At 50.9% G+C, this 60,948-nt stretch overlaps 1 protein-coding gene across 2 annotated transcripts; it reads left to right on the forward strand.

Moving 5' to 3' along the window:
* Positions 1-13,597: 13,597 nt before the first annotated feature.
* LOC140386855 (cytochrome P450 27C1-like) lies at positions 13,598-60,710 on the forward strand. Of its 2 annotated transcripts, XM_072469635.1 has the most exons (9): positions 13,598-14,029; positions 17,654-17,844; positions 29,364-29,563; positions 37,393-37,602; positions 42,824-42,987; positions 50,279-50,445; positions 52,122-52,200; positions 55,646-55,849; positions 60,578-60,710. In XM_072469635.1, exons 1-9 carry the CDS (start codon positions 13,637-13,639, stop codon positions 60,692-60,694), a joined length of 1,725 nt encoding a protein of 574 aa, XP_072325736.1. In that variant the 5' UTR covers positions 13,598-13,636; the 3' UTR covers positions 60,695-60,710. The 2 variants fall into 2 exon arrangements, with proteins under 2 accessions (XP_072325736.1, XP_072325744.1); XM_072469643.1 differs by lacking the exon at positions 37,393-37,602.
* Positions 60,711-60,948: the final 238 nt, after the last annotated feature.

A 60,948-nucleotide genomic window follows, 5' to 3' on the forward strand; every position in this document is an offset into this window, starting at 1 on the left:
GGATTTTGTTTATTGTCACGGGTACCGAGGTACAGTGAAAAGTATTTTTCTGCGAGTAGCTCAACAGATCATTAAGTACATGAAAATAAAATTAAAATAAAATACATAAAAGGGCAACACCAGGTCCACAATGCAAACACATCGACACCGGCATCGGGTGAAGCATACAGGGTGTAGTATTAATCAGGTCAGTTCAGAAGAGAGTTGTTTAGGAGTCTGGTAACAGCGGGGAAGAAGCTGTTTTTGAGTCTGTTCGTGCGTGTTCTCAGACTTCTGTATCTCCTGCCCGATGGAAGAAGTTGGAAGAGTGAGTAAGCCGGGTGGGAGGGATCTTTGATTATGCTGCCCGCTTTCCCCAGGCAGTGGGAGGTGTAGATGGAGTCAGTGGATGGGAGGCAGGTTTGTGTGATGGACTGGGCGGTGTTCACGACTCTCTGAAGTTTCTTGCGGTCCTGGGCCGAGCAGTTGCCATACCAGGCTGTGATGCAGCCCGATAGGATGCTTTCTATGGTTCATCTGTAAAAGTTGGTAAGGGTTAATGTGGACATGCCGAATTTCCTTGGTTTCCTGAGGAAGTATAGACGCTGTTGTGCTTTCTTGGTGGTAGCGTCGACGTGGGTGGACCAGGACAGATTTTTGGAGATGTGCACCCCTAGGAATTTGAAACTGCTAACCATCTCCACCTCGGCCCCGTTGATGCTGACAGAGGTGTGTACAGTACTTTGCTTCCTGAAGTCAATGACCAGCTCTTTAGTTTTGCTGGCATTGAGGGGGAGATTGTTGTCGTTGCACCACTCCACTAGGTTCTCTGCTGACGCCAGTTCGTACGGCCGCCCGGCAGCTATTCGCCTCGCGGAGGAGGCCCCAACTGCTTCCCATAAATGGGGCCCAGGTGTGACTGCGTTTGCGGGGGTCTCCCAGGCGATCGGAGGCCCTTAGGTAGTCGGCCTCCAGGCAGGGTGGCACCCTGGCAGTCTTGGTGCCACCTATGGTGATATGCATGTACACATAAAAGTATATCGTTGTATATCAGTGCACATGGTTATCGGTGCATCCTCCAACCAGCAGATGGCGTCAGACATCCATCACGTGACTGGAGACACCCGCCAGTTGGTAGTAAGTCGTACAAGAAGATAGTTGCAATAAGAGTGGCTCCAGGAGAATTCACTAATTCACCTCGTCTGTAAAATTGTCAGTTATCTATCCACATGTTTGTTAATAAATTCTCTTTCTAGTTAAACAACGAGATGTTCTGTGTACATCATAACAATGGTTATATCACAGAACACAACACCACTCGGGCACCTTGGCACTGCCAGCATGGCACCCTAACAGTGTCAACCTGGCAGTGCCACCCAGGTGCCAGCCTTGCACTACCAGGTGCACATCGGAGCTCCTCAGTGCAGGGCGTGACGCGAAAGTGTGGCCTTGGGTGGCGTTCCCCACTGGGACCCGAAATAGCAACAGAGTGCCGTAAGACTTGAAGAGTTGAGGCTAATGGGAAGCAGGTATAGTTGGTTCGTTCTTTCAAAGGTTTAGCCCACCAGGGTCTATAAGGTTTGATGACTCTTTGCTGTGTTGTGCATGGAGCTGAGAGACGGCCTGGGGAACGCCAATAGTGTCAGTCTGGGGCGAGTGCAGATGGTTAAATGTGGTGGGAAGCCAAAGGCGTGTGCTGGTACAAATCCCCATGGAAGCAGCGGGCACGGAGCCACGGGAGGGGGAATTAAGGAATGTGACCAAAAGCATGGTCAAAGTGGGAGGTTTTCGGATGAGGCCTGAATGGAAAAGAGAGGGATGGAGAGATGGGAGGGAGTTTTACAGCTCACGTCCCAGGCAGCTGAAGACACGGCCACCAATGGCAGAGCGATTAGAATCAGGGATGGGCTGGAGGTGGAATTTGCAGGAACACAGGGGTCTCAGAGGGATGTGGGCTGTTACAGGGTGTTACAGAGATAGGGAGGGCAGGTCCGTTGAGGGATGGTCTACAAAGTGCACCTTGAAGCACAAACTCTGGCTCAAAACCTCTATTCATGGCAAGTGAGAGAGAGAGAGAAACATGGCAAGTGAGAGAGAGAGAGGGGCGGCACGGTAGCACAGTGGTTAGCACAGTTGCTTCGCAGCTCCAGGGTCACAGGTTCGATTCCCGCCTTGGGTCACTGTCTGTGCGGAGTCTGCGTGTTCTCCCCGTGTGTGCGTGGGTTTCCTCCGGGTGCTCCGGTTTCCTCCCACAGTCCAAAGATGTGCAGGTTAGGTGGATTGGCCGTGCTAAATTGCCCCTTAGCGTCCCCAAAAAAAGGTTGGTTGGGGTTACCGGGTTACGGGGATAGGGTGGAGGTGTGGGCTTAGGTGGGGTGCTCTTTCCGAGGGCCAGTGCAGACTCGATGGGCCGAATGGCCTCCATCTGCCGTGTAAATTCTATGAATCTATGATTCTACATACTGATAGTGACAGTGTGAGGCAAAGATAACACGGGACAGCAGGAAGCAGGGTCTGGATCTGAGCATAACCCCTGTCTGAATTAGCTCCTTTGTTGATAATCCGGGTCAGATATCCTTTTAAGGAACTGCCACATACTGTGGACAGATAGATGGAGACTTGTTCTTGATTAATCAGCAGGGAAGGTACTAGTGAACTCTTTTGACCTGCAGCATGTGAGCTGCAATGTTATGCTTTCCCTCACCTCCTGTTGACCCTGTGGCTGTCCAGCTCACCGTGACCCTCAATGTCAGGGCCCCCTTACAGGCAACATGTCTAACGGTGCTGATGTAGCAGGGAGGTCACCCAGGCTCTCTCCCCCCCCAGGGTGCTGCAAGGGAGGGAGTTCCAGCATCTTCGCCCAGCGACAGTGAAGGAACGGCAACATGTCAGGATGGTGTGTGGCTTGGAGAGGTGGTGTTACAATGCGCCTGTCCTCCTTCTTCTATTCGTGGTCCGAGAGCTTAGCGAATGGGCATGGGGGTGGCACGGTAGCACAGTGGTTAGCACTGTTGCTTCACAGCTCCAGAGTCCCAGGTTCGATTCCCGCTTGGGTCACTGTCTGTGTGGAGTCTGCACGTTCTCCCCGTGTCTGCGTGGGTTTACGTCCCGAAAGACATGGGGCGGGATTCTCCAACCCCCCGCCGGGGGGGCGGCGTGAATCCCGACCCGTTGCCCCGACGCTGGCTGCCGAATTCTCCGGCGCCGGGGTTTTGGCGGGGGCGGAAATCGCGCCGCGCCAGTTGGCGGCTGTTGGCAGCGGCCTCCCGCCCCCTGGCGATTCTCCGCCCCATGATGGTCCAAGCGGCCGCCCGTTTTCGGCCGGTCCCGCGGGCATAAATCAAACCAGGTCCGTACCGGCAGGACCTGGCTCTACTGGCGGCCTGCAGAGTCCTCGGGGGGGGGGGGCGCGGGGTATCTGGCCCCAGTGGGTGCCCCCATGGTGGCCCACCGATCCGCGGGTGGGCCTGTGCCGTGGGGGCACTCTTTTCCTCCACGCCGGCTGCTGTCAACATCCGCCATGGCTGGCGCGGAGAAGAACCCCCCTGCGCATGCACAGCCAATGGGAGAGTGATGAAAATCAGGGGTGGACAAAAGGGCAAAGCCAGAAGAACGCAGAGTCCGCGGAAGGTTGTGGGGCTGGAGGAGATGCAGCGGTTCAAGGAGCCGACTCATCGCCAAGGGCGATTGGGGATGGACAATAAATGCTGGCTTAGCGAGTGACACCCACATCGCGGGCACAAATTCAATTCTCTCCCTCTACCTCACCGTCTCTCGACCCCTGCTCCTTGGGGGTGTGGGGAAGGGCAGCGGGGGGGGGGGTTAAAGGGGGAGTACGGAACAGACAGAGAACAGAACGGGGAAAATAAAGTTGGCAACTGGATTGGCTTGGGCAGGCAGGGAGCAGGCCGAGGAAACAAGCAGCTAATTTGGAGGGTGCCTAAAACAAAAGGAGACCCCGGAGTGCAGGGGCTCACCCACGTGGCGGACACACAGTGGGCGGCCATGTCGGGTGCCCCCTGGACAAATGGAAACCCCGGAGTGCAGAGGCACGACCTCATGGTGAGAACGGCGACCGCGGCCATTTTGGACGGCCCCCTAACAAAGGGAAACCCCGGAGTGCAGGGGTGCGTCCCAGGTAAGTATGGTTGATCCTGCAGGGGCGCGGTGTCAGAAACCCCCCCCCCCCCACCAGGATAGTCACCTGGAATGTAAGGGACTCAACGGCCCAGTGAAAAGATCCAGACTCTTAAGAAGCCTGAAGGCTGGCATAATCTTCCTGAAGGAGACACACCTGAGGGAGAAGGACAGCCTGCTGGGAAGAAAGGGTTGGGTGGACAGACGTACCATTCATGCTACGGGACGAGGGCTGGGGGCGTAGCCATACTGATTGGTAAGAGGACGAGGTTTACGGAGACCAGGCTGGTTACGAACCCAGGGGGACGGTATGTCATTGTCAGCGGTGCCCAGGAAGGGGCACTGCTAGTCCAGGTAAATTTGTATGCTCCCAACTGGGACGACTTCATAATGAAGACCATGGCGGAAATCCCCGACATCGACACACGCCGACTGATTATGGGGGGACAACTTTAACTGCGTGCTGGACCCACTGGCCGACCGATCAAACCGCACAGGGAAAAAGGCAGGCATAGCTAGGGAACTGGGAATATTCATGGACCAGATGGGGGTGGTGGACCCATGGAGGTTTCTGCACCCCGGCGAGAGGCAATTCTCGTTCTTCTCACCGGCCCACAAGGTACACACCCGATCGACCTCTTTGCAGTGGGGAAATCGGCGCTTCCAGGAATTACAGGAGCGGAGTACTCCATGATAGTCATCTCTGACCATGCTCCACACAACATAGATGTGAGGTTGGAGATGGGCCATGCACAATGCCACACATGGAGGCTGGACACGGACCTCCTGGCCGACGAGGTCTTCTGCCAGAAAAAATCACAGACCATTAGGTGTCGTAAACCACTATTTTATTGTACTGTTGTACTGTTACATGCCTGGACTTGTCCCTGCCGGCTCCGAACCACTGTAGTATATATTATGTGTATTGTGGTAAACTGCCACTGTATTATATGTAATGTGGTAAACCACTGCCTGCTGGCTCCGCCTCCCCCCGGGCTCGGTATAAAGGTGGCTAGTCTCCGCCGCTGCCTCAGTTCGGCATCCGAGGCCAGGAGGCTTTCCGTTTAGTTTATTAAAGCCTCAGTTACGTTCACCACTCGACATGTGTTCATTGATGGCATATCAATTTAATAAACTAAACATCTAAGATGAATTCATCGCTCAAGCCTGATCGCCTGGAGCTGAAGCGCCTGGAGCCCTCTGGGACTGTACCACATCAGCCAGTGACTGCTCCTTCTCCCTCTGGGACTGTACCACATCAACCAGTGATTGCTCCATCTCCCTCTGGGACTGTACCGCATCAGCCAGTGACTGTTCGTTCTCCCTCTGGGACTGCGCCACATCAGCCAGTGACTGCTCCTTCTCCCTCTGGGACTGTACCACATCAGCCAGTGACTGCTCCATCTCCCATTGGGACTGTGCCACATCAGCCAGTGACTGCTCCTTCTCCCACTGGGACTGCGCCACATCAGCCAGTGACTGCTCCTTCTCCCTCTGGGACTGTACCGCATCAGCCAGTGACTGTTCGTTCTCCCTCTGGGACTGTACCACATCAGCCAGTGACTTCTCCATCTCCCTCTGGGACTGTACCGCATCAGCCAGTGACTGCTCCATCTCCCTCTGGGACTGCACCACATCAGCCAGTGACTGCTCCATCTCCCTCTGGGACTGCACCACATCAGCCAGTGACTGCTCCATCTCCCTCTGGGACTGCACCACATCAGCCAGTGACTGCTCCATCTCCCTCTGGACTGTACCACATCAGCCAGTGACTGCTCCTTCTCCCTCTGGGACTGCACCACATCAGCCAGTGACTGCTCCATCTCCCTCTGGGACTGCACCACATCAGCCAGTGACTGCTCCTTCTCCCCCTGGGACTGTACCACATCAGCCAGTGACTGCTCCATCTCCCTCTGGGACTGCACCACATCAGCCAGTGACTGCTCCATCTCCCTCTGGGACTGCACCTCATCAGCCAGTGACTGCTCCTTCCCCCTCTGGGACTGCACCACATCAGCCAGTGACTGCTCCATCTCCCTCTGGGACTGTACCGCATCAGCCAGTGACTGCTCCATCTCCCTCTGGGACTGTACCACATCAGCCAGTGACTGCTCCATCTCCCTCTGGACTGTACCACATCAGCCAGTGACTGCTCCATCTCCCTCTGGGACTGCACCACATCAGCCAGTGACTGCTCCATCTCCCTCTGGACTGTACCACATCAGCCAGTGACTGCTCCTTCTCCCCCTGGGACTGCACCACATCAGCCAGTGACTGCTCCTTCTCCCTCTGGGACTGCACCACATCAGCCAGTGACTGCTCCATCTCCCTCTGGGACTGCACCACATCAGCCAGTGACTGCTCCATCTCCCTCTGGGACTGCACCTCATCAGCCAGTGACTGCTCCATCTCCCTCTGGGACTGCACCTCATCAGCCAGTGACTGCTCCATCTCCCTCTGGGACTGCACCTCATCAGCCAGTGACTGCTCCTTCTCCCCCTGGGACTGCACCACATCAGCCAGTGACTGCTCCTTCTCCCCCTGGGACTGTACCACATCAGCCAGTGACTGCTCCTTCTCCCTCTGGGACTGCACCGCATCAGCCAGTGATTGCTCCTTCTCCCTCTGGGACTGTACCACATCAGCCAGTGACTGCTCCATCTCCCTCTGGACTGTACCACATCAGCCAGTGACTGTTCGTTCTCCCTCTGGGACTGTACCACATCAGCCAGTGACTGCTCCTTCTCCCTCTGGGACTGTACCACATCAGCCAGTGACTGCTCCTTCTCCCCCTGGGACTGCACGACATCAGCCAGTGACTGCTCCTTCTCCCTCTGGGACTGCACCACATCAGCCAGTGACTGCTCCTTCTCCCTCTGGGACTGTACCACATCAGCCAGTGACTGCTCCTTCTCCCTCTGGGACTGTACCTCATCAGCCAGTGACTGCTCCTTCTCCCTCTGGGACTGCACCACATCAGCCAGTGACTGCTCCTTCTCCCTCTGGGACTGTACCTCATCAGCCAGTGACTGCTCCTTCTCCCTCTGGGACTGTACCTCATCAGCCAGTGACTGCTCCTTCTCCCTCTGGGACTGTACCACATCAGCCAGTGACTGTTCGTTCTCCCTCTGGGACTGCGCCACATCAGCCAGTGACTGCTCCTTCTCCCACTGGGACTGCGCCACATCAGCCAGTGACTGCTCCATCTCCCTCTGGGACTGTACCACATCAGCCAGTGACTGCTCCTTCTCCCTCTGGGACTGTACCGCATCAGCCAGTGATTGCTCCTTCTCCCTCTGGGACTGTACCGCATCAGCCAGTGACTGCTCCTTCTCCCTCTGGGACTGCACCACATCAGCCAGTGACTGCTCCATCTCCCTCTGGGACTGTACCGCATCAGCCAGTGACTGCTCCATCTCCCTCTGGGACTGTACCGCATCAGCCAGTGATTGCTCCTTCTCCCTCTGGGACTGTACCACATCAGCCAGTGACTGCTCCTTCCCCCTCTGGGACTGTACCGCATCAGCCAGTGACTGCTCCATCTCCCTCTGGGACTGTACCACATCAGCCAGTGACTGCTCCTTCCCCCTCTGGGACTGTACCACATCAGCCAGTGACTGCTCCTTCTCCCCCTGGGACTGCGCCACATCAGCCAGTGACTGCTCCATCTCCCTCTGGGACTGCACCACATCAGCCAGTGACTGCTCCATCTCTGTGAGTCTGTGCCATGTAGGGCAGCGCCCAGGCGATACCACCAACGCCCTCAGCCATGGACAGTTGTGACTGGGCCACACTCTGGAACGCCGTTGCAATGTCCAGGTGGTTCTGGCACATGGCTGCCTGTGAGAGGGAAGCCCTGTCCTGGGCCTCGGACAGCACCTGCACAGTATTCCCCAAGCCTTGGACATCGTGACCCATGGCAAATACCTTCATCCCCAAGGCCTCCACACCTTGGAGTGGAGACAGAAAACGCACAGTGTTCGTCAACCGGACACGTGCAGCATAGGGGATGGTGGCCTTTGGGCCTGGGCACTGGCCATGGCGGGCGGCATGGATGCTGGCATGTGGAGGAGGGTGGGATGCGCGAAGACTGCGGGCGTATGGGGTTCCATCGCCCTCCCGGGGAGGGAGGGGGTAGGGGGTATCAAAGGTGTGTGAGATGGGGGTTGGTGCCAGGGGCATGGTGCTGGTTACTCACCCTGGCCACCCTGAGGAGATCGTGCAGCTTCTTGCTGCACTGCTGTCCTGGAGGTGGGGCCCACGGCGCTCCCAACCCCTGCCACCTGTGCCCAGGCCCGGTGTATGGCCGCAAGTGGCAGCCTCCTTCTTTCCCCCAGGGAATAGGATGGCCCGCCTCTCCACTGCGTCCGGCGGGGTCTCAAGCTCTGCGTCCGTGAAAGGTGCCGTTCTCCATGCTGTCATCTTGTTGGCTGGTTGAGTGCGTGGGGAGTGGAGTGCTGATATGCGACTGCACCGTGTCAGTTTCTCAAGTGCCGTTCCTGGCGCTGGCAAAGCGGACACCATTTTTCAATACAATCGATGGAGTTCCACATGACGCCGTTGCTAGCCCATTAACGGATCATGAATTTCTCCGGGACCAGCACCAATTTAGTTGTCATGGAATTCTACAGATTGCCAACTTCCACAAAACAGCTGTGAGCCTGGCTTCATTCATTTTCTTCACTCTAAGTGCTGTAACCACAATGTTTACAAACATCAACCATATCAAAGAAAGTTCAGTCCCTTCACGCTTGAATTGCTTTGAAGTGCTGAGCTGGGAATTGACAGCACTTAAATCTCATAGAGTCATCGATGTTTAGCATATGGAAACAGGCCCTTCAGCCCAGCTTGTCCATGCCGCCTAGTTTCTATCACTAAGCTAGTCCCACTTGCCCGCATTTAGCCCATATCCGTCTCTACCCACCCTGCCCATGTAACTGTCTAACTGCTTTCTAAAGGAAACAATTGTACCCGCCTCTACCACTGCCTCTGGCAGCACGTTCCAGATGTTCACCACCCTCTGTGTGAAGAGATTTCCCCTCTGGTCTCCTTTGGATCTCTCCCCTCTCACCTTAAACCTATGCCCTCTAGTTCTAGACTCCTCTACTTTTGGGAAAAGATGTCAACTATCTACCTTAACGATGCCCCAGGAAGGGAAATGTGGGTCTTCCAGGTGAACATTTTACTGCCTCTGTCTGGCCTAGCTTGCAGACAGGGGGTCTCTTTTCTGAGGATAGGGGGTCTGTGGAGGGCTCCCTTTAGATAGCGGGTCTCTGGGGGAGGGGGGGTTTCCTTTCATTTGGGGGTCCCTATGGGGTGTCCCTTTAGTTAGGGGATCTGTAGGGGGGGGTCCCTATGGGGTGTCCCTTTAGTTAGGAGGTCTCTTTAGTGAGGGGTCCCTAAGGGGTGTCTGTTTAGTTAGGGGATCTGGAGGGGGGTCCCTTTAGTTGGGAGTCTCTGGGGGACGTTCCTTTTGTTAGTGGGTCCCTGTGAGGTTCTATTTATTTCGGGGGTCTCTGGGGGCACCCTTTATTCAGGGGGCCTTTCGGGTGGGGTGGGGGGGCTGGTCTGGTGGGGTTGGGGTGGACATATCTTTTTTATAAATGTTTTTAAATAAATTTAGTGCACCCAATTCTTTTTTATTCCCAATTAAGAGGCAATTTAGCATGGCCAATCCATCTACCCTGCACATCGTTGGGGTTGTGGGGGTGAAACCCACGCAAACAGGGGGAGAATGTGCAAACTCCACACGGACAGTGACCCAGAGCCGGGATCGAACCTGGGTCCTCAGCGTCATGAGGCAGCAGAGCTAACCACCGCACCAACATGCCATCCAAGGTGGGCATATCTGACACTGTGGGGCAGGGAAGGGTGTCTCGGATGGACTTGGCCCACGGTAAGGTACACCATGTCAGGGCCACGTTTTTCCATGCCTGTTGTAATCTCCGTCCACCTGATTCCTGGCCCGAGGACTGGAGAATCGCATGGGCCCAGAGAGTCTGGTGCCCGGCCTGCGAGTGGGCACCCTGATCCCGCCTCCAGCAAAGGCTGAACCACCGAGATCGGTTCAGCGCCTGGTACAAATCTCGATTTCGATCGGACGCTCGATTCTCCACCCGAGTGCGATCCGCGTTACCGGTATCGCAGGGCAGAGAACCCAGGTCACTGTTTAGAAGAATCATTTGGAAAACCTGGACTGGATTTTGAAAGAAGATATTAAAGCATGTTTTTGAGAGAGGAGCTTGGAAACTCTCATCTGACAATCATCTGGTGGGATTCTGAGGAGAAAGCCACAGACACTAACATGAGCAGAGTGTGTGCACTTGACCATAGCCAATCTGAGTGCTTAAAAGGGACTTTGTGTTCATGGGACCATTGTACTTCAAGATTTCTAACTTTGTAATCTTAAAATCTGTGTGTAATTTTTAAGCAAAGGGGCGAATAAAGGAGTGCAGTATGTTTGATAAAAGAATGTCCTTGTTGCTGTGGATGGTACATTCTCCGTGTGTCTGCGTGGGTTTCCTCCGGGCGCTCCAGTTTCCTCCCACAAGTCCCGAAAGACGTGCTGTTAGTTGAATTGGACATTCTGAATTCCCCCTCCGTTTATTGAGTATAAGAATTGGCAAGTCATGTTGCAGCTGTATAGAACCTTAGTTAGGCCACACTTGGAGTATAGTGTTCAATTCTGGTCGCCACACTACCAGAAGGATGTGGAGGCTTTAGAGAGGGTGCAGAAGAGATTTACCAGAATGTTGCCTGGTATGGAGGGCATAAGCTATGAGGAGCGATTGAATAAACTCGGTTTGTTCTCACTGGAACGAAGGAGGTTGAGGGGCGACCTGATAGAGGTATACAAAATTATGAGGGGCATAGACAGAGTGGATAGTCAGAGGCTTTTCCCCAGGGTAGAGGGGTCAATTACTAGGGGGCATAGGTTTAAGGTGAGAGGGGCAAAGTTTAGAGTAGATGTACGAGGCAAGTTTTTTACGCAGAGGGTAGTGGGTGCCTGGAACTCACTACCGGAGGAGGTAGTGGAGGCAGGGACGATAGGGACATTTAAGGGGCATCTTGACAAATATATGAATAGGATGGGAATAGAAGGATACGGACCCAGGAAGTGTAGAAGATTGTAGTTTAGTCGGGCAGTATGGTCGGCACGGGCTTGGAGGGCCGAAGGGCCTGTTCCTGTGCTGTACATTTCTTTGTTCTTTGTTCTTTGTTCTTTGTACCCGAACAGGCGCCGGAGTGTGGCGACTAGGGGATTTTCACAGTAACTTCATTGCAGTGTTAATGTAAGTCTACTTGTGACAATAAAGATTATTTTTTAAAAACTCATTAGTGGTCCTGAGACTCTTGTTTCATAATAAAGTAAGTTACATTTTGAGCCACAGTTCCATTCTGTGATCTTCCCATCGAATTCTAACATCAACTCGGATCGTAACAGTATGTAAATAAGGGACTAGTTTAGCACAGTGGGCTAAATAGCTGGCTTGCAATGCAGAACAATGCCAGCAGCGTGGGTTCAATTCCCGTACCAGCCTCCCCGAACAAGCACCGGAATGTGACGACTCGGGGCTTGTGTGTGCGTGGGTTTCCTCCGGGTGCTCCGGTTTCCTCCCACAGTCCAAAGATGTGCAGGTTAGGTGGATTGGCCATGCTAAATTGCCCTTCGTGTCCAAAATTGCCCTTAGTGTTGGGTGGGGTTACTGGTGTATGGGGATCGGGTGGAGGTCTGGACCTTGGGTAGGGTGCTCTTTCCAAGAGCCAGTGCAGACTCAATGGGCCGAATGGCCTCCTTCTGCCTGTAAAGTCTATAAATAACAGGCTGACATGGGCAATTTTCCACTCTAAAGGAAAGCTCCTGAATCAAAAGATTGGAGGATCACAACGTCTTATTTATTCTTTTCAACCTTGCTCATACCGGAAAGCACGACTATCGGTTTGTCAGGTAACACAGGACAGAAGCCTTCGGTGCAGACTTTATGGGCCGAATGGCCTCCTTCTGCACTGTTGGGGTTCTATAATTCCATGAATAAGCCAACGGCCCGCCTGCAGGTACAAGAGCAAATGGAATGGAGTGTAACTACCCTATTGAATCCTTGTACAATTTTAAGCCCCCCCCCAACCTTCTTCGTTTATAGAATACAGGATGGGTTTACGGGTAAGGATATAAAGAATAGACATAGGAGGGGGCTATGCAGCCCCTCAAGCCTGCAATATAATTTGACAGGATTATGGTTGAACTTTTGCAACAACTCCAATCTCCCAACCTATACCAATTATTAACTCTCGGCGATAGAAGGGAAGATCAGTCAGGTCCCTTTCATGGGTCGACAATGGCATAGTGGTATTGTCGCTGGACTAGTAATCCAGACACCCAGAGTCATGCTCTGGAGACCTGGGTTCAAACCCCGACGTGGCAGATGGTGAAATTTGAACTCAGTACAAATCTGGAATTAAAAGTCCAATGACAACCATGAAACCATTGTCGCTTGCCGTAAAAATCCACCCGGTTCGCTAATGTCCTTTAGGGAAGGAAATCTGTTGGCCTTACCTGGTGTGGCCTACATGTGACTCCAGACACATAGCAATTGGTTGACTCTTAGATGAGCAATAAATGCTGAATGAATAAAATAAAAAAATCAATGTCCTTTGGTTCTCGATCCTTGAAATGAAATGAAAATGAAAATCGCTTATTGTCACAAGTCGGCTTCAATGAAATTACTGTGAAAAGCCCCTAGACGCCACATTCTGGCGCCTGTTCACGGAGGCCGGTACGGGAAGCAATGGGAACAGTTTCCCCTCTATCTACACTGCCCAGACCACTGCTGATTTTGAAAACCTTGATTGAATTTAATCTAATCTAACAAGTAGGCTGATATTAACACGGCAATGAAGTTACTGTGAAAATCCCCTAGTCGCCACACTCCGCCGCCTGTTCGGGTACACAGAGGGAGAATTCAGAATGTCCAATTCACCGAACAAGCACGACTTTTTTGGGACTTGTGGGAGGAAACCGGAACACCCGGAGGAAACCCACGCAGGCATGGGGAGAACGTGTAGACTCCGCACAGACAGTTACCCAAGCTGGGAATCGAACCTGGGACCCTGGAGCTGTGAAGCAACAGTGCTAACCACTGAGAATCCTCTGTCAACCTCCTCTTCCCCAAAGGAAAACACCCCCAGCCCCTCCAATCTCTCCATGTAACTGAAATGCCAGCGCGTCTTGGGTGACAGTAGCTGCCATTGCCCATTGCCATTGCCATAGCCCTCAACTGGCTGGCACCTGAAGCACAGCCAGTGGGGTAAGGGAGTGGGGTGGGACGACCTTCTGGGGTTTAAAAGGAATCAAGGGGCCTTTGGAAGGCGAGGTGAAGAGGCAAAGGGGAAAATAAGTAATTGATACATAAGTAATTTGGGGAGGGGGGGGGGGGGTGGGGGGAAGGGGGTGTGTGCTTTGAAGAGCTGGGAGGAGCCAGAGGGCACATTCTCCTGAAATGTGATCCCGGATTTGTGGAAAATGAGGATCACCCACTTTGAGTTGAATGCAGAGGACGGCGTTGAGACAGAAGACGGATCTGTTGCATTGCAGCTGAGTGAGCAGGGCAGAGATTTTTTGAAAAAGGTTCACCCAGGGGCGATGTCTCACTTCGGCATCTTGCTCAACTTGAGCAAAGGGAAGGGATGCGTCTCCCGTGTTCTCCAGGCGGCGCTAAGACCCTCTTCCCCCGGCCAGGCGGTGCCTCTGAGGGGGACAAAGGGAGGTGTTGGGATCCTCGTGGGCGAGTCCTCGCCGTCCGCAGCTAAACCCCAGCGGGTCAGAGACTTGTCTGAAATGCCCGGTCCCGGGACATGGAGCAACCTGGTGGAGTTTTTCCTGAAGAACGGGTTCAGCAGAATACACGACATTCAAGTGAGTTAAAGTGGGAGCAAAAGACAGATGTAAAAACAAAAGTGTAAAGGATATGTTTGCATGTGTGTGTGTGTGTGTGTTTGCAAATATAGCGATAAATACACTGCCTTTCATTCACCGGGGAACTTTTGTTGTTGGTTGAAGTTTAAATCTGACAGGAGAAAGTTAGATATTTCTTTTGAAATGTTCATGCCAGCCTAGAAACTTCACCAGAATGGCCAAGGTGAGTGTTGTGAGTGTTAGTCGGTGCGTTGCTGGGACCAGTTGTTGGGTTTTGGTCCCTTGTTTGAAGTTTTTTACTTTTGAGGACTAAGTTTTGAAGGAACTTTTGAAATTGAGATTGGCTGTACCTGCGAGGTTGTTAAGTCAACATCGCCCACAAGTTGGTGAATCCCAATAACTTGTGCCTTTCCTGGATGGATCATAGAGTATCATAGTATCATAGAATTTACAGTGCAGAAGGAGGCCATTCGGCTCTTGGAAAGAGCACCCTACCCAAGCCCACACCCCACCCTATCCCCATAACCCAGTAACCCCACCCAACACTAAGTGCAATTTTGGACACGAAGGGCAATTTAGCATGGCCAATCCACCTAACCTGCACATCTTTGGACTGTGGGAGGAAACCGGAGCACCCGGAGGAAACCCACGCAGACACGGGGAGAACGTGCAGACTCCACACAGACAGTGACCCAAGCCGGGAATCGAACCTGGGACCCTGGAGCTGTGAAGCAATTGTGCTATCCACAATGCTACCGTGCTGCCACGGTAGATGGAGTTGGTTCAGTGGCAGGCATTCTTCATCTGAGGGTGATGGGTTCCAAACCCACCACCGGGTGATCGTGGGGTTTACAGAGTCAGGTGTGGTCTATTTGTCAGGACTCCCACCTCCAGAGGCACAATAACAAAAGCAAGGTTGGTATTCCAGTGTATCACCGTTGGGAGTGCTGTTTCTTTTAGCGTGGTAGCACAGTGGTTAGCACTGTTGCTTCACAGCTCCAGGGTCCCAGGTTCGATTCCCCGCTTGGGTCACTGTCTGTGCGGAGTCTGCACGTTCTCCCCGTGTCTGCGTGGGTTTCCTCCGGGTGCTCCGGTTTCCTCCCACAGTCCAAAGACGGGCAGGTTAGGTGGATTGACCATGTTAAATTGCCCTGAGTGTCCAAAAAAGGTTAGGTGGAGTTACGGGGATAGGGTGGAGGTGTGGGCTTAGGTGGGGTGCTCTTTCCAACGGCCGGTGCAGACTCGATGGGCCGAATGGCCTCCTTCTGCACTGTAAATTCTATGATTCTATAAGAACTGCTTGTCTGAGTGAGTGTAAAAGGTCCTGTGGTATCAATTTGAAGAATAACAGGGGTGATATGGAGGGATTTGTTAATGTGGGTACTCAGGGGTACTCAGTAGAGTTTAGAAGAATGAGAGGTGATCTTATTGAGGTATATCGGATTCTCGGAGAGGGGCAGGGGCTTGACTGGGTAGTGGTTAAGAGGATGTTCCCTCTTGTGGGAGAGTCCAGGAGTCGCCTGTTAAAGACAGAGATGAGGAAGAATTTCTTCTCCCAGAGGGCAGTGAATCTGTGGAATTCTTTGTCGCTGAATTATGTTCAAACAACAAAGTAAAGTACAGCACAGGAACAGGCCGTTCAGCCCCCCCCCAAACCTGCACTGACCATGCTGCCCATCTAACCTAAAACCTTTCACACTTCCGGGGCCTGTATCCTTCAATTCCCATCCTATTCATGTATTTGTCAAGACGCCCCTTAAACGACGCTATCGTCCCTACTTCCACCACCTCCTCCAGCAGCGGGTTCCAGGCACCCACTAACCTCTACATCAAGGCTGTGATGGGTAGATTTTCAATCAGTAAGGGAATCAAGGGTTATGAGGATAAGGCACGAAAGTGGGGTTGAAGATTATCAGATCAGTCATGATCTCATTGAATGGCGGAGCAGATTCGATGGGCCGAATGGCCTACTTCTGTTCCTACGTTTTATGGTCTTATCCCCAGTGTCCTGGCCAACACTGACATCAATTAACATCACACAAACAGGTGACCTTGTCACTACTATACTGCTGTTTGTGGGAACTTGTTCTGCTCAGATTGTCCGCTCAGTATCCTACATTACGGGTACACTTCCAAAAATATTTGGGATATCGGGTCGTTGTAAAAAGTCATGTTTATTTTGTTAGTGTTGCTGCCTCTCCCCTCCTTATTATTTTCTCTCCTTGCACAGGCTGGGAGACATCAACCAGCATCTCAACAATTCTCTCTGGTACAGTAGCAACATTCCTTTTATCAGTAAGGGAAGATGTTGCTTCAGGCCATCCTCATTCACGCTCACATGCTGCTCCTCTCGCACATACAAGTGAATGAAGTAAGGTTAAGCTGCCATAGTGCCAGATGACCATAGGCTGCTTTCCCCTTTGAGGGGGAGAGCTGACCTCAGCCAAGAGGCAAGGTTGAGAAGGCGGGGCCTTCATGAATAACCTCAGCCACTACGGGAATTGAATCCACGCTGCTTTCCTCAGCTCTGCGTCACAAACCAGCCGTCCAGCTAACTGAGTTAAACCTGCCTCGAATAAAAAAGAGGAAGTATCAACTGAAGTATCCACTTCTGTGGTTTCTTAATGCTCTCAGACTTGTCAGAAATGAAAAGTCTCTTTGCTTTCATTTTGCGTACCTTCAAAGCCGAGATAGGTTCTTGAAACAAAAGCTCCAATCCTTTTGACCTCCTCCTGAAGACCTCCTCTTTGACCAAGCCTTTGATCACCTGTCCTAAAATGTCCTCACGCAGCTTGATGTCAGGTTCTCTTTGATCGAGTGGCCACAAAATGTCTTGGGATGTTTTACCAGGTTAAAGGTACTAAAGTAATGCAAGCTGTTGTTGGCTCTGGGAGCAGGGAATGAAAATAGAGAGAATAAAACTGCTTTTTATGCTGGTATTTCATAGCAGCCTACACTGCAAATTCCTGTGTGTTTTAAAGAGTCTTCCTTGGTGTTGGTCTTCAGCAAATTTTCATTAAAACTGACCCCAGGTGCAAATTACCTGGAAACCCTGGGATGCACAAAATTTTCCTGGTCAGCATAAAAGGCGGACTGCAACAACAACTTGCATTTATATTATGTAAAGATCCTAAGGTGTCGAAACAAGAGATAAAATTTGACACTGAAACGCATAAAGCGACATTGGTTTGGTCGAAGGGGTGAGTTTTTAAGGCACCTCTTAAAGGAGTTGAGAGGTTTCGGGAGACCATTTCAGAGCTGGGGTCCGAGCCGGCTGAAGGCATGGCTGGCAATGGAAGGGGGAACAATGAAAATTGAGTATGTGCAAGAGGCCAGAATTGGGGCGGGGGTGCGCAGAGGCCTTCTTCTTGGGCTGGAGGAAGTTACAGAGATTTGGAGGGGCAAGAACAGGGTGAGATTCGAACACGGGAATGAGAATTTTAAAAACTAAAGCTTTGCAGATGGATAACTAGTCAATAAATACGGGGAGGTGGGGCGATGGATAAATGGAACTTGGAGCAAGTTAGGATATAGGGAGCAGAATTTTCGATCGCTGAGGTTTACAGGTATCGGAGCTGTTAAAGTTTCTTTCAATGAATATATTTATATATTTTTTAATTGCAGCTCCAGCACACGCAGCAATATGGCAAGATCTTTAAGTCGCACTTCGGACCTCAATTCGTTGTCTCCATCGCTGATCGGGATATGGTGGCACAGGTATTGCGGGCAGAGGGCAGGGCCCCTCAAAGGGCCAATATGGAGTCATGGCAAGAGTACAGACAATTACGAGGAAGGGCGACCGGATTGATATCTGCGTAAGTCGAACCTGGAAGGTGCCAGTTGGTGGTTGTGTTCAGAGTTGTTAAGCAAACAGAGGCAGATAGTTGTGACTGCCATTTTTCTCTAATACTGTCAGTATTCCGACAAGCATTCATTGAAGTTTGAGGGTAGTCGTGGTTACGACAGGCTAGCCCAGCATCACTAGAAGCCCAAGCCGACCTTCACTCTCAATGTATGGATACTTCCCAAGATGAGTCACTTGTCAGGACTGTGGTGATGTGCATCAATGTAAATACATGTAGGCCAGCTAGACACGAGAGGGAGCACCAGTGACATCACACACACACACTCAAACAATAGATAAGTTAGATAGGACGCGACCAATGGACATTCACGATGCACACGGAGGTGACACGACCACAGGGGGGCATTACACCAACCCATATATAAAGGACACCACACACATGATCTGCCTTTTTCCAGTGGAGACAGTCAGTGAGTACAGACATAGGGTTGATTCAATATTACACCCACCACATGGATTGTAGCAACTGGTTAGTCAGTCTGGGTAGCTATAGTAGGATTAGCAGTAGTGTCGAACCCGAGTAATAGAAGTGTAAATAGTTTAATAAACGTGTTGAAGTTATCTCCACGTCTGAACCTTCCTTTGTCAAGTGCACCACAAGGAAGCCGCTTATGTTACACCCACAACATAACAAATCATGGTACCAGCAGTGAACTGTTCCAATCCATTGAGCCATATCTCAGCGTACAGTGACAACCAGCAACAATACCCAGGCAAAATGTTTGAGATCCGGGTTCCGCAGCAGCTCCAATGCCATGGCGATCTCCGTGAAAATGGCGGGCATTCCGGTAAAAGTTTGAAATCTTCCTGGTGGCAGCCGAACTAGAAGAAGAGGCCGATCCAGAAAAACAGAGCTTCTCCTCACCATCGCATGTGCCAGAGCAGAAGAAATCTTAAAAAAATTCAAGTTCTCCAAGGGGCAAAACAAGAGCGACTTCCAGGCAGTCCTGGACAAATTCGGCAAATACTGTGAGGAAAACACACTCCAACCAGCAAGAAAAGGTAAGAGAAGGGCCAGTACTCACCTCGAGGCTGAAATCCCGGAGCAGAGAACGATTTTGGTCGGTGGCCATCTTTCTAAAGGGACTGCACTTGCGCAGTTGCGCGAGAAGCGCACAGAACGGGAAGGTCCGTTTGCGTATGCGCGAGAAGCCGCGCATGCGCAATTGCGAAAAAGGCCCAGAGTAAAGGAACCGCGATCTGCACATGTGCAATCGCTTCCTACGCAGTACGCCACATGTGTCATGATGTCAGAGGCCCCGGACCACGCCCATTTAAAGGGGAAACGCCCCAAATCAAAGAAAAAATCTTTTAAAGCCGTAAAACAACCTTCCTTCACCTGGAATGACAGCACAATGCCTCAAATTGAACCAGGAAATCGTGGTCCACGCACCGCTCAAGGTTCCCGACTCTAGAACATAGAACATAGAACAATACAGCGCAGTACAGGCCCTTCGGCCCACGATGTTGCACCGAAACAAAAGCCATCTAACCTACACTATGCCATTATCATCCATATGTTTATCCAATAAACTTTTAAATGCCCTCAATGTTGGCGAGTTCACTACTGTAGCAGGTAGGGCATTCCATGGCCTCACTACTCTTTGCGTAAAGAACCTACCTCTGACCTCTGTCCTATATCTATTACCCCTCAGTTTAAAGTTATGTCCCCTCGTGCCAGCCATATCCATCCGCGGGAGAAGGCTCTCACTGTCCACCCTATCCAACCCCCTGATCATTTTGTATGCCTCTATTAAGTCTCCTCTTAACCTTCTTCTCTCCAACGAAAACAACCTCAAGTCCATCAGCCTTTCCTCATAAGATTTTCCCTCCATACCAGGCAACATCCTGGTAAATCTCCTCTGCACCCGCTCCAAAGCCTCCACGTCCTTCCTATAATGCGGTGACCAGAACTGTACGCAATACTCCAAATGCGGCCGTACCAGAGTTCTGTACAGCTGCAACATGACCTCCCGACTCCGGAACTCAATTCCTCTACCAATAAAGGCCAACACTCCATAGGCCTTCTTCACCACCCTATCAACCTGGGTGGCAACTTTCAGGGATCTATGTACATGGACACCTAGATCCCTCTGCTCATCCACACTTTCAAGAACTTTACCATTAGCCAAATATTCCGCATTCCTGTTATTCCTTCCAAAGTGAATCACCTCACACTTCTCTACATTAAACTCCATTTGCCACCTCTCAGCCCAGCTCTGCAGCTTATCTATATCCCTCTGTAACCTGCTACATCCTTCCACACTATCGACAACACCACCGACTTTAGTATCATCTGCAAATTTACTCACCCACCCTTCTGCGCCTTCCTCTAGGTCATTGATAAAAATGACAAACAGCAACGGCCCCAGAACAGATCCTTGTGGTACTCCACTTGTGACTGTACTCCATTCTGAACATTTCCCATCAACCACCACCCTCTGTCTTCTTTCAGCTAGCCAATTTCTGATCCACATCTCTAAATCACCCTCAATCCCCAGCCTCTGTATTTTTTGCAATAGCCTACCGTGGGGAACCTTATCAAACGCTTTGCTGAAATCCATATACACCACATCAACTGCTCTACCCTCGTCTACCTGTTCAGTCACCTTCTCAAAGAACTCAATAAGGTTTGTGAGGCATGACCTACCCTTCACAAAGCCATGCTGACTATCCCTGATCATATTATTCCTATCTAGATGATTATAAATCTTGTCTCTTATAATCCCCTCCAAGACTTTACCCACTACAGACGTGAGGCTCACCGGTCTATAGTTGCCGGGGTTGTCTCTGCTCCCCTTTTTGAACAAAGGGACCACATTTGCTGTCCTCCAGTCCTCTGGCACTATTCCTGTAGCCAATAATGACATAAAAATCAAAGCCAAAGGTCCAGCAATCTCTTCCCTGGCCTCCCAGAGAATCCTAGGATAAATCCCATCAGGTCCCGGGGACTTATCTATTTTCAGCCTGTCCAGAATTGCCAACACCTCTTCCCTACGTACCTCAATGCCATCTATTCTATTAGCCTGGGGCTCAGCATTCTCCTCCACAACATTATCTTTTTCCTGAGTGAATACTGACGAAAAATATTCATTTAGTATCTCGCCTATCTCTTCAGACTCCACACACAATTTCCCATCCCTGTCCTTGACTGGTCCTACTCTTTCCCTAGTCATTCGCTTATTCCTGACATACCTATAGAAAGCTTTTGGGTTTTCCTTGATCCTTCCTGCCAAATACTTCTCATGTCCCCTCCTTGCTCGTCTTAGCTCTCTCTTTAGATCCTTCCTCGCTACCTTGTAACTATCCATCGCCCCAACCAAAACTTCACACTTCATCTTCACATAGGCCTCCTTCTTCCTCTTAACAAGAGATTCCACTTCCTTGGTAAACCACGGTTCCCTCGCTCGACGCCTTCCTCCCTGTCTGACCGGTACATACTTATCAAGAACACGCAGTAGCTGATCCTTGAACAAGCCCCACTTATCCAGTGTGCCCAACACTTGCAGCCTACTTCTCCACCTTATCCCCCCCAAGTCACGTCTAATGGCATCATAATTGCCCTTCCCCCAGCTATAACTCTTGCCCTGCGGTGTATACTTATCCCTTTCCATCATTAACGTAAACGTCACCGAATTGTGGTCACTGTCCCCAAAGTGCTCTCCTACCTCCAAATCCAACACCTGGCCTGGTTCATTACCCAAAACCAAATCCAACGTGGCCTCGCCTATTGTTGGCCTGTCAACATATTGTTTCAGGAAACCCTCCTGCACACACTGTACAAAAAACGACCCATCTATTGTACTCGAACTATATCTTTTCCAGTCAATATTTGGAAAGTTAAAGTCTCCCATAATAACTACCCTGTTACTTTCGCTCATATCCAGAATCATCTTCGCCATCCTTTCCTCTACATCCCTAGAACTATTAGGAGGCCTATAAAAAACTCCCAACAGGGTGACCTCTCCTTTCCTGTTTCTAACTTCAGCCCATACTACCTCGGAAGAAGTGTCCCCATCTAGCATCCTCTCCGCCACCGTAATACTGCTCTTGACTAGCAGCGCCACACCTCCCCCTCTTTTGCCTCCTTCTCTGAGCTTACTAAAACACCTAAACCCAGGAACCTGCAACATCCATTCCTGTCCCTGCTCTATCCATGTCTCCGAAATGGCCACAACATCGAAGTCCCAGGTACCAACCCATGCTGCCAGTTCCCCTACCTTGTTTCGTATACTCCTGGCATTGAAGTAGACACACTTCAAACCACCTACCTGAACACTGGCCCCCTCCTGCGATGTCAAATCTGTGCTCCTGACCTCTATACTCTCATTCTCCCTTACCCTAAAACTACAATCCAGGTTCCCATGCCCCTGCTGCATTAGTTTAAACCCCCCCAAAGAGCACTAACAAATCTCCCCCCCCGGATATTTGTGCCCCTCAGGTTCAGATGTAGACCATCCTGTCTGTAGAGGTCCCACCTTCCCCAGAAAGAGCCCCAGTTATCCAGAAATCTGAATCCCTCCCGCCTGCACCATCCCTGTAGCCACGTGTTTAAATGCTCTCTCTCCCTATTCCTCATCTCACTATCACGTGGCACGGGCAACAACCCAGAGATAACAACTCTGTTTGTTCTAGTTCTGAGCTTCCATCCTAGCTCCCTGAAAGCCTGCCTGACATCCTTGTCCCCTTTCCTACCTATGTCGTTAGTGCCAATGTGGACCACAACTTGGGGCTGCTCCCCCTCCCCCCAAGGACCCGGAAAACACGATCCGAGACATCACGTACCCTTGCACCTGGGAGGCAACATACCAAACGTGAGTCTCTCACGTTCCCACAAAATCTCCTATCTGTGCCCCTGACTATAGAGTCCCCAATTACTAATGCTCTGCTCCTCTCCCCCCTTCCCTTCTGAGCAACAGGGACAGACTCCGTGCCAGAGGCCCGTACCCCATGGCTTACCCCTGGTAAGTCCCCCCCCCCCATAAGTATCCAAAGCGGTATACTTGTTTCTCAGGGGAACGACCGCAGGGGATCCCTGCACTGACTGATTTTTCCCAGTCCCTCTTACAGTTACCCACCTATCTCCAATCTTTGGTGTAACTAATTCCCTGAAGCTGCTATCTATGACCCCTTCTGCCTCCCGAATGATCCGAAGTTCTTCCAACTCCAGCTCCAGTTCCCTAACTCGGTCTTGGAGGAGCTGGAGATGGCAGCACTTCCTGCAGGTAAAATCAGCAGGGACACTAACTGCATCCCTCACCTCAAACATCCTGCAGGAGGAACATTGCACTCCCTTCCCTGCCATTCCTCTAACTTTCTACCAAGATCTTGCTAACAACTAAATTAAATTTTTATAAAAAATAATAATAATATAATAAAATATGGTACTTACCTCAGACCAATGGGTTTTATTATTAGGTTAGAGGAGGAGGGCGGGTGGGAGACACTACACGTGTAGTGTCTCGGGTTTCCTCTCCACCAGAATTTATTGGTGAGGCTCTTCCCAGACGTCCGCGGGTCGACTTCCTGTTCCCTCCTAAAACACTAATTTAAAAAAAAGAAAAATTCTCAGCTCCTGCTGAAATTGACTAACCAGCCAGCTCCACTCCCGCCGAAATCGACTGGCCTGTCCCTGCAAAGACAAGTGCTTTTAAAGGACAGACTTACCTCCCAGCAACCACTTCCGCAATGCTCCCGCTGAAACTGACTCACCAGCTGTTCTCACGCCGAAATCGACTGGCCTGCCCCTGCAAAGACAAGTGCTTTTAAAGGTTGACTTACCTCCCAGCAGCCACTTCCGCAATGCTCCCGCTGAAACTGACTCACCAGCTGTTCTCACGCCGAAATCGACTGGCCTGCCCCTGCAAAGACAAGTGCTTTTAAAGGACAGACTTACCTCCCAGCAACCACTTCCGCAATGCTCCCGCTGAAACTGACTCACCAGCTGTTCTCACGCCGAAATCGACTGGCCTGCCCCTGCAAAGACAAGTGCTTTTAAAGGACAGACTTACCTCCCAGCAACCACTTCCGCAATGCTCCCGCTGAAACTGACTCACCAGCTGTTCTCACGCCGAAATCGACTGGCCTGCCCCTGCAAAGACAAGTGCTTTTAAAGGACAGACTTACCTCCCAGCAACCACTTCCGCAATGCTCCCGCTGAAACTGACTCACCAGCTGTTCTCACGCCGAAATCGACTGGCCTGGCCCTGCAAAGACAAGTGCTTTTAAAGGACAGACTTACCTCCCAGCAACCACTTCCGCAATGCTCCCGCTGAAACTGACTCACCAGCTGTTCTCACGCCGAAATCGACTGGCCTGCCCCTGCAAAGACAAGTGCTTTTAAAGGACAGACTTACCTCCCAGCAACCACTTCCGCAATGCTCCCGCTGAAACTGACTCACCAGCTGTTCTCACGCCGAAATCGACTGGCCTGGCCCTGCAAAGACAAGTGCTTTTAAAGGACAGACTTACCTCCCAGCAACTACTTCCGCAATGCTCCCGCTGAAACTGACTCACCAGCTGTTCTCACGCCGAAGTCGACTGGCCTGCCCCTGCAAAGACAAGTGCTTTTAAAGGACAGACTTACCTCCCATCAACCACTTCCGCAATGCTCCCGCTGAAACTGACTCACCAGCTGTTCTCACGCCGAAATCGACTCTAAAAAAGAAGATACGCAAGACTCCAGAGTGCAGTCCTTGCACACACAAGACGTGACTCCAGTGTCACAAGCCTCCGCAGTGAGCTCGTGGACAGCCTCCACGATAGAAGCAACGCAAGACTCTGACGCGCAGTCCTTGCAGGAACAAGACCATGAGGGTCTAGCAACATCCTCTGACCAACTAGCGGCAGACGATGTAAGTCTGCCATGCTCAAGTAAACAGCAAGAAGACTATGACAGTCTAGCACGCTCCAGTGCACAGCAGGACGACCATGGCGGTCTATCATGCTACAGTGAAGAACAAAGCAACGATGACAGTCCAAGCCCAAATGAAGGACAACAGCAAGACAATGACAGTCCACCCACATTGTTTGCACTACGAGATGAAGACTCTGACAATTTACCCAACCCAAGTGAACAACAAGCAGCTACTGAGGCTCTACCCATGGTATGTGAGACGAGTGACAACAGAATCCCACTTCCCATGCAAGATGTGCAAAGTGACAGACATCAGCTAGTGTGTACAGAGGCACTCGACGATCACTGTGAGACCACTGGTGACTCCGGTGACACCACAATACTTCCACCCTCATTCGCTCGAGCCTCTCCACTAATCAATGCATTCCTGCATGTTCCGACTCCAGACGTGCAGCTTCAAGAAATCTCAGCTGACTCCAGTGAACCTGCTAAGACTCCAGATGGGGAGCAAACAAACGCTGACTCTGATTTACGTAAGCCGGACTTTACTCCAGACAGGAAGTGTAGCAACCTCAGTGATGGCATGCTCAGAATGACAGCAGATGCCACAGCGACAGGAGATGGATCACTTAACAATTACACTGGGTCAGTAATAACAAGCAGCGGCTACAGTCCAAGAGGAATACACCAATATTCACCACAGCTATATCCACACATTTTTTCCACACCAGCAGTGCAGCCAATGACAGCTCATGCTGAACAAACCCAGTATTCAGGCATGTAGCAGCAAGCAGTCTATGCAGCATATTCTCAAACAGGCCAGCACTACGGATTGCCCACTAATGGAATCAAGACCGAAGGAGGACTACCGCAAGCGCAATCTGCACTACAGACTGGATGCCTTAGTTACAGCCCAGGGTTTGCTGCACTCCAGCCTGGCCAGACGTCTTATTCCTATCAGATGCAAGGTTCTAGTTTCACACCATCACCATGTATTTATGCGAGCAGCAATTCAGTTTCCAATTCGACAAGATTCAACGGTTCTCAGCAGGATCACCCTTCCAGCACAGCACGTGGCCAGAACCAGTATGCACAGTCTTATCCAACTTCAACATATGGCACATCCATGACCTCGAATGATACTGTTGAAATGAAATGAAAATCGCTTATTGTCACAAGTAGGCTCCAATGAAGTTACTGTGAAAAGCCCCTAGTCGCCACATTCCAGCGCCTGTTCGGGAAGGCTGGTACGGGAATTGAACCGTGTTGCTGGCCTGCTTTGGTCGTCTTTAAAAGCCAGTGATTTAGCCCAGTGTGCTAAACCGATGGTACCTCTTCAACATCAACACCTTATCAGCTACAAGATGCCATCCGACAGCACCATCACAAACATCGAAAAAAGACAGGGACTCCAAATCAGACAGCAAAGTGATTTGACCACTTCTTGGTTCCTGTGGCGCAGGGACGTTGATGGCGTTCATAACCAAGAGAGACATTTGACCATGATCATTGATGGTTTTTGGACTCACACGAATGATTTGGACTTATTGTTTAATCACTGTTCCCATGACTTGTATATACCTTACCTTATCTAACTGTTCTTTGTTCAATTTTCTTAAAGTGTACAGAAAATATGAACGTATAAAAAGGGGGGGATGTGGTGATGTGCATCAATGTAAATACATGTAGGCTAGCTAGACACTAGAGGGAGCATCAGTGACATCACACACACACACTCAACCAATAGATAAGTTAGATAGGACGCGACCAATGGACATTCACGATGCACACGGAGGTGACACAACCACAGGGGGGTATTATACCAATCCATATATAAAGGACACCACACACATGATCTGCCTTTTTCCAGTGGAGACAGTCAGTGACTAGTGACTTAGGGTTGATTCAATATTACACCCACCACATGGATTGCAGCAACTGGTTAGTCAGTCTGGGTAGCTATAGTAGGATTAGCAGTAGTGTCGAACCCGAGTAATAGAAGTGTAAATAGTTTAATAAACGTGTTGAAGTTATCTCCACGTCTGAACCTTCCTTTGTCAAGGGCACCACAAGGAAGCCGCTTATGTTACACCTACAACATAACAAATCAAGGACTTGAGGGAATCATCTCCTTCCAACCGCACCCCCCCCAACCTCATGGCAAGCATCAAACAGTTTGGCCAATTGCGGTGTCTCATGATAGAAATAGGAGGTCCCATTCACCTGAGATTGTGGGTAAAGAGATAAAGAAGCAATCAGGTAAGACTAACCCTGGGAAACAAAAAAAAAAGAAACAAACACATAGAACAAGGTGGAGGCAGAGGTTATGATCTGAAGCTGTTGAACTTGATGTCAAGACCAGAAGGTTGTAGACTGTCACGTCTAAAGATGAGGTGCTGTTCCGTGAGATTGCATTGTTCCGTGCTGTTCCGTGAGATCGCATTGTTCTGCGATGTCCTCTGATTGTGACAGGCGCTAGATAAACGCAAGTCTTTTCCTTTCCTCATTTGACATCAAGTCGCCAGAGATTGATTTGAAGGTGAAACCCACGGCTGTTTAATACACTGCTGTATCATGCGGCAATGGGGTCAATCTTGTCAACCATGTCATTGTCCCAAATGAGGAGCAGGCTTCACTCTCGGACACTCCTGGGGCGGGATTCTGGGATCCTGAGGCTAAGTGTTGATGCCGTCGGAAACGCCGCAGCGTTTCCCGATGGCGTCAACACGGCCTCAGGATCAGCTATTCTGGCCCCTACAGTTCCTGGCGTGAACTGGGCGTCGTGGGGTCCGCACATGTGCAGTGGCTCCCTAGCACAGTGGCTAAGACAGCTGGCTTGTAATGCAGAACAAGTCCAGCAACGCGGGTTCAATTCCTGTACCAGCCTCCCCAAACAGGCGGCGGAATGTGGCGACTGGGGGCTTTTCACAGTAACTTCATTGAAGCCTACTTGTGACAATAAGCTATTCTTCTTCGGGACTCGGCGTTTTTACAACGGCCGCTCGGCCCATCCCGTGCCGAGAATCGGCGGGATGCCGCGTAGAGCGGCCCCCGATCGGCGGCGCGCCAACCACGCCAACGCCAATGGTGCCGATTCTCCGTTCTGCGGAGATTCGCGTCCCGGCGTCGTGGCAGCGTGGTGCGATTCGCGCCGGTCGTGGGGATTCTCCGGCCCAGCCCCGGACTGAGCGAATCCCGCCCCCCATCTCTGTGCCTCAGGATTGCTCCAGGCAGTGCATTCAACCACTGAGCCACCAAACGACTTGGCATCATCAGCTTGAAGGCGTAATGTGGGCAAGTGACTTTCTGCTCAGCATTGTATAGCATTAGTAAGAGTCCGGGTTATTTTAATGTCTAAATCTAAATATCTGCTCATTCATGCCCTAGGAACCCTACCCCCTTCAGTGCTGTTTTCCAACAATAGGGCGACGAGTTTAAATGTTAGGCGAGGTCAGAGGAATACGCTCGCCCACGGGGTGACTGAGTCAGTGAATAACTTACTGGGGCAAGTCATGGAGCAAGCCATGTCAGTCGATGCAAGAGACAGTTGACGTCCCTGTGGAGGGAGAAGGGATTGTGAGATGTGGTGCGGTGGAGATGTGATCTGCTGGAGTTTAAAAGAGTAAGAGACGGGGGTGGCACAGTGGTTAGCACTGATGCCTCACAGCACTGAGGACCCGGGTTCAATCCTGGCCCTGGGTCACTGTCCGTGTGGAGTTTGCACATTCTCCCCATGTCTGTGTGGGTCTCACCCCTTCAACCCAAAGATGTGCAGGGTAGGTGGATTGGCCACACCAAATTTCCCCACATTTAAAAACAAGAGTAAGAGGTGACTTGATTGAAACATATTCGTGGGCAGCACGGTAGCACAAGTGGATAGCACTGTGGCTTCACAGTGCCAGGGTCCCAGGTTCAATTCCCCACTGGGTCACTGTCTGTGCAGAGTTTGCACATCCTCCCCGTGGGTTTCCTCCGGGTGCTCCGGTTTCCTCCCGCAGTCCAAAGACGTGCAGGTTAGGTGGATTGGCCATGATAAATTGCCCTTCGTGACCAAAGAGGTTGGGAGGGGTTATTGGGTTACGGGGATAGGGTGGAAGTGAGGGCTTAAGTGGGGCAGTGCAGACCCGATGGGCCGAATGGCCTCCTTCTGCACTGTATGTTCTATGTTCATATAAGCTCCCGAGATGGGCATTGACAGGGTGGATGTGGAGAAGGTGTTTCCTCCTGTGGGAGAATCTAGAACGAGGGGGGTCATTGTTTCAAAATAAGTGGCTGCCCTTAGTGATGAAGTGCCATTTTTTCTCTGAGGATCATGAGATTTTGGAGCTCTCTTACTCAAAAGAAGTCGTTGAATATTCTTAGGGCAGGGGATAAATTCCTCATAAGCGAGGAGGTGAAAAGTTACAAGGGGAAGGTGGGGATGTGGGGTTGGCGTTTACAATCCGATCAGCCATGACCTTAGCAAATGGAATGCATTGAGGGGCAAAGTGGCCTCCTCCGAATTTATATATTCCTATGGAGTTGCCGTATCTGCGAAAGGCATGTTTGTCGGGCCTATTTTCTCTCCCGGAGTTGCTGCCTTTTGTAGCTGACGGGATTGCTCTTCATTTCAGAGAGGGCGAGGAGTGGCTCAAAATGAGGAATGTGTTGAAACAGCGGATCATGAAACCGAAGGATGTGGCCATGTTTTCAGCAGGTGTGACAGACGTCATCGCTGACCTGATTAAAAGGATGAAGTGCGTCAAGGTTCAGGAAGGAGCCTCGGAGACCATAACCGACGTGAACAACCTGTTCTTCAAGTTTGCAATGGAAAGTAAGGCCGTGTGTCCGGACCACCCCCTGCATCTGTTAATCCCAGGTCTTCCTGTCTGAAGTCTTGCTGATCCATTTATTGCCATGGATCTGAAACCATATAAACTGCGAAATCACAGGTTCGATCATTGAAACTAAAACGATTGATCCTGGAGAGGATGGGTTGAGCGGGGAGGGGGTTTCTATAATTGAACACAAGGACCGGGATTCTCCGACTGGGAGACTATGTTCTCCTGCCGGAACTGAACCTGATTTGTGCTCACGCTGAGAATTTCTCCCTCGGCCCACTGCGCCGGAGCCACATTTGTCAAGACCTGCACCAATTCTCACCCACGTAATTCCCGGCCCAGAGGACCAGGGAATCACACGGGCCGGAGAATATGGTGCCCGGCCCGTTACTAGGGTGCAAATGGGTTTTAATGACTCATTTGTCTCCTCCCGCTGGTGTGGGGCGCAAACACTCGTTAGCCCAGTTGGCCGGACAGCTGGTTTGTGATGCGGAGCGAAGCCAGCGGCGTGGGTTCAATTCCCCGTACCGGCTGAGCTTATCCATGAAGGCCCCGCCTTCTCAACCATGCCCCTCGACTGATGAGTTATGGCGACCCTCAGGTTAAATTATCAGCCGTCAACTCTCTCTCAAAAAAGGGTGAGCAGCCTATGGTCCTCGGGGGCAAGGGCAACTTTCATTTTTGAGAAGTTGGTGTATGGGGCACAGTTTTAGAATTTGCAGATGGCACGAAGCAGGGATGTTAATGTACCGTGAGTCATATGGTCATAGCCTGAAGACATAGGTAGGCCTGTTTAATGGGCAGAAAGCTGGCAGATGAGATTTATTCTAGAGCAGTGCGAACGGATGTAATCTAACAGGTACAATTCCAAAGAGGACTCTGGAACAGAGAGATCTGGGGGTGCACACTTTCGAGTACCAAATGAACAAAATTAACTCAAACAAAATTCAACAGAACCTGAGGAAGGAGCAGTGCTCAGAAAGCTAGTGATTCGAAACATACCTGTTGGACTTTAACCTGGTGTTGTAAGACTTGTTACATTACGGATGGAGATGATGTACTCCAGCCTCTGAAGCACTCTCTGGTTGTGGAATAGGATCTGGGGCCATGTGCACATACACACAAAATGGCAGGGCAGATTTAGAAAGTGGTTGGTGGGGTATGCATGTTCCTGGGCTTTATAAGTAGTTGTGTACAGGTTTTCTTTTTCAAAAAGCAAGACGTTATGGTGAATCTTTATATCTTTACTGCTGCCTCGCGGCGCCGAGGCCCCAGGTTCGATCCTGGCTCTGAGTCTGAATGTGGAGTTTGCACATTCTCCCCGTGTTTGGGTGGGTTTCACCCCCACAACCCAAAGATGTGCAGGGTAGGTGGATTGGCCACGCTAAATTGGCCCTTAATTGGAAAAAATGAACTGGGCACTCTAAATGTATTTTTAAAAATAATCCTTATAAAACACAAGTTCAGCCTCAACTGAAGTATTGTGTCCAATTCTGGGCACCACACTTTAGGAAGGATTGAAGGCTTTCGAGAGAGGACAGAAAAGACTTGCAAGAATAGTTCCACGCAACTTCAGTTATGTGGACAGGTTGGAGAAGCTGGGGCTGTTCTCTTTCGCGAGGAGAAGGTTGAGAGGAGAGAAGACAGAGGTGTTCAAAATCATCTGGGATCTGCACAGGGTAGGTGGGGAGAAACTGTTCCCATTGGTTGAGTACCAGAGGGCACAGATATAAAGTTAATGCCAAAAAAAAGCAATGGAGGCATGGATTTACACAGTGAGTGGTTACGATCCGGAATGCACTGGCCAAAAGGTGGTGAAGGCAGATTCAATCATGGCTTTCAAAAGGGAATTGAATAAACCATTAAAGGGGTAAAACTTTCAGGGTTACAAGGAGAGGTGGGACTAGCTGAGTTTCTCTTCCAGAGAGCCAGCATGCGTTCAATGGGCCGAATCATCTCTTTCTGTGCCCTAGCCATTCTATGACTCCACCTAGGGAAGAAAATCTGCCGTCCTTACCCAGTCTGGCCCAGACTATAGACCCCCAGCACTGTGGTTGACTCTTAACTGTCCTCTTTCTGCACAATCACACTGGGGAGAGGCCATTCATCTGCACCAAGTGGGGGAAGGGATTCACTGAGTTATCCGCCCTGCGGAAGCACCAGCGAATTCACACTGAGGAGAGACCATTCATCTGTGCCAAGTGTGGGAAAGAATTCACACGGTCATCCCACCTGCACAGTCACCAGCAAATTTACACTGGGGAGAGGCCATTCGTCTGCATCAAGTGTGGAAAGGGATTCACCACTTCATCCCACCTGCTGAGACATCAACGAGGCCACAAGTAACCACAGTGATTGGATTTTGCTGTTCCTCACATTCAGGACTGAACCATGTTCATTTGGGTCTCTTTCTGCTGATAACAAACTCCAGCCCATTTACAGAGGCTAACATTCTGGCTAAAAGTCAAATAAATTAGATTTATGTTAAATGTGCTGTGTTGAAACTTTTTAATATCTCTGACACAAGTTAGTTCCTTTTGAAGTACTCTCGCTCTCACATTCTCTTCCATCCTCACCAACAAGAATTGTGAGGAGCGCTGGGCAGCACGGTGGCCTAGTGCTTAGCACAGCTGCCCCGCGGCGCTGGGGTCCCGGGTTCGGTCCCGGCTCTGGGTCGCTGTCCGTGTGGAGTTTGCACATTCTCCCCGTGTCTGCGTGGGTTTCGCCCCCACGATCCGGGGATGTGCAGGTTGGGTGGATTGGCCACGCTAGATTTCCCCTTGAGTGGAAAAGATAGTTGGGTACTTTAAATTTAAAAAAATCCGAGTAAATCCGATCAGTTGCCTCTGCTGCTTCCCTCCCTTCCACGATCCCACCGGACCAAACTGTCTCTAAATTTCATCCTTTTGACTTCTGGTGGCGGCCATGGAGTCTGAGGTCGCGCATTTGGTAACTCCCGCTCGTGACGGACCTTTTGGACTTTTCTCCCGATTTTTTTCGGAATTGTATTAGAAACATCAGTGGAGAGTGAGACAGTGAGGAGAAATCCCCCACTGGTATATGGAGCCATGGACCAGAAGTGGTCGTATAAGAAGAATTAGTTGAGCAGCGAAGGTGACTGTAGAACCTGCAGCACGGGAAAGCATGGCGGAGGCGCAGGATCCCAGTTTGGTGGCACTGGTCACCACTAAGGGCCAGGAACTTTACTTTGAATCGCCAGACGAAGCGATGGACTTTATCAAAGACAAAAGGCTGGCAGGGGTTTGAGGACATGGGGTGGACAGCACGGTAGCATTGTGGATAGCACAATTGCTTCACAGCTCCAGGGTCCTAGGTTCGATTCCGCCTTGGGTCACTGTCTGTGCGGAGTCTGCACGTTTTCCCCGTGTGTGCGTGGGTTTCCTCCGGGTGCTCCGGTTTCCTCCCACAGTCCAAAGATGTGCTGGTTAGGTGGATTGGTCATGACAAATTGTCCTTAGTGTCCAAAATTGCCCTTAGTGTTGGGTGGGGTTACTGGGTTATGGGGATAGGGTGGAGGTGTTGACCTTGGGTAGGTGCTCTTTCCAAGAGCCGGTGCAGTCTCGATGGGCCGAATGGCCTCCTTCTGCACTGTAAATTCTATGATAATCTATAATCCCTACACCCCTTAGTTCCCTGAGTATTCGGAAACCTAGCGACGTCTGTCTTGACCGTATGCAACAACTGAGCAACCACTGCTCTCTAGGCTGGAGAATTTCAAAGTTCACGGGCTGGATTCTCTGCTGGCGGGATTCTCCGTTGCACCAGCAGTGCACCCACGCCCGGAGATCTCCGGGTCGATGTGGACTGCACTTGATGCAGTGTAGCGAGAGACAGACCTCCAACACTTGATAAGATGCAACACAATTTTATTCAACATCTAAACTATTATACATGTTCAACTGTGGGTTGACACTATGCTGACTTGACTGGAGACCTGCTATTAGACTAACCAGACTTACTAGCTACCACATGGTTTTTGCATTGGCCAGCTCACTAACTCTTGACTGTCTCAGAGGCTGGGTCCCGAGAGAAAACTGTGCCCTCTGGCTTTATAGTGGTCGTGCCCTGTCTGGTGATTGGCTGCTCTGTTCTGTGTGCTTACTGGTCATTCTGTGTGCCAATCACTGCCTGTCTGCACTCCATTGTATTCATAGATGTATATTATGACATTGGACAAAGGGAAGTAAATAGCAAGCAATGTTCCATCATTAATCTGAATGTTATTGAATGACTTTTATCTTCACCTGGATGTTGAGTGCCAACAGGAAGAGTCTTGGATGTGATACAGCTTCCACCCCATGTTCATCTCAAGATAGGCTCCTTAATCCATAATGTTTGACTATTGACGAGTGAAAAAATGTTGAAAGATTCACAACTTGTAAGCACACAGTTAGCTTTGGAAAGGAAAATACTTGGAAGTAATATTCTTCTAGAATCATAGAATGATATAGCGCAAAGGAGCCATTCAGTCCATCTTTTCTGCTCTGTCTCTCAGTGCTAGCCAATCAACATCCTTATGGTTAACCTTGGCCAGAAACTGAACTGGACCAGCCATATAAACACTGTGGCTACAAAAACAAGTCAGAGGCGAGGAATCCTGCAGTGAGTAACTCCCCTCCTGACTCCCCATAGCCTGTCCACCATCGACAAGGCAGGAGTGTGATGGAATACTCTCCACTTGCCTGGATGAGTGCAGCACTCAACAAGCTCAACGTCATCCAGGACAAAGCAGCCGCTTGATTGCTCCTCCTTCCACAAACATTCACTCATTCCACCACTAACGCATAGTGGCAGCAGTGTGCACCATCTACAGGATGCACTGCAGGTACTCGCCAAGGCTCCTTCGGCAGCACCTTCTAAACCCACGACCACTGCTTCCTCTAAGGGCAAGGGCAGCAGACACATGGGAGTGCCACCATGTAAGTTCTTCTCCAACCACACATCATCCTGGCTCCTTCAGTGTAGCTGTGTCAAAATCCTGGAACTCCCTCCCTAACAGCACTGGGGGTGGACCTACACCATATGGACTGCAGCGAATCAAGAAGACGGCTCACCCCCAGCTACCTACTCGAGGGCAATTAGAGATGGGCAATAAAATCTGGCCTAGCCAGCGACGCTGTTAGCGTATGAACAAATTTTAAGAAAAATATCTTTTGGATGAGGCACAAAAGTGAGATCCTGCCAGCTTACTCGGGTAAAACCATGTCACGATTGAAAGAATAACGCACTCTCCTCGATCGCCAACACAACAGTTAAAGGGACACCATCTCGGGCTTCATTTCATGTGCTGCCCAAGGAACCTTGCTGAGCACAGATTGGTCGACGTGTTTGGCTACGTAACAAGAGTCGCGACACTTTGAAACGTAAGGATCGTGAATGCACTGCTTGGAAACTATTGCAGAGCTGTGGGGAAAGTGTGGGGTAGGAGAGTGGGTCAAAGAGCTAGCACAGGCAGCCAGCTGGCCACCTCCTATGCAGTCAAGTTCTCTGCTGGTAAAGCTCTTTGTGAGACCACTGGGACAGTAGGAACGTCGATTTTATATAAAACATCTGTCGTGTCTCGCACAGATAATAATGAGCTGATTATAGCATCTGGAAGTCCGTTGTGTTGAAAACTGGCGGAGAAAATAACTGCAGTTCATATTTATCCACATGCCACGTGTGAACTCATAGAGAGTTACAGGAGAGAAGCCGGCCATTTGGCCCATTGTGTCTGTACTAGCTCTTTGCTATATCTATTTAGACCCACCTGCCTGCTGCTTCCCAGAGCGCTACAAATGTTTCCTTTTCCAAATCTTTAAGAATTCACTTTCAGGATGTGGGTGTTGCTAAGACAGCATTTGATTGACCCAATTACCCTTGAGAAGGTGGTGGTGAGCCGCCTTCTCGAACCGCTGCCGACCATGGGTTGTAGGTGCACCCACAGTGCTGTTAGGGAGGAGGTTCCAGGATTTTGACCCAGCGACAGTGAAGGAACGGCCTCCAAGTGAGGATGGTGAGTGACTTGGAGTTCTCTTTTGAAAGTTCACCTTGAATTTATCTCCATTGCTACTTCTGGCAGAGGTCCAGATCATGGCAGCTTGCTGTTTTATTTTCAATTCTACTGATCACTCATTGCTCCTTTGGCCAATTAACGTTTTAATCTGTGTTGCTGACCCTCCTGTGATCAGGGGCGGGATTCTCCCCTACCCGGACGGGCAGGGAATCCCGTTGGGGTGGAGTGGCGGGAACCACTCCGGCGTCGGGCCACCCCAAAGGTGCGGAAGCCTCCATTGTAGGAGACTTTCAGGGCCAAACCCTCACCTTGAGGGGCTAGGCCCGCGCTGGAGTGGTTTCCGCTCCGCCGGCTGGTGGGAAAGGCCTTTGGCGCCACGCCAGCCGGGCCGAAAGGTCTTCGCCGGGCGACGCGGTTCCGCGCATGCGCAGGGGAGGGGGTCACTTCCACCTCCGCCATAGTGAAGACCATGGCGAAGCGGAAGAAAAAGAGTGCCCCCACGGCACAGGCCCGCCCGCGGATCGGTGGGCTCTGATCGCGGGCCAGGCCACCCCTCGGGGCCAGATCGTCCCCGCCAGGTCCCCGGAGCCCGCCCGTGCCGCCTTGTCCCACTGTTCAAAAGGTGGTTTAATCCACGCTGGCGGGACAGGCATTCCAGCAGCGGGACTTCAGCCCATCGCGGGCCGGAGAATCGCCGGGGGGTGGCCCGCCGACTGGCGGGGCGCGATTCACGCCCGCGCCGAATCTCTGGTGGCGGAGACTTCGGGACACAGCGGGGGCAGGATTCACGCCAGCCCCCGGCGATTCTCCGACCCGTCGGGGGGGGGGGGTCGGAGAATCTTTTACTCTCTCAACAGCATTCATATTGTCCAATTGTTGACCACAACAACATCGCATTTAACAGTAAAGCGGTAGCACAGTGGTTAGCACTGTAGCTTCACAGCACCAGGGTCCCAGGTTCGATTCCAGCTTGGGTCACTGTCTGTGTGGAGTCTGCACATCCTCCCCGTGTCTGCGTGGGTTTCCTCCGGGTGCTCCGGTTTCCTCCCACAAGTCCCGAAAGACGTGCTTGTTAGGTGAATTGGACATTCTGAATTCTCCCTCTGTGTACCCGAACAGGCGCCGGAGTGTGGCAACTAGGGGCTTTTCACAGTAACTTCATTGCAGTGTTAATGTAAGCCTACTTGTGACGCAAATAAACATTATTAAAGTAGTCACCATAGTGCCCGATGACCATAGGCAGCTTTCCCCTTTTAGCGGGGGGAGAGCTGGCTGGTGGTGATTTAACCTGAGGGTCACCGCACCTCAGGCGAGGGGCAAGGTTGAGAAGGCGGTGCCTTCATGAATAACCTCAGCCGGTCCGGGAATTGAACCCTCGCTGTTGGCTTCGCTCTGCATCACAAGCCAGCTGTCCAGCCCACTGAGCTAAACCGGCCGCCAGTGCTTTTAACGAGGCCAAAACCTCCCGCGATATTCCACGATGATCAAATCAGACAAATTTTGACAATAGCTACAAAAGAAGAGTTTTTTCAAAAAGAGTTTAATTTCAAGAAGCGTCTTCCAGAAGGTAGCGAGGGAATTCGGCCGATTGCGATCTGGGAATCTGAAGACACAGCCAGCGGGATGAAAATGGGGGCTATCTCAATAACCCCCTGGAAGGCAGTTATTGAGATAGGGAGGCAAAGGGGGGGGGGGGGTTTGAACTCGAAGGGTGAGGTAAAATGTGGCGGTAAATCAGGAGAGGGCGCCATCACTGAATCTCTAATCTCCCAACCATGGTGGTGACTCTCTCCTTCCTACATTCAGGTGTTGCCACCATCCTTTTCGAAACTCGTTTGGGATGTTTAGAACGCCAGATCTGCCAAGAAACCAAAGACTACATGGAAGCCCTGGAGCTTATGTTCAGCATGTTCAAGACCACCATGTATGCAGGGGCCATTCCCAAATGGCTGCGGCCTTTCATCCCCAAACCTTGGAATGAGTTCTGCCGTTCCTGGGATGGACTTTTCCGATTCAGTAAGTACCGAGTGACTCAAAAGCATTTTTGCAATCTTGCTGTCTTGCTCCTTCAGGTACACTTCAGCTCCTGGTCGGTAATTCTTGAGTACCAAGAGTGAGGCTTTTCCTTGGAAAGGAAGAGATTTTGAGATAACTTTGGGCAGCACGGTAGCATGGTGGATAGCACAATTGCTCCACAGCTCCAGGGTCCCAGGTTCGATTCCGGCTTGGGTCACTGTCTGTGCGGAGTCTGCACATCCTCCCCGTGGGTTTCCTCCGGGTGCTCCGGTTTCCTCCCACAGATGTGAAGGTTAGGTGGATTGGCCATGATAAATTGCCCTTAGTGTCCAAAATTGCCCTTAGTGTTGGGTGGGGTTACTGGGTTAAGGGGATAGGGTGGAGGTGTTGACCTTGGGTAGGGTGCTCTTTCCAAGAGCCGGTGCAGACTCGATGGGCCGAATGGCCTCCTTCTGCACTGTAAATTCTATGATAATCTATGATAACTGGAATAGGAGTAAGGGTTGACCATTTAGCCCTCTCCACCAGTCAGAGGGGTGATATGTAAACATGTATTATTTTGTGAAATGTGGGCATTTGCTGCCCGTCCCTAATTGCCCTTGCACTGAGTAGTTTGTTTGGCCACTTCAGAGGGCAGCTAAAAGTCAACCACATTGCTGTGGGTCTGGAGTCACATATAGGCCAGACCAGGTAAAGTCCACAGATTTTCTTCCCTCAAGGACATTGGAGAACCAGAGGATTTTTTTCTGACCATCGACCCAATTTTTTACCAAGACTAGCATTTTTTCTAAAATTCCAGATTTATTGTTTGAATTTAAATTCCACCAACTAAATCCCGTGTTGGGATTTCAATCCTTGTCCCCAGAACATTAGCCTGGGCCTCTGGATTACTAATCCATTACCCCCACACCACTTGTCTCCCCTTAGTGAAGGCTGATCTCCTACTGCAACTTGATCTTCTGGCACTATTCCCACATTTCTTGCTTCCTTTAGTATCCAAGAACCTTTGAGATTTGAATCCTGAATATCCTCAATGATTGAATATCCACAGCTCTCCGGGGTAGAGATTTCCAAACATTTACACCCATTTGAGTGAATAAACTTCTTCTCACTCATTCCGAAACAGCCAATTCCTTACTCTGAAACCGTGATTCCTAGTTCTAGACCTTAAAGCCGATGGCAATGTCCTCCCAGCATCTCCCCTGGCAAGCTCCTTCTTCAGAAATTTAGGCACATTCGGTTTATTAATTTGTGTGTAGGATGTGGGTGTCACTGGGTGGCCACCATTTATTGTCCATCCCTAATTGCCCTTGAGAAAGTGATGGTGAGCTGTCTTCTTGAACCACTGTAGTCCCTTGGTGTAGGTACATCCACAGTGCTGTTAGGAAAGGAGTGCCTCTGACCTGCTCTTTAGAATTATAGAATTATAGAATTTACAGTGCAGAAGGAGGCCATTCGGCCCATCGAGTCTGCACCGGCTCTTGGAAAGAGCACCCTACCCAAAGTCAACACCTCCTCCCTATCCCCATAACTCAGTATCCCCACCCAACACTAAGGGCAATTTTGGACACTAAGGGCAATTTATCATGGCCAATCCACCTAACCTGCACATCTTTGGACTGTGGGAGGAAACCGGAGCACCCGGAGGAAACCCACGCACACACGGGGAGGATGTGCAGACTCCGCACAGACAGTGACCCAAGCCGGAATCGAACCTGGGACCCTGGAGCTGTGAAGCAATTGTGCTAACCATCATGCTACCGTGCTGCCCTACAATGCTACCGTGCTGCCCTTGTAGCCACAGAATGTCACAGATTGGCTCGTCCAATCAATTTCTGGTCATTGGTAACACCCCCAGGATGTTGATAGTGGGGGATTCAGTGATGGTGATGTCATTGAATGTCAAGGGGCGGTGGTTGGAGATGGTCATTGCCTGGCACTTGTGCGGCACAAATGTTACTTGCCACTTGTCTGTCCAAGCCTGGATATTGTCCAGTCTTGCTGCATTTGAACATGAACTGCTTCAGTATCTATGGAGTTGGGAATGGTGCTGGACATTGTTCAATCATCAGCGAACATCCCCATCTCTGACCTTATGATGGAGCGAGGGTCAACAATGAAACAGCTGTAGATGTTTGGACCTAGGACACTACCCTGAGGAACTCCTGCAGTGATGTCCTGGAGTTGAGATGAGTGACCTCCAACCACCATAACCATCTTCCTTTGTGCCGGGTATGGCTCCAACCAGCGGAGAGTTTCCCCCCTGATTTCCATTGATTCCAGTTTCACTCGGGCTCCTTGATACCACACGCTGTCAAATCTGCCTTGATATCGAATGCAATTGCTTTCCCCTCAGCGGAGATAAAAGTGAGGAAGCCTGCAATAAACAGAGGAATAAGAGACCTTTTCCAGTTAAAGCATAATAGGGTGCAGAATAAAGTAAAGGAAATAAAGTCATCATAGTCCCAGATGACCATCGGCTGCTTTCCCCTTTGAGGGGGGAGAGCTGACGGGTGGTGATTTAACCTGAGGATCGCCACACCTCAGGCAAGGGACAAGGTTGAGAAGGCGTGCAGAATAGGTTACTGAGGAATGCCATTGATGTAGGCTGTGTGGAGAGGACATTGGATTGCAGTTCTGGAGTGCACAGGTGGATTAAGGGTTGTGCACAGGCGGATTAAGGGTTGCAATGAGAAGATGGATGGTTCGATCAAAAAGGAACGGGAGTTTTACATTGGGCTTATTCACCTTCTTCCTATTCCTAAACGTCAAGGGGTCACGATGTTAAGGTGAGAGGGGGAAAGTTTAAGGGAGATGTGCGTGGAACGTTTTTTACGCAGCGGGTGATGGGTGCCTGGAACGCTTTGCCAGCAGAGGTGGTAGAGGCGGGCACGATAGCATCATTTAAGATGCATCTGGACAGATATATGAACGGGCGGGGAACAGAGGGAAGTAGATCCTTGGACAATAGAAGACAGGTTTAGATAAAGGATCTGGATCGGCCCAGGCTGGGAGGGCCGAAGGGCCTGTTCCTCATCTGTAATTTTCTTTGTTCTTTGCCATCGTGCTTTAGTGTCTATCCACGAGCCATGGTATCTGGATTTTGACATTTTGTGGAATTTGCTATTGGTGGTGTGCCAGCTGGGTGAGTGCAGTTGTTCCAGGTGTTAAGAGGTTTGGGGATGACTTGCGAGTTGAGAGCCGTGGGAAAACTGGGCAAATCATAGCCGTGCCTGCGCTATTGTGAGCTCTGAATGTGTTTGGTTCTCATGCATTGAACAAGAGCGAAAGTTACTCTTGTATTCTGAACAACTTGGGCTCTCTGTCAAAGTCTCCAATTTGCCCGGATCAGGACAGAATAGGTGGAGGGCAAAACCGTTCCTACTGACCGCAGGATCGAGAATGAGAAGGCACGGATTCAAGGTAATTGGTAAAAGAAGCAGCACAGATGTGAGGGATATTTTTACGCAGTGAGTAGTTTGGATCTGGAATGCAGTGCCTGAGAGAGTGTGGTTGAGGCAGGTTCAATCGAGGCATTCAAGAGTGTTGTCAGACTTCTTACTGCACCCACCCCAGTCCAACGCCGGCATCTCCACATCATGGCGTTCAAGCGGGAATTGGATTATTAGCTGTGATGAGGAGGCAGTGGAGTAGTGGTATTGTCACACGACTAGTAGTCCAGAAACTCCAGGGTAATGCTCTGGGGACACCGGTTCGAAACTCACCGTGGCAGGTGGTGAAATTTGAATTCAATGGGCAAAATCTAGAATTAAGTCTAATTATGACCATGAGCCCATTGTCACAAAAGCCCATCTAATTCAGTAATGTCCTTCAGAGAAGGAAATCTGCCATCCTTGCCTCGTCTGGTCTATATGAAAATCACTTATTGTCACAAGTAGGCTTCAATGAAGTCACTGTGAAAAGCCCCTAGTCGCCACATTCCGGCGCCTGTTCGGGGAGGCTGGTGCGGGAATTGAACCGTGCTGCTGCCTGCCTTGGTCAGCTTTAAAAGCCAGCTGTTTAGCAATGTGACTCTTGCATGGCCGACGTGCATTCCCATCGTTACATGTCATTGTGAAGGTAGTCAGGAGCCACTTCAGTGAGCCATATTTTATTCCCTTTTTGTAACACGGGGTGGTTTAAGACTGAACATTTGACATTGTCTCTAGTTGTAGTAGTGATCTATCCCAGGGCAGATCCTCTGCTCACTGCTCCAGGTTTTGTAGTCCTGCACTTTCCTTTTCAGTTTCTCCGAAGAACTTTGTTTTCAATTTCAGTAAAAATATGACCAGAGAAAGGAGTAAATGAGGTGGTTTCCCCCGTTGCCTTCCTCGTGTGCACTTAATGGAAATGCAAATCCACTTCCTGAAGGATCCTCTGGCTGGAAGCAACCGGGGGTCCCTACAGGGTCTGGCTCTTCCAGCATTAATAATCTTTATTGTCACCAAAAATTCAATGGTTCCGTTATTCCATCCACGGTTCATCAGCCTGAACATGAGACGCTTAACTGAGACTGGGGTAACTCGCAAGACGACAAGGAAGGCCACTTTGTGAGATCTCAAAAGAGCCTTAGGAATGTCCCAGATGCACTGTAGAAAATCAACTTCACCCACTTTCATTTATATAATGCCTTTAAATGGCACAGTAGCACACTGGTCAGTACCGTTGCTTCCAGCTCCTGGGTCCCAGGTTCAATTCCCGGCTTGGGTCACTGTCTGTGCAGTCTGCGCGTTCTCTCCATGTCTGCGTGGGTTTCCTCCGGGCGCTCCGGTTTCCTCCCACAAGTCCCAAAAAACGTGCTGTTAGGTGAATCTGACATTCTGAATTCTCCCTCCGTGTACCCGAACAGGCGCCGGAATGTGGCGACTAGGGGCTTTTCACAGTAACTTCATTGCAGTGTTAATGTAAGCCCACTTGTGACAATAAAAGATTATTATTATATGAACGCTTGACAGGAGTGCTATCAAACCAGAATTTATCACTAAGCTGTATGAAAGTGATATTAGAACAAAGGTTTGGTAAAGCATTCACAGACTTGGCAACATGTCAGCTTCATAGTTTGAGGTTCTATTTTGCAATCATTTTCAAATTCTGGGGGCAAGCATTTTATTATAACAATCGATGAAATGTGATGTTGACTTGAAATGAATCTTTGTTGTTTTGTTTGCCCCAGTGTTCCCTTCACTCACTTTTCCCACTTTCCCCTGCCCGTGTAACTTAGGCGAGATCCACATTGACCGAAAAATGAGTCGGATCCAGCGGCAATTAGAGGAGGAGGGGGAGGTCCAGGGCGGACTGTTGACCAGCCTGCTGCTCAATCAGGAGATGACCCTGGAGGAGGTCTACGCCAATATGACAGAGATGCTGCTGGCTGGAGTCGATACGGTAAATCTGAAGCTTTGGTTATCACCGCTTCGCTTTGTGAGAGAAACACGAGATCTGAATTTTTCTCACTAAATTTGGAGATGTGAAGAGAATTTGTGACACACTAATTGGTCATTCCTTTACAAACTACTCCATTGGTCAAACCCCGAGGTCGAGGCTTCATATTGAAGAGCGTGGGGAAGTTGAACGAATCATATTAAGTAATTGGTATTCAAATGTGAGTTCTCGTATTCCAAATTGGGTAAATACTGAGATATGGATAAGAAATACCCTGGGCGGGATTCTCCCTTCCTGAGACTAAGTGTTGACACCGGGACAGGATTTGTGGACTTCTATGACAGGAAAACTGGCAGTAAAACTGGTCTAATTCAGCGACCGTTAAGGGGCTCGCACCGGCGTCACGTGGAACACAATCGATTCCAATGAGAAACGGTGCGGGAGTCGCCGGGTCCGTGATTGACACTCGGGAGGCTGACAAGCTGCAGCCGCACATACACATTGCACTCCCCGCACATACTCATCCCAGACAACAAGATGAGTTGTGCTGGAGCATGCCCATACAGCTGATTGGTCGGCTGGGGCCAGAGGACGCCTCAGGGTGTGGCCTGAGGGGGGGGGCTGGGGGGGGGGGGGGGGGGGGGGACCTGTGGCCCTTAGTTCACAGGCATGTGCAGCTGCATGGCTGCCTTGCCGGCTGCGGCAATGGTGCTCCGTGCCCGTCCACCCCGACCCCACAGCCCACCTCCTGGCCACCCCCCACTACTCCCCCCGACCCTGGCAGAAGTCCGTGTCCCGTCCCCCCCCCCCCCCCCCCCCCCCCCGGACAGCAGCACAATTGTCAGCAAATTATAGCGATATTGAACACTTTTCGTACCCGCTCTCTCTCCCTCAACAACCACACCGCCGGTTTCACGATTTTTAAAAGCACAAGTGAACCGCACCATGAGGAATTCCGAGATGGAGAATCGCGGAGACCCCGGAGAACACCGGGTCAGGCCCACCAATGATACGCAAACGTCGTTTACTGTACGTGCGGAGTGGAACGCATTGACGCCGCTGGTGAGGCGACGGAGAATTGCAATTTGGCATCAAAACCAATTCTCCGGCCGATCACCTTTCCCGATTTCGGCGTCAGCTGATGGAGAATTCCAACCATTAATTTTGATCCCTTTGTGGTGACTGGCTTATCTCAGCCAATAAGAAGTGGAGGAATCTGTGAACCAGTGAACCAGGAAATGTTGCAACTGGAAACCTGAGGAAATGAGTGCACCACTTCCAGTGTCGGTGACCTGTTTGTGATCCAGAACACCTGACACATCATGGTACCAGGATTGGTTGCATACTAGCACTTCTGAGACCCACCTGCAACTAATCAGCATTCCGGCATCCTGAAGTATGGAGAACATCAACCCGCCGCCGCCGCTCCGCATCGCCGGCACCTCAGCGTACAGTGACAACCAGCAACGATACCCAGGCAAGATGTTCAAGATCCGGGTTCCGCAGCAGCTCCAGTGCCACGGCGATCTCCGCGAAAACTGGCGGGCATTCCGGCAAAAGTTTGAAATCTTCCTGCTGGCAGCCGAACTAGAAGAAGTGGCCGATTCTAAAAAAAACAGAGCTTCTCCTCACCGTCGCCGGTGCCAGAGCAGAAGAAATCTTTTAAAAATTCAAGTTCTCCAAGGGGCAAAACAGGAGCGACTTCCAGGCAGTCCTGGACAAATTCAGCAAATACTGTGAGGAAAACACACTCCAACCAGCAAGAAAAGGTAAGAGAAGCGCCAGTACTCACCTCAAGGCCGAAATCCCGGAGCAGAGAACGATTTTGGTCAGCGGCCATCTTTGTAAAGGAACTGCACTTGCTCAGTTGCGCGACGCCACGCATGCGCAATCACGAAAACGGCCATCAGTAAAGGAACCGCGATCTGCGCATGTGCAAATGCCTCCTACGTGCTACGTCACGCGCGTCATGATGTCAGAGGCCCCGGACCACGCCCATTTAAAGGGGAAACGTCCCAAATCAAAGAGAAAATCTTTTAAAGCCGTAAAACAACCTTCCTTCACCTGGAATGACAGCACAATGCCTCAAATTGAACCAGGAAATGAAATAAACCTCCGAAGAACCCTGCAACAAGCAGTTACCTACGCCCAAACCGAGTCCGATTCCGGCTTCCCGCAGACCAGTGACACCGAGGACCCGAGGGAGCCTTTTCGAGTCGCTGTTATAACAAAGAACAGGCTGTGCCCGAATCAAAACCACCAGCCGCTGTCGGTGCACAGCATTGATCCAGATGACGAGCGGTGTGCCAGCCTGATGGTCAACCGATCCCAGATACGATTCCGCCTGGACACTGGTGCTTCCGCTAATCTCCTAGCGTGGTCAGCCTTTCAGACCCTTGAGGTTAAACCAACTATTCTTCCATCGACCTGCCAACTAGTGGACTACAATGACAACGTCATTCCTGCTACCGGTTCATGCCAACTCGAAGTGACGCACAACTCGCGAAAAGCCATCCTTCCCTTCGAGATCGTGGGCTCCTCGAAGGACTCTCTGCTAGGCGCACAGGCGCGCAAACTCCTAAACCTTGTTCAACGAGTACACTCGCTCTCTCTCCAGAGGACACGTCTGTTCCAGGATGCGGACTTCAGGGAGCAACTCAATGCCATCATCGACCAGCACCGCGACGTTTTCGAAGGCATGGGCACGCTTCCATACACTTACAAAATCCTGCTCAAACAAGACACCACGCCTGTGGTTCATGCACCTCGCAGAGTCCCAGCACCCCTCAAGGACCGCCTCAAGCAGCAGCTGCAGGACCGCCAGGACCAACTGGGTCAGTTCCATGGTGTGCATAAAGAAGCCTTCCGGCGAGCTCCGGATCTGCATTGACCCAAAAGATCTGAATCGCAACATAATGAGGGAGCATTACCCTATCTCCAAGCGCGAGGAGATCACGTGCGAGATGGCTCGGGCCAACATCTTCACCAAATTTGACGCCTCAAAAGGATTCTGGCAAATTCAACGAGACAGGTCCAGCAGAAAGCTGTGTACCTTTAATACCCCGTTTGGCAGATACTGCTACAACAGGATGCCGTTTGGGATTATATCGGCATCAGAAGTATTCCACCGGATCATGGAGCAAATGATGGAGGGCATTGAGGATGTGCGCGTCTATGTTGACGACATCATTATTTGGTCCACCACCCCGCAGGAGCATATCAGTCGCCTCCAGTGTGTTTTCAAACGAATACGGGACCAAGGCTTTCGCCTCAACAGAGCCAAATGTTCCTTCGGCCAGACGGAACTCAATTTCCATGGGGACCACATCTCCCGGTTGGGCGTGTGCGGCCGGATGCGGGACAAGGTGGCAGCCATCACGGCCATGCAGAAGCCAGCGGATAAGAAGGCGATCCTCCGATTAATGGGCATGGTCAACGTCCTGTGGAAGTTCATCCCCAACCTCGCCTCCCATACCACAGCTCTCCGGAACCTGGTCAGGAAGACGACAGACTTCCAATGGCTTCCCGCCCACAAGCGCCAATTGGGGGAGCTTATGACCAAGCCTACCACGGCCCTGGTATTGGCATTTGTTGACCCCACGAAGGAAACAAAATTTTCAACGGATGCCAGCCAATCCGGCATCCTGCAATGCGATGAGGCCTCATCATTGGCCCCCGTTGCATATGCGTCACGTGCCATGACCCCCACGGAACAGCGCTACGCGCAGATCGAAAAGGAGTGCCTGGGCCTGTTGACTGGGGTCGACAAATTTCATGATTACATGTACAGCCTCCCCCAATTCACTGTCGAGACCGACCATCGCCCGCTGCTTAACATTATACAAAAAGACCTGAATGATATGACCCCTCACCTCCAGCGCATTCTGCTTAAACTCCGGCGGTACGATTTCCAGCTCCTGTACACCCGGGCAAGGACCTGATCATAACCGACACTCTGTCCAGGGCAGTCAACACCCCGTGTGACCCAGAGGGGTTCGTCTGCCAGGTTGACGCCCATGTGGCCTTCACGGCCTCCAATCTGCCGGCCACGGATGAACGCCTTATCCACATTCGCCGCGAGACTGCGGCTGACCCCCTACTACAGCGTGTCATGCGCCACATGACGGACGGGTGGCTCAAGGGCCAATGCCCACAGTTCTACAATATCAGAGCCTCCCCGAACAGGCGCCGGAATGTGGCGACTAGGGGCTTTTCACAGTAACTTCATTTGAAGCCTACTTGTGACAATAAGCGATTTTCATTTAATTTTCATTTCATCTGGCAATAGTCAATGGTGTCCTCCTGAAGCTGGACCGCATCGTGATCCCGCACAGCATGCGCCAGCTAATTTTGGAACAGCTACACGAGGGCCACCTTGGCGTGGAGAAGTGCCGCCGACGGGCCCGAGAGGCAGTGTACTGGCCCGGCATCAATGAGGACATTGCCAACACAGTGCTCAACTGCCCCACCTGTCAGCGGTTCCAGCCGGCCCAACCACGTGAGACCCTACAGCCCCATGAGTTGGTCACGTCCCCTTGGTCAAAGGTAGGCGTTGACCTGTTCCATGCGCTCGGCAGGGACTATGTTCTGATTGTAGATTATTTTTCGAACTACCCGGAGGTCGTACGCCTGCACGACATCACATCATCGGCGGTCATCCGTGCCTGCAAGGAGACCTTTGCTCGTCACGGCATCCCACTCACTGTGATGTCGGACAACGGCCCCTGTTTCGCGAGCCAGGAATGGTCCAACTTTGCCAGGAGGTACAACTTTGTGCATGTGACATCCAGTCCCCTGCACCCCCAGTCCAATAGCAAAGCGGAAAAGGGCGTCCACAATCGTGAAACGGCTCCTCTGCAAGGCTGCCGATGCAGGATCCGACTTCTACCTCGCCTTGCTGGCCTATCGTTCGGCCCCACTGTCCACGGGCCTGTTGCCAGCCCAGCTGCTCATGGGGTCGCACCCTCAGGACCACGGTGCCGTCCATTCATGTCCCAGACCTCGACCACGTTCCAAACTTCAGCGGATGCAACAGTCTCGTGCACAACACAAGGCGGTGCATGACGCTCAGGCGACTGATCTCCCTGCTCTAGCGCCGGATGACAACGTCCGCATCCATCTTCCGGAGAGTGGCTGGTCTGCAACTGCTGTGGTTCTTCGGCAGGTGTCTCCCCGCTCGTTCCTGGTTCGTCTGCCAGATGGTTCCATTCGCTGCCGCAATCGCGTGCCCTTCGTCTCATTCCACGCTCGCTACGTGATCCTCCACCGGTGCCACGCCCTCCTGTTGTCCCCAACCTGGACTATGTGGAGATTCCGAATACTCTGCATCCTCCTCACTCTGCCGTGGCCCAGCCCGTTCCTCAGCCGGTGGCTCCTGACCCACCCTTGAGGCGGTCAACCAGAATTCGTCGCCCACCTCAGAGACTTGACTTATGAGTTTTACGATGTTGGACTCTTTGATCTGTTCTGTTATCCTGTTTCATCGTTCCAGTAGTTTGTATATAATGTTCATTTCGTTGTTGGTGTGACACCCTATTTCTTGGCACCAGGCACCTTCCCGTGTAAATAGATTAGCCTCATGTACATAGTCATGTAAATAACACGCACACACGTCGTCAGGTACATTCACTACACAATATTTATTGTCACGCAGGCACATATTCTTTATATAAAAGGGGGGATGTCATAATATACACCAGTATATCACGGTGCAGACACACACACACACACTGGTGGACATGCAGTGGGGCCAATCAACACAACACCGCAACCAATCACCAGTGAGAGCACACGTACTATAAAGACAGGGGACAGGAGAGTTCCCACTCATTCTAGTAGCAGCCAGCTCGGAGCACAGAGCTCACAGCCTGCAACACAGACATTCAGCATGTGCTGAGTGCATCACCTGGTTAGGACTAGGCAAGGGTCAACAGTTAAAGCTGGTATTGCATTTACCCACAGTTCGAGTATGTTAATATAGTCAACCTTACAATAAAAGAGAGTTGTCACCACTTCCAGTGTCGGTGACTTGTTTGTGATCCAGAACAACCCAACACATCAATGAGAAGAGAGAATGTAGTGAAGGGAGGCACAACACTGATGTCCATTAGGAAAACATTGGCCCTTGCCAATGGGTTAGGAGGATAATGGCTGGGAACATGAACGCATGACACCATCGATTCCCACCCACCACCCCCGGTCTGTGGCAGGGTGCGTTGGGAACATAATTTGCATCCTCAGGCCTCCACGACGGAATCAATAACCCCCTCACCCCATCAGAACGTCTACATGGCCATAAAACCCAACTGGTCTCCCAAGACGTGCACCTGGTCAGCAGACCTCCCAGAGGAGCTCAGTGAGTCCATCACTCGGGGGGGGGGCGGGGGTCATAGCGTCGTCCCCTGGCACTGATGCAAAGGGCAGTGCTGCAAGGAGGGTGGGGGGGAAGGAGGGGGGGGTGGGGGGGGGGGGGGGAGGTTCCAGGGTGAACCACATAGCGCTGGACCAACCTTTAGAAGTGGTGCCCTGATTCTTAGGTGGGGGGGGGGGGGGGGGGGGGCTAGGCTGCTGGTAGCCGCTCTGCAGCCGGGGAGAGTGCTGCCATCGCCATTGCTGTCGGCGGCATCAACGCCACTTTTCCCGCCACTCTCCACCTTTGCCAATTACCGAGAAAATAAAGCCCAATGTCCTCGGCGTGCAGCTCAGACAGGGGGATTGGGCACCCGGTGAGATTACTCAAGTTCATGCAAATCCTGCAGTCATCCGACTGGGAAAGTTCACTCCTGGATTTCCAACGTGCTGGAGATGGTAAGGAAGTTTGGGAGTCAGCAATATCCGTTAATTCTACAATCAAAAAGCAGAAAATGTGGAAATACTCAGGTGGGAAGAACCTGCGGAGAGAGAAGCGGAGCTAACGGGCGGGATTCTCCAATCCCCAGCCGCGTGTTACTCGGCCGCGCAGCGTTCAATAGCGGCGGGATGCTCTCTTCCCGCCGCTTGTCGATGGGATTTCCCATTGAAGCCACCCCACTCCACCGGGAATCCCACGGGCGGGGGGGGGGAGGGGGGAGTGCTGTCAGCGAGGAAAAAGGAATCCCAACAGCCGAAGAATTCCGGCCAACGTCTCCGGCCTGCGACCCTTCCTCAGGCCTGCTGAGTATTCCCAACCCTTTCTGTTTTGCTTTCGCATTCGCGGTATTTTCCCTTTGCCCATGAATTCTATGATGGATTTTCCGGGTGGGGGAGGGGCTTTTCCTGCCTTGTGGTAAACGCTGGGCCTGTGGTTTAATTTCAGACCTCATTCACGTTATCCTGGAGCACGTATTTACTGGCCAGAAACCCTGCAGTCCAGCGCGTGGTGTATGAAGAGATTGTTCGGAACCTTGGATCGGACGTCACCCCAAAGGCACAGGATTTATCCAAATTACCTTTGGTCCGCGGAGTCCTCAAGGAAACGCTGAGGTAAAATAGTTCGGGCAAAAGTCACCTCTTTTTGCCCTCCAAACCCCTGCCCCCTAACCTCCCCCTGGCTGCCTTTCCTCAGTTTGTTCTTGGATGTTGCAACCTGCTCGCTCCTCATCTGTGCTGGATCTGATGGTCAGATCAGACCCTGAGGTCTGGTGCCGGTACTGTGTTGATCTTGGGTCCCAGGTTCGATTCCCAGCTTGGGTCGCTGTCTGTGCGGAGTCTGCATGTTAACATAGAACGTACAGTGCAGAAGGAGGCCATTCGGCCTATCGAGTCTGCACCGACCCACTTAAGCCCTCACTTCCACCCTATCCCCATAACCCAGTAACCCCTCCTAACCTTTTTGGTCACTAAGGACAATTTATCATGGCCAATCCACCTAACCTGCACGTCTTTGGACTGTGGGAGGAAACCGGAGCACCCGGAGGAAACACACGCACACACGGGGAGAAGGTGCAGACTCCGCACAGACAGTGACCCAGCGGGGAATCGAACCTGGGACCCTGGCGCTGTGAAGCCACAGTGCTATCCACTTGTGCTACCGTGCTGCTCTATCATGCTTTCCCCATGTCTGCGTGGGTTTCCTCCGGGTGCTCCGCTTTCCTCCCACAAGTCCCGAAAGACGTGCTTGTTAGGTGAATTGGGCATTCTGAATTCTCCCTCTGTGTACCTGAACAGGCGCCTGAGTGTGGCGACTAGGGAATTTTCACAGTAACTATATTGCAGTGTTAATGTAAGCCTACTTGTGACAATAAAGATTATTTATTTATTTGCTGAAAAGCAGGGGAGCTTTCCCACGGCGTGGAGAAAATTTCTCCCACAACTTGCCAGAACAGATTTTAAAAAACGGGGGGAGTGGATATTCATCTTACTGCACTACCGGTGTGGTTTTTAACTCAAAGTACTTCATTGTAAGTGAAGGTCTTTTGAGAAGTTTCTGTGTGGCATTGTTCTAAATGAATGCAAACCCTTCCAATGCCTGTGATCCTGATGTACCGACAAACCAGGCACACTCCACTCAATAGCCAGTCATTTAATCCTATTCAGACCTATGTTCTGTCTGCCGCAGTGGCAGTGGGACTGGTTGCAGTCGCTGGAATAAAGCTGCACTATTTAAATGCAATTCTACGCCCTGTGGGGCAGCGAGTCAATTCACTCTGACAAAAGATGTGTCAAAGGCGGTCTTTGCATTGATTCCATGGTCTAATTCAACATTGAGAACCTTTTACCCCTCTCAAGGGGTGGCCCTGGGGGAGGTAATATACAAACAGAGATGTGTCTGCCACTTTGCTTTCCTTAGTGCAGTAATTTGCCAGCTGGGTCTCCCAATTGCTGTGGGTAAGAGGAGGCGGGTGTCCAACTTGTAGTTTTAATTGGAATCTCTCAACAGACCCACAAAAAAATGTGGTTTTCCCCGTCAGGCGTCATCTCTGTTCCCGATTGCTATCCGTGTGTTCCTGTCGGGCAGCACACCTTCCTGTTGACAAGACAACCAGCTCTGTCAGTTTGCTGGGGGCTCACTAGGGCTCCCCGCTGTGACATGGGGAGTAAAGGTCGGAGGAGGGGCAGCACTAATGAAAACCCGCACAGAAAAGTAGCTGTTTGACGTTGAATAACCTGGGAAGCGCGTTAACGTAAAGTGAGAAATTCCCTTTTTGCTTTTACTGCAGGCTGTTCCCTGTGCTTCCCGGGAATGGACGGGTCACCCAAGAGGACATGATTGTTGGTGGATACTTCATCCCAAGTGGAGTGAGCTGAATGTTTGTTATGACGAATTGCATTTCGTGACAACAACCCCCACCCCCCCCCCCCCACCCCCGCACCCACCCCCCCCCCCCCGCACCCACCCACCCCCCCGTCCAACTACTCGCCCTGTGAACTTTAATTTCTTCACAAGGTTTCAAATCTCTGTTGGTGTGAAGAACGTATAATAAAACAACTTGCATTCATAGAACCGTAAAATCGTAGAATGTTACGACACAGAAAGGCCACTCGGCCCATCGAATGGGTGCTACCTCATTCACCGAGCCGTTGCACGTTATTCATGGAATCCGCTTCCACCAGCTCTTCCAGTTGAGCGTTCCAACTGCTCTGCGTGGGAAAACGATCTCCACTTCGTCCCTCCAGATACATAGAAGATAGGGACAGGAGGAGGCCTTTTGGCCCTTCGAGCCTGCTTCGCCATTCATCACGATCATGGCTGATCATCCAACTCAGTAGCCTAATCCTGCTTTCTCCCCATAGTCTTTGATCCCATTCTCCCCAAGTGCTATATCCAGCCGCCTCTTGAATATATTCAAAGTTTTGGCATCAACTACTTCCTGTGGTAATGAATTCCACAGGCTCACCACTCTTTGTGTGAACTGAAATGGTTTACCCTGAATCCTCAGGCTGTGACCCCTGGTGCTGGACACACCCATCATTGGTAACATCTTCCCTGCCTCTACCCTGTCTAGTCCTGTTAGAATTTTATAAGTCTCTATGAGATCTCCCCTCATTCTTCTGAACTCCAGCGAGAACAATCCCAAACTAATCAATCTCTCCTCATATGACAGTCCCGCCATCCCTGGAATCAGTCTGGTAAACCTTTGCTACACTCGCTCGAGAGCAAGAACATCCTTCCTCAGAGAAGGAGACCAAAACTGCACACAATACTCCAAGTGTGACCTCACAAGGCCCTGTACAATTGTAGCAACACATCCCTGCTCCTATACTCGAAACCTCTCGCAATGAAGGCCAACATACCATTAGCCTTCTTTACCGCCTGCTGCACCTGCATGCTTACCTTCAGCGACTGGTGCACAAGGACACCCTGGTCCCGCTGCACACTCCCCTCTCCCAATTTACAACCATTCAGGCAGTAATCTGCCTTCCTGTTTTTGCTTCCAAAATGAATAATTGGATTGGATTTGTTTAACCTCACACTTATCCAAATTATACTGCATCTGCCACTGGTTTGCCCATTCGCCCAACCTGTCCAGATCTTGCTGTAGGATCACTGCATCCTTGTCACAATTCACCCTCCCACCTAATTTGGTATCATCTGCAAACTTTGAGATGTTACATTTTGTTCCCTCATCCAAATCATTGATATATATTGTGAATAGCTGGGGTCCCAGCACCGATCCCTGTGGTACCCCACTGGTTACTGCCTGCCAATTTGAAAAGGACCCATTAATCCCTACTCTTTGTTTCCTCTCTGCCAACCAGTTTTCTATCCACCTCAATACATTTCCCCCAATCCCATGCGCTTTAATTTTGCACAATAATCTCTTATGCGGGACTGTGTCAAACGCCTTCTGAAAGTCCAAATATACCACATCGACTGGCTCCCCCTTGTCAACTGCACTGGTTACCTATTCGAAGAATTCCAACAGATTTGTCGAGCATGATTATCCCTTCATAAATCCATGCTGACCCTGACTGATCCTGCCACTGCTTTCTAAAGTTCGCTATCAAATGCTTGTTAATGGATTCAAGCATTTTCCCCACGACCGATGTTAGGCTTACTGGTCTATAATTCCCACTTTTGCCAATGATTTTTAGAATACGTCACCACTGGTTATTGACCCGTTCGCGAAAGGGGATAACTGCTCTTTCCTCCAAAATCCCTCGTCACCTGGAAAAATTCCAGATGTTCTCCTCTTAACCTTCGAACAGCCCTAATGTTTGCAGTTAGAAACAGAAAAAGCTGGAAATTTCAAATAGCCTGCCAGTGTCGGTGGAGGGAGAAACGAGAGTCAACGAGCTGGATTCTCCATCCCGGGACGCCCGGATCATATTCCCCGATGGGACGGAGAATTGGGCAAAATCAGGATGGGCACATTTATCGAGATGCTTTGACCCCCCTCCCATTGGCAACGGGAACGAGGTCCACGATTCTGGGCCGGCGTGCCGGGGGGGTGGGGGGGGGCGTAAATGAATGAAAGTGGTTCTTAATAGGAGCCCAACGATTACAGGGGTCCTGTGGGGGGGTCTCCCCATTCTAGGGGTCCCTGTGGGGGGTCTCCCCATTACAGGGGTCCTTGTGGGGGATCCCCCCCCCATTACACGGTCTCCCTATTGTGGGCAGCACGGTAGCGTAGTGGTTAGCATTATGGCTTCACAGCGCCAGGGTCCCAGGTTCGATTCCCGGCTTGGGTCACGGTCTGTGCTGAGTCTGCACGTTCTCCCCGTGTCTGAGTGGGTTTCCTCCGGGTGCTCCGGTTTCCTCCCACGAGTCCCGAAAGAGGTGCTGTTAGGTGAATTGGACATTCTGAATTCTCCCTCTGTGTACCCGAACAGGCGCCGGAATGTGGCGACTAGGGGATTTTCACAGTGCTTCATGTAATGTAAGCCTACTTGGGACAATTATGTGGTGTCAGATGACCTTAAAAAGCCCCAAATAAATGTTTTTTTTATTCTTTCAAGGGATGTGGGAGTCACTGGCAATGCCAGCATTTATTACCCAACCTTAATTGCTGCCCATCCCTAATTGCCCTTGAAACGAGTGGCTTGCTCGGCCATTTCTGAGGGCAGTTCAGAGTCAAGTGGGTCTGGATTCACATGGCAGCCAGACCGGGTAAGGACGGCAGATTTCCTTCGCTAAAGGACATCAGTGAACCAGATGGGTTTTTACAACAATCAGTTATGATTGCCATGGTCACCACTGCGACCACCTTTATAATTACAGACTTATTAATTGAATTCAAATTTCACAAGGTGCCATGGTGGGATTTGAACCCATTGATCGCATAGCATTTTGACAAAAGTCATCCAGACTCGAAACGTTAGCTCCCTTCTCTCTCTCCACAGATACTCTCGAACCTGCTGAGATTGTCCAGTATTTTCTGTTTTTGTTCCCAGAGCATTAGCCTGGGCCTCTGCAATACTTGGGTCCAGTGACACGAGCATCGTACCTCCACCTCTCCCAGTAACTCTCTCCCTCCATCTCTACTGTGTTCATTCCTGCCGCGAACATTTACTCTCACTTCTCAATTCCAAATCTTCCGTTGTATCATTTTCCTCTTCCTTTCTCTCTCCCTCCCAGTGCCTCCCATCTTCAGAATCCTCTCCTTCTCATTGTCTCAATGTGATTTATTGTCATTCTCTCCTAGTTGGATCGTGGTGCCCTGGATCTTACAATCCGCTTTCAGTGGGGGGGGGGGACCACACTAACAATTCCTTGTTTGTTTTTCCCTCCCTTCCTGCCCAGACACAGCTTGCGCTCTGCCACTACACCACCTCTCACGACAACGAGGTTTTCGACCAGCCCGGGGAGTTCCAGCCACACCGCTGGCTGAGGAAGAACGATGTGGATCGGGTGGATAACTTTGGTGCAATCCCGTTTGGCTATGGGGTGCGGAGCTGTGTGGGACGGAGGATCGCGGAGCTGGAGATACACCTAGTGCTTATACAGGCAGGTCCAGCTTCTCATCGGGGCCTGGCTAGGGGTTTAGTGGGTGGAGAACGCTTGGCTCTTGCGCCAGGATAGAATTTGTTGCTTTTACCAGAGTGTGGATTTTATCGCACAGGCGGCTCAGCATTTTGAGGGGGTTGCACTTCTTTGGAGGACTTGCAGTGCAGTGGGTAGCGCCCCTGTGGCTGAGCCAGACGATCAAGTTCGAGTTCCACCCCAGGACTTGTTGACCAATGACCAAGGAAGGTGCAATCAAAACGTGGCCAACTAGGTTGAGTATCCACCTGTAAGTCCATCTGGTACAGGCCAATGGCTAGCGGTTGATGTGTTATGTGCTCTGGGATAACACAGGTTGCAGCTGGATGCAGCTTTTACCAAAAGATACTCCAGACCTTGAAGTTAGTTCAATCTGATTTATTGAACCAGTAGCACAGTTCTCTATGAGTTCGACTCTCTGCTAACCTAAGTGTGGTTACTCTGTCTGACTGAACCAGACTAGCTCTTAGCCACGTGCTGGAGGTGTGATACTGTACATACACCCTGACTCACTCTCTAGATGTTCATCAGTGGAAAGAGGCGGAGTGTGAGTGCCTTGTGGCTTTTATAGTGAAATACCACCCCTGAGTGTCCTGCCTGCTCATTGGTCATGTCCTGTTCTCTGTGTTCATTAGCTGCCTGTCTGTATATCATTATCTGCATGTCTGCATATCGTGACAGCGGTAAGAGTGGGAGAGATTCCTGGCCACCATGCGATGGGAGGAATGTTGGAACCTCTACCATCACTGTCCATAGGTCCAGGCGACAACATGCCCATAAAAGTGTACGTTGCCACAGTAACAGACTCTGATCTGCAACACACCACCGCATTTCCTCGGGGACCCACGGTTCGATTTGAAGATTTCTGTGCCTTGTAATGGAGCGACCAGAAAACCAACATTCTCTTGAGATTCAGAAGCTATCGGGCAAAGGTATATGACGTAATGATCACAATATTATGCCAGAAATCGAGAGTTCAAATCCGAACCGTAGTCAGTTCAATCTGAATTCAGTAGATTAATCAGTACAGATGGAGGCCATTCAATCCATCAAGTCTGTGCTGGAAAGAGTTGGCCAATTAGTCTCACTCCTTTGCTCTTGCCCAAAAACTTTGCTCTTTCAAGTATTTTCTCAATTCCCTCTTGAAGCTCTGTCACCACATTTCAGGCGGAACACTCCAGATCATTCACAACTCTTAATACAAGAGGAGATGCTCTCTTCCCGCTCTGCTTCCTTCATCAATTAACTTGGATCTGCCGATGGATTCAGTCCCTTTCCTACCTACTCTGGCCCCTTCCGAGTTTTGAATCCCTCTGCCCATAACCTTTCTAATCGGATAATTTGGGAGCTGGCTCCAGGCAACGGTGGCCACTAAAGCTGTTGGATTGGCTTAAAAATCCGCCTCCAGGGAGGGGAGACTACCAACCCCATGGAATGCCGTCAGCTCCCAAGTTGTACGTTTGTCTCGTAACTCCCTCTAAGTCAGCCGAGCAAACGATCCTGCTGCAACGCAATCGCTGCACAAGAATGCAGGCTCTGCTGGTAGAGCTTTCACCTCTAAAGTTCAACTCACCACCTCGGGATGCCCTAAAGCACTTTGCATTCAATTAAGTACTTTTCAAGTGTAGCCATTGTCCAAATGTAGGTCATATGCGCACAGCATGCTCCCACACAAACAGCAATATGATCATGGCCAGATCATCAGTTTGGTGATATTGATTGAGGGATAAATATTGACCAGGACACCGGAGATACCACTGCTCGTTTTCAAAAGAGGGACCAGGGGATGTCTCCCGTTCAGCTGAGAGAGTAAACAGGGCATTGGTTTAATGCCCCATCCAAAACATGTGTTGCGGGATTCTCTGATCTTGAGGCTAACTGTTGACGCCGTCGTAAATGCCGTAGCGTTTCCCGACGCCGTCAACATAGCCTCAGGATCAGCGATTCTGACCCCGACAGGGGGCCAGCACGGCACTGGAGCGCCCCACGCCGCACCAGCTGCCGATCCCCAGCGTCAGATGGGTGCCGCGGGTCTGCGCATGCGCAGTGGGACCGGCGCGATTGCCGCGCATGCGCAGTGGCTCCCTTCAACGCGCCGGCCCCGACGCAACATGGCGGAGGGCTACAGGGGCCGGCGCGGAACAAAAGAGGCCCCCAGCCCAAGAGGCCGCCCCTCCGATCGGTAGGCCCCGATCGCGGGCCAGGCCACAGCGGAGGGCCCCCCCCCCACTCCCCCCCGGGGTCGGACCCCCACACCACTAGGCCGCCCCCGGATGAATGCATGCCGAGGTCCCGCCGGGTAAGACCACACGGGGACGGAGCCGACGGGACTGTGTAAACTGTCCCACCCATAACTTAACTCTTGAGTTTGGGTCACCATCTGTGTGGAGTTTGCACATTCTCCCTGTGTCTGCGTGGGTTCCACCCCCACAACCGAAAGATGTGCAGGGAAGATGGATTGGCCGCGCTAAATTGCCCCTTAATTGGAAAAAAAATAATTGGGTACTGTAATTTTTTTTTAAACTCTTGTGTTGACTTATCACTCCTCTGCTCGCTGGCCTTTATTGGCTTCTGGCCAGAGAACAAGTCCACATGTTCATCTCTGCGTGGCTCGCCCCTCACTATTTCTTTAGCCCTTTCCAGCTCTGCAACCCTCCGAGATTTCTGTGCTCCTCCAGCTCAGGCCCCACCATTAGAAGCTGTGCCCCCTGCCTAGCCCTCAAGCTCTGGAATTTCCTCCCCAAACCGACCTGTTCCTTCTCACTTGGACTAGCTTTTAATTCCAGATTTATTAAAATTCCACCAGCCACCGTGGTGGGATTTGAGCCAGTGTCCCCCAGAACATTAAGAAGTCTGGTGTTGTGAGACTTCTTACTGGGCCCACCCCAGTCCAGCGCCGGCATCTCCACATCATGGCCAGAACTTTAGCCTGGGCTTCTGGACTGGTGGTACAGTGACATCACCACTACGCCACTGCCCCTTCTGACCATGTTGCCAAGGGGCATCGTGTGGTTATAAATTAGGACGGAGCTAAGAATAGCTCCATGGTGGGGTGAGAGGACTCCAGGAATAACAGGTGATTCTTTGACTGCAACTAGATAAATAGGAATGGAACAAAATGAGACAGTACCACCCAGCTGGTCAACAGTGTCAAAGGCTGCAGAGATAGTTGGATAGGATGTTGCCGTGAAACCATGGTTTAAATTTTTTAAATATTTTTTAATTTACTGCCTGAGAACTCCTAATTTGTATTTTTTTGAAACTAAGACTAAAGCCACATTCCAGTGACTTGGGGTCACAGTCAAAGATGGCGAACACTTGCATCACTGTACGTTTGTATTCCAAAACTAGTGAAATGGAGACAACCTAGCTACAAAACCACACCAAGAACAATAGCCATGGTGGGTCATCTATCCCAGCAGCAGAGCGTCCAGGCAATTACCTGAGTACTCTACTGGGTGGAGACAAGCCACGTCGCACATACACTTGGACAATGGAACTCTAGCTCAGAGAGCAATTCCAGTCCAGAGGTGGCGGTTTTTGGGGTGTCGGAAGATCCGGGAGCCCAGGAGGAGAAAGAGGCAGATGTTCTGGCCTTTGCCTCCCTGGTAGCCCGGAGACGGATATTACTAGCTTGGAGGGACTCAAAGCCCCCGAAGTCGGAGGCCTGGTTAACCGACATGGCGAGCTTCCTCGGCCTGGAGAAGATTAATTTATCCTTGAGAGGGTCTGTGTTAGGGTTCGCCCCGGAGGTGGCAACCATTCATCGCCTTCTGAAATGAAATGAAATGAAAATCGCTTATTGTCACAAGTAGGCTTCAAATGAAGTTACTGTGAAAAGCCCCTAGTCGCCACATTCCGGCGCCTGTTCGGGGAGGCTGGTACGGGAATTGAACCGCGCTGCTGGCCTGCCTTGGTCTGCTTTAAAAGCCAGCTCTTTAGCCCTGTGCTAAACCAGTCCCAGAGAATTGCGGAGAATTAATCGTCAGCGGGGGGAGGGGGGGCTAGGGTACGTAGAATAGGGGGTTAAATAGGCGGGTCTTGGAGGGACGGGTGTCGGTGATTGCACTATGTTTACTGTGCTTTGTACATTGTTTTTATACTGTTGCTGTTTGTAATGCCAAAAAATACCTCATTAAAATTGATTGTTAAAAGAAAAAGAGAGAGCAATTCCCAACCATTATCTAGTTAAGGGAACGTGGCACAGTGGTTAGCACTGCTGCCTCACAGTGCCAGGGACCCGGGTTCAATTCCAACCTCGAGTGACTGTGTGGCGTTTGCACGTTCTCCCCTTTTCTGCGCGGGTTTCCTCCCACAGTCCAAAAATGTGCCGATCAGGTGGATTGTGGCAATATTGCCCCTTAGTGGCCAAAAAGATGTGTAGGTTAGATTAAGGAGTTCATGAGATACAGCAGGGGAATGAGCTTGGGAGAAGTACTCTTTCAGTGGGTTGGTGCAAACTCGATGTGCCGAATGGCATCCTTCTGCAGTGTTGGGATTCTACGATTCTCGTTTCAGTCACGGATAAAACGTTGCTCTTTGACCGGGCTTCTGATCACCAGTCCTAATATTTCCCCGCGTGGCTTGGCCCAAACTGTTGTCTGATAACGGCTCTATACAAATGCAAATTGTTTCGGGGGCATTGCTTCATAACGCACTTGTACTGACCATTTGAACCTCTGCTTCCTTCAGCTCCTGCAAGCGTTTGAGATACAGGTGGCACCCAATACTGGAACTGTTCCTGCCAAAACCCATGGCCTACTGGGTCCCGGAAAGCCTATCGACCTGAAATTTGTGGACAGGAAATAATATGACTGCCGGCGGGGCGGGGGGGGGGGGGGGGGGGGGGGGTTGGGGGGGTGGCACAGCCCAGTGTGGCATGAAGTGGGCGCTTGGAGAACCCAGTGAAAATTTTTCAATATATAGAACATAGAACATAGAACATAGAAAATACAGCACAGAACAGGCCCTTCGGCCCACGATGTTGTGCCGAACCTTTGTCCTAGATTAATCATAGATTATCATTGAATTTACAGTGCAGAAGGAGGCCATTCGGCCCCCCG

Source organism: Scyliorhinus torazame, chromosome 2, assembly GCF_047496885.1.
Source record: "Scyliorhinus torazame isolate Kashiwa2021f chromosome 2, sScyTor2.1, whole genome shotgun sequence".
In the NCBI taxonomy this organism is placed as follows: Eukaryota; Metazoa; Chordata; class Chondrichthyes; order Carcharhiniformes; family Scyliorhinidae; genus Scyliorhinus; species Scyliorhinus torazame.

Excerpts from the sequence above, each read along its gene's own strand:
- LOC140386855 (XM_072469635.1), top strand. The coding sequence starts at position 13,637 with ATGAGGATCACCCACTTTGAGTTGAATGCAGAGGACGGCGTTGAGACA. Across the intron at positions 14,030-17,653 it reads GCAGAATACACGACATTCAA|CTCCAGCACACGCAGCAATA; the intron begins GTGAGTTAAAGT and ends TTTTAATTGCAG. Across the intron at positions 52,201-55,645 it reads GATACTTCATCCCAAGTGGA|ACACAGCTTGCGCTCTGCCA; the intron begins GTGAGCTGAATG and ends CTTCCTGCCCAG.